Genomic DNA, 72089 nt, shown 5'->3' on the forward strand with positions numbered 1-72089 from the left:
CCAAAAATGTGCGGGTTAGGTTGATCGGCCCAGTGTCAGGGGAATTAGCAGGGTAAATGTGTGGGGTTATGGGAATAGAGCCCGGGTGGGATTGTGGTTGGTACAAACCCGATGGGCTGAATGGCTACCTTCTGTACTGTAGGGGTCCTATGATTCATACCATTCATTGAGCAGACAGGGGAGAAGGAAAGGGTGCAGAATATATATAGTGTTACAGTCAGAGCATTGTTAGAGAGTTTATAAGAATTAGAGTTTTAAAAGCACAGGGCAAAAGTGAAAGGGAGAATTAGAATGCATGCTGTCTGAGCTTCCAATGTGCCCTGACCCCCTTACTAAATAATACATCACATTTCGATCCCTTTTCAGTTCTGATTACAGTTCCCTGAAACATTAACTCTGCGAATTCTGAATCATCTCTCTCCCTGGATGCTGCCAGACCCTCAGACTTTATTCAGCATTTTCTGTTTCTATTTCAGATTTCCAGCATCGGCAGTATTTTATTTTCACAAGAATGGGTATGTTGATTGGCTGGACCATAAAATCATAGAAACCCTGTTGTGCAGAAAGAGGCCATTTGGCCCATTGAGTCTGTACTGACCACAATCCCAGCCAGGCCTTATCCCCGCAACACCACATGTTTACCCTGCTAATCCTTCCTCCCAGGACACTAAGGGGCAATGTAGCATGGACAGTGCACCTAACCCACACGTCTGTGGACCATGGGAGAAGACTCACGCAGACACGGAGGGTAATGTGCAAACTCCACATAGACAGTAACCCAAGCTGGGAATTGAACGTGGGCCGCTGCAGCTGTGAGGCAGCGGTGCTAACCACTGCACTACCTTGCTGCATGGAGACAAGTCATAGAATCCCTACAGTATAGAAGGAAGCCATTCAGCCCATCGAGTCTGCTCCGACCACAATCCCACCCAAGTCCTATTCCCATAACCCCACATATTTACCCCAGCTAGTCCCCCTCACACTGGGGTCAACTTAACATGCCCAATCAACCTAACCCACGCATCTTTGGACTGTGGGAGTACATCGGAGCACCTGGAGGAAACCCACGCAGACACGGGGAGAAGGTGCAAACTCCACACAGACAGTGACCCGAGGCTGGAATTGAACCTGGGTCCCCAATGCTGTGAGGCAGCAGCGCTAACCACTGTGCCGCCACTGTGTCACATAGGGGCAAGTCATGTTAAGAAAGCTTTTAAACCCAGTAGGGTATGATTTTCCCAGTAACTTCATTGCAGTGTTAATGTCAGCCTACTCGTTACACTAATAAACGAATCAACTTAAATAGACTTCTGATGAATGTTGTGCGGACTGGGCAGACAGGCTGTGATCATTGTTTACACAGTAAGAAGTCTCACAACACCAGGTTAAAGTCCAACAGGTTTATTTGGTAGCACAAGTCACTAGCTTTTGGAGCACTGCTCCATGTCTTTGAGTTTGTGTCTTTATATGCCCTGTTTGTGAACAGGATTCTCACTTACCTGATGAAGGAGCAGCGCTCTGAAAGCTAGTGGCTTGTGCTACCAAATAAACCTGTTGGACTTTAACCTGGTGTTGTGAGACTTCCTACCATCATTGTTTACAGCGGAGGAGGTGAGGAGTGGTCCAAGAGTTGATAATGGCGAGGGGTTTTGACAAACAGGGAGTTTCACTCAAGATTTTCCTTCAATCCTTTATCTCTTTAACTTGTTTCTCTCTCTCTCTCTCTCTCTCTCTCTCCTTGAGAGATCTCTCCCCAGGCTCCAGCCTTTCCGGAACTGCAGGAAATAATGTGACAAAGGCTTGGCAAAATCATTCTGACGCTTCAGAAATGAAACTAAAACTCAGTGAGATAAGAAGGCCATTGCTGATACACACACACACACAAACAATTAAGAGAATCTGGAAATTAATCCAATTTCTGGTGGGCTGTCTGGGATGAAAGCACAAAAATAAAGGGACCGAATTATCAGCGCAGTGTCAGTAAGAAACTCAACACTGGACACGGTCCAGTTTACTGAGGTGGGTGCACTTTATAATCTGCCTTTTCTTTAACCTGCTCGTCAATCACAGTTGCAGAGTCGAATAGACTGTCCCTATTTCCGCCCCACACCTGCTCATCGCTTCGGTCTAATCGCTTTCTGTTTTGCAAAGGGAACCAGCGTTGAATTTCACTGGAGAACTGACACAGCAGGCGCGCAAGGAAGAGGTGGGGTGGGGGGAGGAAGCTGGGGGAGGGGGCAGGGCAGAGCCAAGAGGCTCCTGCTGGGGGAGGGGGAGGTGGTTTTCAGGAGGGTTTTACTCCCAGCGACGGCAATCCACACACTGTGTGGGTGGGGATTCTCTTTGGGATCTGGGAATGAGTGAAGTAGGGCCCGTGGGAGGGTACCACACCCGCCCTGATAGTCCGCATAGCTTCCATTTCATGTGACCAGGAACCTGAAGGGGATGGGGGGAAAGGAGGGGTGGCGGTTGGGGGGTGGGGGTGGTGGGGGAGCATTGGTGGGGTGCCACAGTCCCTCTTGTCAAGGGTCCATCTCCATTTGGTTAAAAACCTGTGAGCAACAGGTAAAGATGCTGTTAACACATATATCTGTACACCATAGAGAAATAGCTTAAAGTCAGGTAGACTGGATATAGCCAGGCGCATTGATAACCCACATTATGGAAACAACTGTGAGTTTAGTTACAAACATAGGGCATAAGATTCGCTGCTGCTAACAGAGCAATAGTCAGGGACAATAAAAAGACTGCCTGTGGTGTAGAAATAACACCAGAGGTGTAGTGTGCAGTGAAGCATACACCACATCTTGAAGGAATGTACGAGGTCCAAGTTACAAAAAGCAAATGGTCTGCAAGATGTGTTGTTTCTACAACTAAGCATAAAAGGGGGAAAAAGGTCACTGAGATAGTCGGGACAGCAGTGATTAAGTTGGCAAAGGATTGATTACTGCCAATCTGAACTGGACATGTAACAGTGTTGGATAAGATGGATGAGTTTACTAATGCACTCTTGTGATAACAGGAGACATTGTTAGATGGGGAGTAGAGGGGATGGAAACTTGGGGCACCTCGAGCCAATAGGGGAGTGACAACACATAGATGGGACAGGGATCACCAATTAGGGGAGAACAACACATTGCAAAGCCATTACAGTGCTTGTAAAAAAGTATAAAAATGTGCTGCAAATCGATGTAAGGTGTGCCTATTTTATTGGACACCTGGTCTTGCAAGAACATTAAATAAAATATCTTGCTCCTTCAGAACTTGACTTGACTAAATTGTTTGACTGTGAGCTGCGTTTCTCACAAACCTCTCTTGGGCAGCACAGTAGCACAGTGGTTAGCACTGCTGCTTCACAGATCCAGGGTTCTGGGCTCGATTCCCGGCTCGGGTCACTGTCTGTGCGAAGTTTGCACGTTGCTTGTGTGGGTTTCCTCTGGGTGCTCCGGTTTCCTCCCACAGCCCAAAGATGTGTGGGTTATGTTGATTGGCCATGCTAAAAAAGAAATGCCCCTTAGTGTCCTAAGATGCGTAGGTTAGAGGGATTAGCGGGTAAAATAGGTAGGGATTTGGGGGTAGGGCCTGGGTGGGATTGTGGTTGGTGCAGACTCGATGGGCTGAAGGGCCTCTTTCTGCTCTGTAGGGTTCTATGATTCTATTGCCTTGACACACTGGCTTGAACCTGACCACATCTGCAATGCGCTGCCAAGCGGGGTGGTTGAGACAGCCACATTTAAGACTTATCTTGATAGGCATATGATCAAACCGAGGAATAGAAGGATATAAGCATTTGGTTTAGATAGGTAAGTGTGATCGACACAGGCTTGGAGGGCCGAAGGGCCTCACTCTGTGTTACAGTGTTCTTTGAATACCCAGGGAGAAGGGTGGGGGGCACACTGCCACAGAAATATCGCCAGGTTGGCTGGAATTATAGCTGCTGCTAGTTTATTGCAAGAGGGAGGAGATTGGAATAACTCAGATTTCTACTTTGATCAATATTGTTTATTTATTAGTCACAAGTAAGGTTGACATTAACACTGCAATGAAGTTACTGTGAAATTCCCCTGGTCACCACTTTCCAGCGCCCGTTCGGGTCAACGCACCTAACCATCACGTCTTTCGAACTGTGGGAAGAAACCGGAGCACCCGGAGGAAACCCACGCAGACATGGGGAGAATGTGCAGACTCTGCACAGACGGTGACCCAAGCCGGGAATCGAACCCGGGTCCCTGGTGCTGTGAGGCAGCAGTGCTAACCACTGTACCACCCCCTATCTATGGTGTGCCTTTCATTCACCTCACCGTGTTTATCTCAGGAATTTTTGACCAATCTGTACATGCCTCACTCCAAGCTGACTTTACCAATTCACCTCACCCTGGCTGCATATCCGCCTGCTCCTGTCTCCCTCATATACTTATCAAGGCGGCACGGTGGCACAGCAGTTTAGTACTGCTGCTTCACAGCCCCAGGAACACAGGTTCAATTCCGACCTTGGGCGATTGTGTGAAGTTTGCATGTTCTCCCTGTGTCTGCGTGGGGTTTCCTCCCATGGCCCAAAGCTGTGCAGATTGGGTGGATTTGCTGTGCTAAATTGCCCCTTAGTGTCTCCAAGATGTGTAGGTCAGAGGGAATAGGGAGGGGGCCTGGGTAAGGTATTCAGTCAGAGAGTCGGTGCAGACTCGATGGGTCGAATAGTTTCTTCTACACTGTAGTGATTCTGTGAGATTGCCTTTAATGATATCTCGGCTGTGTATCTTGATTGTAACTTGTAGTAGTGAGATTCACATCCTAGCATTGTTTGCCCAAAGAATGTTTTCCTGAGTCCTTATTGGTTTTATTAGTACCAATCTCACATTTACCTAGTTATGGACTTACATAGAAACAGAGAAATTAGGAGCAGGAGGAGGCCATTTGGCCCATCGAGCCTGCTCCACCATCCATCACGATCATGGCTGATCATCCAACTCAATAGCCTAATCCTGCTTTTTCCCATAACCTTTGATCCCATTCACCCCAAGTGCTATATCCAGCTGCCTCTTGAATACATTCAATGTTTTGGCATCAACTACTTCCTGTGGTAATGAATTCCACAGGCTCACCACTCTTGGAGTGAAGAAATGTCTCCTCACCTCCGTCCTAAAGGGTCTACCCGAATCCTTAGACTGTGACTCCTGGTTCTGGACTCCTCCACCCGTGGGAATATCCTTCTCGCATCTACCCGATCTAATCCTGTTAGAATTTTATAAATCTCTATGAGATCCCCTCATCATTCATCTGAACTCCAGCAAAAACAATCCTAACCTAGTCAATCTCTCCTTATACATCAGTTTCCACCATCCCTGGAATCAGCCTTCACAAGTGAGAACAACTGCTTTGCATCTGACCGCTCCATAATTTTGAAGACCTCCACATCATCCTTTCCTCAGCATCTCTTTTCTGGGAAAGGGTTGGGAATTATGATTCCCAGTTCACTTAATCAGGGCTTCACTGGGCAAGTGCAGGGATCACATGAGGGCACCCAGTGAAGTTTGTGTGTGGTTGGCTTTATCATCAAAGGGACAGCACAGTGGTTAGCACTGCTGCCTCACAGTGCCAGGGATTTGGATTCAATTCTGGCCTCGGGTGACTGTGTGGAGTTTGCACATTTTCCCCGTGTCTGCATGGGTTTCCTCCACATGCTCCGGTTTCTTTCAAAGACATGCAGGTTAGGTTGATTGGCCATAATAAATTGCCTTTTATTGTCCCAAGGAGTGTTAGTTAGGTGGATAAGCAGGGTAAATACTTGGGGTTACGGGGATAAGGGCTGGATGGGATTGTTGTTGGTGCAGACTCGATGGGCTGAGTGGCCTCCTTCTGCACTGTAGGGATTAAAACGGTTCTATTCTATGATTCTAAATAGCGTGCAAGCACATGCAGTCATGTCCTTACATGAAAAGGATGTGACGCTTTGCCTCAACCTGTTCCTGCACTGTAGGTAAGGAAGTAGAAGATTAGTGAAAAGGAAAAGAACTTGGCAAGAGACTCAGGTAAACATGCAAAGGCCTAACATTTACAGGGCTATGGGAAACGAACATTCAAGTGGGAGTTAATTGGATAACTCAGTGAGACAGCAGAGCCACAAAGGACATTAGAGGGGGGAGGCCTGGTGGTATTAGTGCTAGGCTAGTGTTCTGGGGACCCAAGTTCAAATCCTGCCAGCTGGTGGAATTTGAATTCAATAAAAAAGTATCTGGAGGGAAGAATCTTCTGATGACCACGAAACCATTGTTTCAATGTTTCAGGAGAAACCCATCTGGTTCAAATATGTTCTTCAGGGGAGGAAATCTGCCGTCCTTACCTGGCCTGGCCCACAGGGACTCCAGAGCCACATTACCATCCTCATTTAACTATGGGTTGGCGATGAACTCTAAGAAAAGGAAGTATCAAATAAAACCTTTTGGGTGCTGAGTCTGGCTTGTTAATTGTTGGGATTTTATATCTTGCAATAAATAATGATCTAAGCTGTCATCAGGGAAATTGTTGCAGGTGGGATGGTCAATTTGACGGACCAGCGAAAGATCCAATGACTTTGGGCAGAACCAGAAAATCCCATCCAGTGTTTCTGAAAGAACGTGATTAGCCAAAGATATGTTCTGATCATGACTGTGAAATTAATTGTAGGGTGTGAGTCGAACAGATTGTAGGTGAGTGCTGTCGGTGGAAGTACCAGAAGGAACTCCAGGCCAAAGTCCCTCCCTGATTTCAAAGCGCACTTTGAACGATTGGATAGAGAGAGAGTATTTCTGCTGTTGCGAAGACTAAGGGGATCAAAGATCTTTCAGGAGGTAAATTAGAAAACATTTTTATTCACAAAAGGCGATGGAAATTTGGTACCTTTTTTTTTTATCCAGTCAGGGAGTCGCTGGCCAGCATTCATCCCTAATCCCCAATTGCCCTCAGAGTCATAGAATCCTACAGTGCAGATGGAGGCCATTTGGCCCATTGGGTCTACACTAACCCCAATCCCACCCAGGCCCTATCCCCATAACCCCATGCATTTACCCTAGCTAGTCCCCCTGGCACTAAGGGGCAACATAGCAGCTAGACCATTTAAAAATTGAGTCACAGACCAAGTAACAGCTTGATGAACCTCCTCTGTACTCCCTTCAGTGCAATTACATCCTTTCTCTTAAAGTTTATTTTATTAGTGTCGCAAGTAGGCTTACATTAACACTGCAATGTTAATTACATACAAATCCCCTAGCTGCCATTCTCTGGAGTCTGTTCAGATACGCTGAGGTAAAATTTAGCACGGCCAATGCACTCATCTTCTGATGACCACGAAACCATTGTTGTTTGTCAGGAAAAACCCATCTGGTTCAAACGCATCTTTCAGACTGTGGGAGGAAACCGGAGCACCCGGAGGAAACCCACGCAGACACAGGGAGAACGTGCAAACTCCACACAGACAGTGACCCAAGTCAGCAATTGAGCCCGGGTCCCTGGTGCTGTGAGGTAGCAGTGCCGCTGTGCATCCCTATAATGAGGTGGCCAGAGCTGCACAAAGTACTCCAGCTACGCCTAACCAACACTCGATAAATATGAAAGCTTGAAATCTCACTGTAAATATATGGCACCTTTGTAGCCTTAAAATATCTGCCCAGAATAAAAGTCTGAAGTTCGTTCCTTGGCTGTTGGAGCTGTGGTCCCTTTAACATGCAATGGTTCCATCTAGTGGTTACACTGGGGATTGGTAAAGCATTTTAAATCAAGAGTCTCTTGTTACAAATCAAAGACTGAAGTGGGCAATTGGTCAGATGCTGAGCCCTCTGCTTCCTCCCATCACTGCTGGGGTTTCATGCTGGAAGTGGCTGGCAGAGATCTATGTCTATCCAAATATGAACAAACATTGTGTTGTGAAACCATGCTCCAGACAAAATAATGACTTGAAGTTACTGGCTGCAGACCCCAAATTGATTTTAAAAAAAGACTAAAAAGCCACATTGCAGTGACTTGAGATCACAGTCATCATTACACGTTCTGCATTCCTAAACCATTAAAATGGAGACAACCTGGCAACAAAGACACACCAGGGGATGGCACAGTGGTTAACACTGTTACCTCTCAGTGCCAGGGACTCAGATTTCATTCCTGGCTTGTGTCACTGACTGTGTGGAGTTTACACGTTCTTTCCATGTCTGTGTGGATTTCCTCTGGGTGCTCAAGTTTCCTCCTGCGGTCCGAAAGACATGCTGGTTAGGTGCATTGGCCATGCTGAATTCTCCCTCAGTGTACCCAAACAGGCGCCAGAGTGTGGCGACTAGGGGATTTTCACAGTAACTTCATTGCAATGTTAATGTAAGCCTACTTGTGACTAATAAATAAACTTTACTTAACTATGGTATTAAAATAATAAAGTTTATTTATTACTGCAAGTAAGCTTACATGCAACTGCAATGAAGTTATTGTGAAAATCCCCTAGTTGCCACACTCTGGTGCCTGTTCGGGTACACTGAGGGAGAATTTAGCATGGCCAGTTCACCTAACCAGCATGTCTTTTGGACTGTGGGAGGAAACCGGGGAACCTGGAGGAAACCCACTCAGAAATGGGGAGAACATTCAGAGCCCACTGGGTTACCCAAGCTGGGAATCAAACCTGGGTCTCAGGGACTGTGAGGCAGCAGTGCTAACCACTGTGCCACCGTGCTGCCCACATGAATTTGCGTGGGCCCCGCGTCCTGTGCAATTAAGAAAGTGTCCAGACACTCACCTGGGTGCTCCACTTGGCGGAGAAAACCATAAGTCATAATCACCTGGATAACAGGACCCTGGTTGAGGGAGGAATTTCCACCTATGATCAAGTTGCAACTGAAATATGTTAGCCGTGATTATATTTGGGTTACTGAGCAGTTGGAGAAAGAGTCATGTCAGAATCTAACCCTTGCAGCGTTTAACCATCTGTTTTCTTCACAGAAGAAGACAGGCAATGGAGATGCTAACACTCGGTCTCTCCAACCCAAACTGCTGTTCTCTTGATTTTGACTATCCAAGTGCCACAGACAATGATTGTATAAATAACCCCCGAACAGCAGTGTTGTTTGCAGATGAACAGATAAATCATATCCTTATGTCTTTAAACTGCCTCATTGCTAAATCTAGTCACAGTTGTGTCCAATAAAAACTACCTTCTTTACTTAAAAGATTCACAAGGACCTGTGTAATTGTGCACTTTATTTCACAGTGTGTAAACAGTTAAGCTCTCACGGACTTGACAAGCTTGTCCTTCTGAAAAAAAACAACTTGTTGTGGTCAAACAAGGAGTGAGAAAAGAGGGGAGCCTTTTAAAGTTTATGAGTCATAAGTAAGGCTTACATTAACATTGCAATGAAGTTACTGTAAAAATCCCCTAATCACCACACTCTGGTGCTTGTTTGGGCCAATGCACCTAACCAGCACATCTTTCAGACTGTGGGATGAAATTGGAGCACCCGGAGGAAACCCACGCAGACACGGGGAGAACATGCAAACTCCTCACAGACAGTGACGCAAGCCAGGAATCGAACCCGGTTCCCTGGCGCCGTGAATCAGCAATGCTAACCACCGTGCTCCCCATGCCGCCCAAGACCCCTTATCATCTGATCACAACAGGTTAGGTGCATTGGCCATGCTAAACTCTCCCTCAGTGTACCCGAACAGGCACCGGAGAGTGGTGATTAGGGGATTTTCACAGTAACTTCATTGCAGCGTGAATGTAAGCCTACTTGTGACCAATAAATAAATAAACTCATATTAAAAAGAGCTGATAAAAAATTGATTTTAAAAAAAGACTGAAAAGCCACATGGCAGTGACTTGGGCTGACAGTCAAAAATAGCTACACGTTTGCATCATTATCCATTCCGCATTCCAATTTATACGGAGCCTTGCATGGCTTCAGAATGTTTCAGAGCACGACATAGGTCAACTTAGGAGATCCGAGGGCACAGCCTTAGAGGAAAGGGGCAACCCTTCAGAACTGATTTGAGGTGGAATTTCTTCACCCAGAGGGTAATGAATCTGTGGAATTCATTGCCACAGAAGGCTGTGGAGGCCAGGTTAATGAGTGTATTCAAGACAGATGGGTTCTTAATTGGTAAGGGGATCAAAGGTTACGGGGAAAAAAGCGGGAGAATGGGGTTGAGAAACTGACCAGCCATGATTGAATGGTAGAGCAGGAATGATGGGCCAAGTGGCCTAATTCTGCTCTTATATTTGATGGTCTGATATCTTATTTACAAGATTTGAGATTGTTTACAAGATGACCAGGCCGTCTAATGAAATGTCACCATGTATGGGATACATTTAGCGCCCACAGAAGGATCTAGATAGGCTGGGCGAATGGGCCAGGAACTGGCAAATGGAATTTAATGTTGGCAAGTGTGAGGTGGTCCACTTTGGTAGGAATAATGGTAGGAAGGACTATTACTTACGGGGTGAAAAACTGCAGCAGGCGACGGTGCAGAGGGACCTCGGGGTCCTTGTGCATGAGTCGCAAAAACCCAGCTTGCAGGTGCAGCAGGTGGTCAGGAAGGCGAATGGGATGCTGGCCTTCATAGCGAGGGGGATTGAATATAAAAGTAGGGAGGTCTTGCTGCGGCTGTATAGGGCATTGGTGAGGCCGCAGCTGGAGTACTGTGTGCAGTTTTGGGCGCCGCGCTTACGCAAGGATATTTTGGCCTTGGAGGGAGTGCAGAGGAGGTTTACTAGGCTGATACCGGAGTTGAGGGGGTTGAACTATGAGGAGAGGCTGAATAAACTAGGCTTGTACTCGTTAGAGTTTAGAAGAATGAGGGGAGATCTCATTGAGACGTATAAGATGATAAATGGGATGGATAGGATAGAGGTGGAGAGGCTCTTCCCGCTCAGAAAGGACAGTAGGACTCGGGGGCACAGCCTCAAGATAAAGGGGGGGGTGGTTTAGAACAGAGTTGAGGAAGAATTTCTTCACTCAAAGGGTGGTGAATCTCTGGAATTCTCTGCCTGTTGAAGTGGTGGAGGCTGCCTCGCTAAATATTTTTTAGATGCGGGTTGATGGGTTTTTGATAAGAGAGGGGATTAAGGGTTATGGGGAGAGGGCGGGAATGTGGAACTGAGCCACGACAGATCAGCCATGATCTTATTGAATGGCGGGGCAGGCTTGAAGGGCTAGATGGCCTACTCCTGCTCCTATTTCTTATGTTCTTATGTTATGTTCCTCCTGTCTCTGAAGACGTTAATTGAGGAGGCTTAATTACATTGCTCTGCTTCCAGGAGATGAGCTGCCTGTTGTACACCGAGTATGAAGAGAAAATTCGTCCTTACATCGATCTCATCGATTCGTTGAGAGAATTAGGGCTGGAGAAGGACTTACCGTTACCCACCATTGCTGTGATCGGGGACCAGAGCTCGGGGAAGAGTTCGGTGCTTGAGATGCTGTCGGAGGTGGCCCTTCCCAGGGGCACTGGTAAGAAACCCGCCATGTTCATTCCACTGTGCCTTCGAGGTTATGCCGTGGAATAGTTGCCTTCACATGGGGAGATGATGGCCTGTTGGGATTATCACTCGACTATTAATGCAGAAGCTCAGCTAATATCCTAGGGACTCGAGTTCGAATCCCGCCACGGCAGGTGGTGGAATTTGAATTCAATAAAAAAAAATCTGAAATTAAGAATCTCCTGATGACCGTGAAACCATTGTCAATGTCGGAAAAACCCATCTGGTTCACTTTACGAAAGGAAATCTGCCGTTCTTACCTGGTCTGGCCTACATGTAACTCCAGAGTCACAGCAATGTGCTTGACTCTCAACTGCCCTCTGAACAAGGCAAACTAAGGATGGGCAATAAATGCCCCTCAGCCACTGATGGCCATGCCCCATGAATTAATTTTTTAAAAAATGTATATCGTGCCCAAAAATAGAATCCATATTGAAGGAGGCCATTCAGCCCATCGAGCCTGCGCAGACAACAATCACACTCAGGCCCAATCTCTCTAAGCCTCTATATTTAACCTGCTAGTCCCCTGACATTAAGGGGCAATTTAGCACGGCCAATCAACCTAACCCATGCATCTTTGGAGGAAACCCAAGCAGACACGGAGAGAACGTGCAAACTCCAGACAGACAGTGGCCCAAGCCCGGGAATCGAAGGCTGGTTCTTGGTACTGTGAGGCAGCAGTGCTAACCACTGTGACACGGTGCCGTCCCAAAAATACGTTTCTTTCTCCCTGTTGCATTGGTAGAGGTATATCTGTCCACTTATCACACTACCTCCAATATTCCAAGCGATTAGAGCAGTTTCCCTTGCAGGCTAATCTCACTGTGACGTTTTACATCAGGTATCGTGACCAGGTGCCCTCTGGAGTTGAGGCTGAAGAACGGGGAGAATGGATCACCGTGGAAGGGTCAGCTACGTTATCGAAATGCTTCGGTGACACTGAACAGCCCACAGGAAGTGGAAGAAGCAATTAAAACAGGTACCAAGTTTCGAGCAATCATTCACACGTTTGAATATAATTAGATGGGACGTGATTGGGAAAAAGCATGGTGCAGTGTGTTATGAGTGATGCCGTGAGTCTGGGATGTGGATTCAGATACGGCCCAGGAGGACTGGATGCAAACCTCCTGCCCCACTGACCGGGGGAGTGCTCTGCAAAATTCTTCTGGGATGTCCCAGGGCTGTTCGCTTTGGGATCACAGCACCAACTCACTCCTAATTCTGCAATTACTCGGGTCAGTGTTGGAGGGATCGAACAAACTGAGGGCCCTATTTTACCATTTTGATTCTAAGTGCTGGGTGGCCTTGAAACTGGGAGTGTTTCAGTTCCCAATTTTAGACCCGTTCTCCGGCGCCCCCATATCCGCAGTGTCTGAAAAATACCAGCGATTCCGAATCGCGCTGCACAAGCCTGTGGGCAGGGCATAACGCACCCAAAATCTTGCAGGCCCGATTGGCGCCTCCAACTGCGCATGCGCCAAAAAAAAAGATAGAATGCTGCTCCCCTGCCAATTCGCTCCCAGGACGGATAATGCCTCCTGCTGGCCTTCACAGACATTGCCCCACCACCCCCCCCCCAACATTACTGGTCCCTTTATTCCCCCACCCCCTCTGCCACCCAGACTGATCACAGACCTCTCCCCCCCTCCACCTTTCGCCTCACTAATCACAGCGTGGAAGCGAATCCCCCCCTCTCCCCTCCACGCCGATCTCCAGCAGAGACCCATCAAACCCACCTTCCACCCCCCTCCCCCTCACCGATCTCCAGCAGAGAGCCATCAAACCCACCTTCCACCTCCCTCCCCCTCACCGATCTCCAGCAGAGACCCATCAAACCCACCTTTCCCCCCCTTCCCCCTCTCCAATCTCCAGCAGAGAGCCATCAAACCCACCTTCCACCTCCCTCCCCCTCACCGATCTCCAGCAGAGAGCCAACGGACCCACGCTCCCCCCTTCCCCCTCACCGATCTCCAGCAGAGAGCCAACGGACCCACGTTCCCCCCTTCCCCCTCACCGATCTCCAGCAGAGAGCCAACGGACCCACGCTCCCCCCTTCCCCCTCACCGATCTCCAGCAGAGAGCCATTGGACCCCCCTTCCCCCTCACCGATCTCCAGCAGAGAGCCAACGGACCCACACTCCCCCCTTCCCCTTCACCGATCTCCAGCAGAGAGCCATTGGACCCCCCTTCCCCCTCACCGATCTCCAGCAGAGAGCCAACGGACCCACGTTCCCCCCTTCCCCCTCACCGATCTCCAGCAGAGAGCCAACGGACCCACGTTCCCCCCTTCCCCCTCACCGATCTCCAGCAGAGAGCCAACGGACCCACGCTCCCCCCTTCCCCCTCACCGATCTCCAGCAGAGAGCCAACGGACCCACGCTCCCCCCTTCCCCCACACCGATCTCCAGCAGAGAGCCAACGGACCCACGCTCCCCCCTTCCCCCTCACCGATCTCCAGCAGAGAGCCAACGGACCCACGTTCCCCCCTTCCCCCTCACCGATCTCCAGCAGAGAGCCAACGGACCCACGCTCCCCCCTTCCCCTTCACCGATCTCCAGCAGAGAGCCATTGGACCCCCCTTCCCCCTCACCGATCTCCAGCAGAGAGCCAACGGACCCACGTTCCCCCCTTCCCCCTCACCGATCTCCAGCAGAGAGCCAACGGACCCACGTTCCCCCCTTCCCCCTCACCGATCTCCAGCAGAGAGCCAACGGACCCACGCTCCCCCCTTCCCCCTCACCGATCTCCAGCAGAGAGCCAACGGACCCACGCTCCCCCCTTCCCCCACACCGATCTCCAGCAGAGAGCCAACGGACCCACGCTCCCCCCTTCCCCCTCACCGATCTCCAGCAGAGAGCCAACGGACCCACGCTCCCCCCTTCCCCCTCACCGATCTCCAGCAGAGAGCCATTGGACCCCCCTTCCCCCTCACCGATCTCCAGCAGAGAGCCATCGGACCCACCTTTCCCCCCCTTCCCCCTCACTGATCTCCGGCAGAGAGCCGTCGGACACTTACCTCCTCACTGACTGGAGCGCCCGAATCGGAGCATGTCTGTTCCACGTCAAACCCAAATGGGCAAACGCACTGGTAAAGGGGGAAGTACCGGTAAAATTGGGCGTGCAGCTCATTAAGTCAATTGAAATGCATGCAGTTTAAATGGGCGTCACGCCCGTTGTGGGTGCGGTCCCGATCGTTGCCATTTTCTGGCCTTGGTAAAGGGGGAATGGCCGGAGAGACGGGCGCGGACCGCACTACACGCCTCACGCCTGACTTTACCAAGTTTGTGCGCCCAAAAACGGGCGCAAGTTGATGATAAAATCAGGCCCCGAGTCTCCAGGACTGTAGAGGGCTTCCACAAAGCGGTTTATTCAAGCTTGTCCAATATGCATGAGGGAGAGCGCTCAGAAATCAAGATTGTTTCTGAGCTACTCTGCCCCCTGGTGGATTCTTACAGAATTCTTATATCTTTTCATGATCCAATGTTTAAATACAAGATTTGATTCTGTCACCATTTTGTTACTCTAAGTTCTGCATCTGTCACATTGTACTATCTCAGTTGCCCTGTGTGTTTTTATCTTTTCTTGTTCATGTCTTGTGTTGATTATGTCAATCCCGTTGTAATATCAAGTCACTGTAAGTACTTTTGAACATTTCAACTGTGGACATCAATCATGGGTGTGAGGAGCATGGTGGCACAGTGGTTGGCACTGCTGCCTCACAGCAACAGGACTTGGGGTTTAGTTCTGGCCTTGGGTAACTATCCGTGTGGAGTTTGCATGTTCTCCCCATGTCTGCGTGGGTTTCCTCTAGGTGCTCCAGTTTCCTCTCACAGTCCGAAGATGTGCAGCTTAGCTGGATTGGCCATGCTAAATTGTCCCTTAATGTCTAGGATGTGTAGGTTAGGGGAATTAATGGGAAATATTTGGGGTTGTGGGGTTAGAGCCTGAACTCTTTCAGAGAGTTGGTGCTGACTCAATGGGCCGAATGGCCTCCTTCTGCAATGCAGGAATTCTATGAATTAGGACAGTTACCCTGATGCTTGATTAGGTTCTCAGAGGCACAGTGGATCCTATGCAGATAGGACCCCCCGGACAGCGTGGGGTTACGGTAAATAGTATTGATTCCTATTTCGCTGCAAAAATCTCTGAAGGTTAGCACTTTGGGATGTGGTCATTTAGTATTGTTTGGGGGAGAGTTATTTGAAGCTTTTCTCCATTGCCTCAGCCAGGCTGCCTTTTTAACCCTTTACGCCCCTTCCAATCTTGTTGCGCCAGAGCTACCTTTTCGCCCTACATTTTTAAATTATTCATATGTGGGACATGGGCGTTGCTGGTTGACCAGCATTTATTGACCATGCCTCGTTGACCCTGACCTGAGTAGCTTGCTAGGCCATTTCAGAGCAGTCATTGAGAGTTGAGACATTGCTATGGCTCTGGGGTAGGTCAGACCAGATAAGGACAGCAGATTTCCTTCCCTAAAAGGCATTAGTGAACCAGATGAGTTTTTCTGACAATCAATTCATAGTCATTAGCAGATTTTTAATTCCAGATATTTTTTATTGAATTTAAATTTTACCATCTGCCATGGTGGGATTTGAACCTGGGTCCTCAGAACATTAGATGAGTTTCAGAACTAATAGTCTAGTGATAATACCACTAGGCCATCACCTTTCAGCCAAGTTGTGAGCTCTCAATGCTCTTGATATGCAATGCTTGATGGAGCTTTGTAGGGATGCGCTCCTGCAGGATCTTCAATTAAACTGCCTTGAGGACCTCATTAAATCCAGTGCATTGAGTTCACATGACTGGGTGCAGGATTCTTCCTGGCAACAAACAACCATCAGCACTTGTAAAAATGTCTCAAAGTGCATTTCAGAACAAGCAACCCCAACCTTGGCTCAGGAGATGGGTTTCAGTAGCAATTCACTGGAGTGGAGAGAGGTAGAGAGCACAGAGATGTTTGGGAAGGGAATTCCGGAACTTAGCCCTCAGCAGCTGAAGACACTGCCACAAGTCTGTCAGAGGCCAGCATGGGAGGAATGCAGAGATCTCAGAAAATTGTGGAGCTGGAAGAGATGCGGCGTTGGGAGAAAGAGTGGATTGGGACACACCGGAGCGAATTTCCAAATCGTGCAGTGGAATCCCCCCAGGCCGCACTGGTCTAAAAGCCAGAAATTCTCACCTGACTGTCAATGGGTCCTTAAATTGTCCGCAACCCGCCTGCTACAATTGCAGTGGCGGGCAGAATTCTGGCCAAGGTATTACTAGATTGAGAGCTAATGTAGTTTGATGAGAACAGGGGTAATTACAGTGTGATCGCAGCTCAAAAGCCAAAGGTCTAATGGTCACGTTGTCCCTAGATGGGGGCCGTGGCTCCAGTGCCTTCCTGAGGGTGTCACGTGATCTATGTAGAAAATGGAGTTGATAACGTTGCGGAGTGCAGTGATGAAATAAATGCAAGCGTGTTTTCTTCTTATACAGCCCAGGACACCCTCGCTGGAAAAATCGGGTTAAGTTCTGAACTGATCAGTCTTCAAGTGGAATCGCCTTGCTGCCCGAACCTAACTCTGATAGACCTGCCTGGAATCATCCGGGTCCCCATTGGCAACCAGCCTCAGGATATTGGAGCTATGGTAACCAGATCTGGTGTTAATATGAGCCACGCTTGGATACATTCTGAGTAGCAGCATTTTGACTCATTATTCTACAATTTGGACTTAATTGTCATTCGAATCAGTTACCTTTTTAGGTTCATTTGTGGGATGTGGGTGTGGCTGGCTAGACCAGCAGTTTCTTGTTACCATCCCAGATATAACAATGTCACTGCTCCCCCTTTTCCCACTGCATCAACAGCAAGAGTTGCCCACGTTTTTCAAGGCGTTGGTCTTGAGTTTCAGTTGTCTTCACATTGGTAACTGGTGTTGTGCCTGCCCAGTAAGAAGTCTCACAACACCAGGTTGAAGTCCAATAGGTTTATTTTAGAATCATAGAAACCCTACAGTGCAGAAAGAGGCCATTTAGCCCATTGAGTCTGCACCAACCACAATCCCACCCAGTCCCTACCCACATATCCCTACATATTTTACCCACTAATCCCTCTAGTCTGCGCATCTCAGTATACTAAGGGGCAATTTTACCATGGCCAATCAACCTAACCCACACATCTTTGGACTGTGGGAGGAAACTAGAGGAAACCCACACAGACATGAGGAGAATGTGCAAACTCCACACAGACAGTGACCCAAGCCGGGAATCGAACCCAGGTCTCTGGTGCTGTGAAGCAGCAGTGCTAACCACTGTGCTACCCTGCTGTCCCTTTTGTAGCACAAGCTTTCAGAGCCTTGCTCCTTCTTCAGGTGAGTGAGGAGTTGTGTTCACAAGCAGGGCATACACAGACACAAGCTCAATTTACAACATAATGGTTGGAATGTGAGTCTTTACAGGTAGTCAACTCTTTCGGAGCAAAACTCTGAAAGCTTGTGCTACCAAGTAAACCTGTTGGACTTTAACCTGATGGTGTGAGACTTCTCACTGTGCTTAGGGCAGTCACCGCAAAGGCACAATGGGGAAAGGCCGCACTGTAAATCCTTCAACTGAGGCAGACCGAGGGCCCGGTAACTGCACAATACCCTCGGCCTGCATCACTGTGTGTGAAACTGAAAAATAACAGCACACAGTGAAACCTGAGGCATGTATATAGTTCTAAGCAATGAAATGTGATGAGTGTAATGTTGTGTAAATAAGCATAGCATTGTACTGGAAAAATTATTCCTTTTTTTGCACTATTTGTAATTTTTGGGTCTGTCATTTTGTAATAGTTTGTTTTAGAGGCTTTTTTATGTATATTTTTGAAATACAAAAAATGCTTCTTGGCCTTTTGGCTAAGATCAAGTGTAGTATTGACATACTGCGCTGGGTTGAAGTCATTGGGTTACATTTCAGCTTCATTTGAAGCAATTTTTAGAAGAGGCATCTGGGCCTTTTGGCTAAGATGCAAATGAGATCAAGCCTTGGAGGAGGAGCTATACCTACTCCAATCAGCTTGGATCATGTAGATCAAACCCAAGACAGGAGGTGAGAGCCCTGTCTTGTCAGCTTGGATCAGGAATGTCCCAACTTGTTGAGACTCTGAGTTGGACTTGATTGGATTAAAAACTAATCAATAAACTTTAAAACTAATCCCAAAGTAAATACACAGCGACAGCAGTGCAAACGGCACCTTTAGGGTGACGAGACAACCAAGTCAGCTGCAAACACAGTAACATTGAGACAAAGTCTTATCACTTTCTCAGGGGAACTGTGAGGTTAGCAATAAATCCTGTCTTTCCACCGGAGTAATTAGAAGACTAAAGTCGTGGTTCCGCCACAGCCTGTCCTTGTGCCAATCTCGATAGTGTATCTCACTAATTAACGGTTACCTGTAATCTATTTCCCAGATCAAGAGTCTCATCAAATCCTACATTGGGAAGGAAGAGACCATCATCTTGGTGGTTATCTCCTGCAATATTGATATCGCCACCACTGAAGCACTGCAAATGGCACAGGAAGCTGACCCGAATGGGCAAAGGACGCTGGGTAAATAGCAGTAGGACTTTGCTGAATTAAGTCTGATTTTTTTGTGGCTGCTTTTACGCACTCGATTTTAAACCAGGCCATCACTTGGAATCTCATTCACATTTTCTCTCCCCTCCCACTCTGCAGTGTCATTGTCAAGGATTGCCTGAGTGGATTTTTAAAAAATTTATTAGTGTCACATGTAAGGCTTACATTAACACTGCAATGAAGTTACTGTGAAAATCCCCTAGTTGTCACACACTCCAGCACCTGTTCGGGTACACTGAGGGAGAATTTAACACAGTCAATGCGCCTAACCAGCACGCCTTTTGGACTGTGGGAGGAAACCGGAGCACCCGGAGGAAACTCATGCAGACATGGGGGCAACGTGCAGACTCTGCATAGACACTGACCCGAGCTGGGAATCGAACCCGGGTCCCTGGTCTGTGAGGCAGCAGTTTATAGCAACAAACACAAAATCACAAAATCCTTCACCCACACCCCCCCCCAGTCCTTCCCTAACAAAATCAACTGTAGAAAGACATCCCCCAATGTACAAGTTCCTACAGTAGCCATCAGAGTCTGTCTGAGTAAGACTTCAGTTCAGTATCTGGTAATTGCTGATTGCTTGTGAAGTAGACTATCAGTGAGGTGGATTCTGTCTAATTTCATCTCAGTGAATTCCTGTAGTGAAAGGATAGTGGTTTAGTTCCATGCCAGAGAACCAGATAGTGAAGGATTGAAAAGAAGACTAACTTTTACCCACTTAAGAACATAATATAAGAACATAAGAACTAGGAATAGGAGTAGACCATCTGGCCCCTCGAGTCTGCTCCACCATTCAATAAGATCATGGCTGATCTTCTCATGGACTCAGCTCCACTTACCTGTCCGCTCATGATAATCCTTAATTCCTTTACTGTTCAAAAATTTATATCCTTGCCTTAAAAACATTCAATGAGGTAGCCTCAACTGCTTCACTGGGCAGGGAATTCCACAGATTCACAATCCTTTGTGTGAAGAAGTTCCCCCTCAACTCAGTCCTAAATCTGCTTCCCCTTATTTTGAGGCTATGCCCCTAGTTCTAGTTTCACCTGCCAGTGGAAACAACTTCCCTGCTTATATCGTATCTATTCCCTTCATAATCTTATATGTTTCTATAAGATCTCCCCTCATTCTTCTGAATTCCAATGAGTATAGTCCCAGTCTACTCAGCCTGTCCTCATAAGCCAACCCTCTCAACTCTGGAATCAACCTAGAGAATCTCCTCTGCACCCCCTCCAGTGCCAGGATATCCTTTCTCAAGTAAGGAGACCAAAACTGTGCACAGTACTCCAGGTGTGGCCTCAACAGCATCTTTTACAACATAACCTCACTGTTTTTAAACTCCATCCCTCCAGCAATGAAGGACAAAATTCCATTTGCCTTCTTAATTGCCTGCTGCACCTGATTTTTATTGAATTCAAATTCTACCATCTATCATGGTGAGACTTGTACCTGGGTCTTCAGAACATGAGCTAAGTTTCTGGGTTAATAGTTTGTAGGATTCTATGATACACCTATGATACCTGAAACATCAGAACTGGAACAAGGCTTTTTGCAAGTGAAGTTGGGGGGGGGTGGTGGTTGGGGGGGGGCGGCGGGTGGGGGCAGGTAGGTATAAACTGACAAAAGGCAAAACATGTGACAGAAGGAAGACAGGAGAGATTACATGACACAGGTTTTCAAGTTATAAGGTCAAAGGGAGTGGTAATGGGACAAGTGACCCAACGGAATGTGTGTGTAGAGGAAATGTGAATGGCAGGACACTAAACAGCTGCCAGCTAGAAGAAGGGGAGGGAAGGATGGAAAATTTGGCAATAAAGGGAAAGCTATCATGGCCTTGGAACGTGATGAAAGGAAGGTGGGTCGAACTCGACAGGGACTGACCGGCATCATTATGTAGGACGAAAGAGAAATTTTGTGGATGCTGGAAATCTGAAATAAAAGCAGAACCTACTGGAAAACTCAGCAGATCTGGCAGTATCTGTGGTGAGAGAAGCAGATTGAGTCCCTCCAAGCTTTGAAGAAGAGTCATAAGGACCTGAAGCATTTACCATTTCTCTCTCTTTATGTTGGACAATCACTGGATGGGAGGGACTTTCATCCCATTGAAGTAATTGGGTTGGGACATAGATTTAGAGCCATAGAGTTTACAACATGTAAACAGGGTCTTCGGCCCAACTTGTCCATGCCGTCCTTTTTATTTAAACTCCTAAACTAATCCCAATTGTCCGCATTTGTCCCATATCCCTCTACACCCATCTTAGCCATATAACTATCTAAATGCTTTTTAAAAGATAAAACTGTACCCGCCTCTACCACTACCTCTGGCAGCTTATTCCAGACACTGACCACCCTTTATGAAAAAATTGCTCCTTTGGACACTTTTGTATCTCTCCCCCCTCACCTTAAACCTATGCCGTCTAGTTTTTGACTCTCCTACCTTTGGGAAAATATATTGACTATCTACCTTATTTATGCCTCTTATTATTTTATAGACCTCCATAAAGTCACCCCTCAGCTTCCTACGCTCCAGAGAGAAAAGTCCCAGTCTATTCAGCATCTCCTTATAACTCAATCCACCAAGTCTCGGTAGCATCCTAGTAAATCTTTTCTGCATTCTTTCTAGTTTAATAATATCCTTTCTATAATAGAGTGACCAGAATTGCACACAGTATTTCAAGTGTGGCCTTACCAATGTCTTGTACAACTTCAACAAGACGTCCAAACTCCTGTATTCAATGTTCTGACCAAGCATACCAAGTGCCTTCTTCACCACTCTGTCCACCTGTGACTCCATTTTCAAGGAGCTATGAACATGTACCCTAGATCTCTTTGTTCTGTAACTCTCCCCGATGCCCTACCATTAACTGAGTAAGTCCTGCCCTGGTTCAGTCTACCAAAATGTATCACCTTGCATTTGTCTAAATTAAACTCCACCTGCCATTTGTCAGCCCACTGGCCCAATTGATCAAGATCCTGTTGCAATTGGGGATAACTTTCTTCACTGTCCGCTAGGCCACCAATCTTGGTGTCATCTGCAAACTTACTAACCATGCCCCCTATATTCTCATTCAAATCATTAATATAAATGACAAATAACAAACGATAAATTTAACTCAGCTCTTCTCAAATGAAGTTCTGCCAGAAAGATAGTTTGTTCACAGGTCTCGAAATTGGATTATGTATTGACTATCACGTCAGTGGGTATATTAATGACCATGATGCGGAGATGCTGGCGTTGGACTGGGGTAAGCACAGCAAGGAGCCTCACAACACCAGGTTAAAGTCCAGCAGGTTTACTTGGTAGCACAAGCCACTTGCCTGGGCTTGCGAAATCTCACTAACTGTCCTGTCTGGAGACAATACATATCTCTTTAACCTGTGCCTAACCCTCTTTCCACTCGCATTGTCTGTACCTTTAAGACTTGATTATCTGTAAAGACTCGCATTCCAACCATTATCTCGTAAATTGAGTTTGTGTCTTTATGTGTCCTGTTTGCAAACAGAACTCCCACTCACCTGATGATGGGTTCAGCGCCCCGCAAGCTTGTGGCTTGTGCTACCAAATAAACCTGTTGGACTCTAACCTGGTGTTGTGAGACTTCTTACTATATTAATAACAGCAATGAATTGAAGAATGGCAGTCACTCACACTGACTGAGGTGACACTGAACGTTGCATTATACTTTATAGGTGTTCTTACAAAACCAGACCTGATTGATTGCAATACAGAACAAGAGGTTCTCAAAATCATTAACAATCAAATGGTTCCTCTACAAAAAGGCTACATGCTCATTAAATGTCGTGGACAGCAGGATCTCATTGAAAACACATCCCTGGCCAGCGCACTGGAGAAGGAAACTGAATTCTTCAACAAGAATATTTATTTCAGGTACCCATTTTGTTCTTCAAAACCAGGCAGCTGAACTGTGAACTTTATTTTATTAGCTGAACACTTGCCATAAAATTGACTGAGGGGTAATGATCCTTCTCAGTGAGCAATTAACAGGGTCTCTATGGGGTTGAATTGGTTTCAGGAAGTTGACACTCTGAGGCACTGGCAGGTCCACTCCACTCCATGGCACTACTGATGACGGAGCATTCAGCTCAACTCATTTATAGATCGAATCCCTCCATTGCAAAAAGAGGCCATTTGGCCTGTTGAGTCTGTACCGATTCTCTGAAAGAGCATCTTTCCCAGACAAGGTGCACTGCAGAAACTTGCCAAGGCTCCTTAAGCAGCATCTTCCAAATCCATGATCATTGCCACCTAGGAGGAATGTCAAATGGAAACATGACCGCCTGGAAGATCCCCTTCAAGTCATTCACCAACCTGACTTGGAAATATTTCACCATTCCTTCACTGTCACTGGGCCAAAATCCTGGAATTCCCTCCTTAACAGCACTGTGGGTATACTTACGCCACATGGCATGCATTGGTTTAAGAAGGCAGTTCACCACCGCACTCAAGAAGCAATTAGGGATGGGCAATAAGTGCTGGCCAGCTGGCGATGTCCACATCCCGTGAATGAATGAAAAAGGGGTTCCTTAGCGTTGGGTCATATCAACCAGTCATAAAGATCTTTGGAGTGGAGCATGTCTTTCAAAGGAAAGCACAGGGGCTCTGAAATGGGCAAATAGGAGATCCGCCTGTGTGTATTTCTCAGAGGTTTGGTTTGAAGATTCCACTAGAGAGAATTTGCACTATTTGCAATGCATTTTACACCTCCAGAACATCCCAAAGCACTTCACAATTGTACTATTTCTAAGGCACCGTTACAATGTGGGAAATGCTTTCATAATTTTTCACAAAAAGGTGCTTCTGCAGACAGCAGTGAATTAAATAACCAAAGCATCTGCTTTTGTGAAATCAGTTGACAGGACAATGGGAGAACTTGCCTGTTTCTTTTTGAATAGTGCAGAGGGATCTGTTATCCCTGCTCCAAGATGCTCGAGCATTGTCCAGCCTCCTCTTTGCTGTGAATTGTTAACAAAGAGCAAGAATTGATTGTTGAGAGCAAAATAAGAAATGCTGGGTGGGATTTACAAGCCGTGTGAGTCCAAAGACCGGACATGCCTGTCCGGGGTCAGTGGACCTTTACATGGTCTGACAAACTTTTCTGTCCCGCCCGCTGTGATTCCCGTGGCGGGCGAGACGGGGAATCTCCGGCCGCCATCATCATTCTTCAACACATTTAAACTTTCTCTCTCTCCATAGGCCATTGCTGGAAAAGAAAATGGCATCCTTCCAACATTTATCCACCAGACTCACCAATGAGCTTGTTGTCCAGATCCGGGTGAGTTACACTTATTTGGACTGATTTAGGGGACTGAATGCAATATAGGTACATATCTGTGCTGCATTTTATCAGCTTAGAGGTTCCTGCCATCCTTTGTTAGAATCATAGCTGCAGGACTTGCACGTGGCACAGCGGTTAGCATTGCTGCCTCACAGCCCCAGGGACCTGGTTTGATTCACGGCTTGAGTCACTGCCTGTGCGGAGTCTGCACATTCTCCCCGTGTCTGCGTGGGTTTCCCTCTGGGTGCTCTGGTTTTCTCCCCCAGTCCAAAGATGCACGGGTTTGGTTGATTGGCCACACTAAATTGCTTCTTAGTGTCTCAGAGTGCGTAGAGCGATTAGTGGGGTAAATATGCGGGATGGGGCCTGGGTAGGATTATTGGTGTGCAGGCTCGATGGGCTGAATGGCCTCCTCCTGCACTGTCAGGATTCTATGATTCTATGACTTTTTAGGGGCGGTGATGAAGGCCGTACTATCCACAGGCTTGATCAAGTTTCGTAGGCTTCACTGCAACCAGCTCCAACCTAGCCCCACTTTCCAGTTGGCAGTCTTGGGAATCAGTGATGAGAAAGGTGACGGGAGCACAATTAACCAGCAATGCAGGCACTGGTGGCCCTCCAATCATGCCAATGTTTACATACAGTGGTGGGGAGTGTGCATGTTCTCCCCGTGTCCGCACGGGTTTCCTCCGGATGCTCCGGTTTCCCCACCACGGGGAGAACATGCACAGACAGTGACACAAAGCATATTCGAATGTTCACTGTTGGATGTGGATGGCTAAATCAAGCTTGGTGTGTAGGACTTCTTTGAGGTTGATAAACAAGAACTTGAGGGTTTCACTGCTTCTTGACAGGCACAGAGTGCATGGGCAGATAAATTGCTGAGGTCATTCCCCAGATCTGGGGACTGTTTGGTTGTGACTTTTGCAGCTTTATAGAGCGAATATCAAAGGCGTTGGTAAAAGCCTTCTTGACATCTGTGTTTTTTAAGAACATTCAAGGGATGTGGGAGTCGCAGGCTAGGCAGCATTTATTTCCCATCCCTAATTGTCCTTGAGAAGGTGCCTTCTTGCTGCAATCTCTGTGGCGTAGGTACAGTGCTGTGGTGTGGCTACACTAGGCTGATAACTTTTATGCAAGTGGGCTGCTTTGTCCTGGATGGTGCTGAGGTTCTAGAGTGTTGTTGGATCTGCACCCATCCAGGCAAGTGGAGATTATTCCATCACACTCCTGACTTGTGCCTTGTAGATGATAGACAAGCTCTGCGGAGTTAGCAGGTAGGTTACTCACCGCAAAATACCCAATCTCTGACCAGCTCTTATAGCCACGGGGTCACCCTGTCAGCCGTGTGTTTTGCAGCAGCAGGAGGCAGTGCGTCGCTCTCTGGCCGCAGGATATTATGGTCCTGCTGTTAACGGGGTTTCCTATGGAAGGCGCCCCCTCACCGTTGGGAAGCCCGCGCCGGGGGTGTGCCGTCTTTGGGACTGTGAGATCCCGCTGGCGTGAACAGCAGCAAGATTTCAGTGACGGTATTTATAAGGTTAGTCCAGTTGAGTTTCTGGTCAATGGAAACCTGGATGGTGGAGGATTCAGCGATGGCAAAGCCATTGACTGTCAAAGGGCAATGGCTAGCCTTGTGGGAGGCTAGGGATGAAATTGCAGGTCCCCTAGCCAAGATATTTGAATCATCAATTGTCACGGGTGAGGTGCCCGAAGATTAGAGGGTGGCAAATTTGTGCTTTTGTTTAAAAGGGACTGCAGCGAAAAGCCTGGGAACTACAGGCCAGTGAGTCCCACATTTGTGGTGGGTAAGTTGTTGGAAGGTATTTTAAGACCTACAGGCATTTGGCGACACAAGGACTGATTAGGGACAGTCAGCATGGTGTGAGTAGAAAATCGTGTCTCACAGATTTGATTGGGTTTTTTGAAAGGTAACCAAGAAGGTAGATGAGGGCAGTGCAGTTGACGTTGTCTACATGACTTTAGCAAGGCCTGTGACAAGGTACCGCATGGTAGGTTGTTGCATAAGGTTAAATCTCATGGGATCCAGGATGAGGTATCTAAATGAATACAAAATTGGCTTCTTGACAGAAGTGGTTGTAAAGGGTTGTTTTTCAAATTGGAGACCTGTGACCAGCGATATGCCTCAGGGATCCGTGCTGGGTCCACTGTTATTTGTCATTTATATTAATGATTTGGATGACAGTAAAGGAGACATGGTTACTAAGTTTGCAGATAACACCAAGATGGGTGACGTAGTGGACAATGAAGAAAGTTATCTTGGATGGCAACGGGATCTTGATCAATTAGGCCAGTGGGCTAACGAATGGCAGATGGAGTTTAATTCAGACAAATGCGAGGTGATGCATTTTGATAGATTGAACCAGGGCAGGACTTACTCAGTAGAGCATTGGGGAGAGTTACAGAACAAAGAGATCTATGGGTACATGTTCATAGCTCCTTGAAAGTGCAGTCACTGGTGGACAGAATGGTGAAGAGGCATTCAGCATGCTTGGTTTCATCGGTCAGAACATTGAATACAGGTTGGGATTTCTTGTTGAAGTTGTACAAGACATTGGTAAGGTTACGTATGGTATACTGTGTGCAATTCTGGTCACCCTATTATAGAAAGGATATTATTAAACTAGAAAGAATGCAGAAAAGATTTACTAGGATGCTACCGGGACTTGATGGTTTGATTAAAAGGAGAGGCTGGATAGACTGGGACTTTTTCGCTGGAGCGTAGGAGGCTGAGGGATGATCTTTTAGGGGTCTACAAAATAATGAGGGGCACAGATTAGCTAGATAGTCAATATCTTTTCCCAGAAGTAGGGAGTCTAAAACCAGTGGGCATAGATTTAAGGTGAGAGGGGAGAGATACAGAAGTGCCCAGAGGGGCAGTTTTTTCTACACATGGTGGTGAGTGTCTGGAACAAGCTGCCAGAGGTAGTAGTAGAGGCAGGTACAATTTTGTCTTCTAAAAAACATTTAGATAGTGACATGGATGAGATGGATGTAGAGGGATATGGCCACATGTGGGCAATTGGGATTAGCTTAGGGTTTAAACAAAAAAAGGATGGCATGGACAAGTTGGGCGGAAGGACCTGTTTCCATGCTGTAAACCTCCATGATTCTGGAGAGTAATGGACATCCCGTAGAGATTTGTACTAAATGATGGAAATTTTAAAGTGATTCTCCCTCTCCTACTTCCGTGATAATTTGGACAACCAGTTTACAACATCTAGTACACCCCGAGCTCCTCAAGAGTTGGTTTTGCTTTTTTATTGGTGAACTTTAGCCAAATATCGAGGGACAACTTGTCCATTAGTAACCATTTCTTGTATTGAAAATGAAAGCAATCGACAGGACTCCAGACAAGTAAGTTTTAGCAAGTGAAGAAAAGTTTTGGTCATCACACTAATGTTTTAATTTGCTGTGTGAAATGTTATCTGTCCTTAATTTAATATTCTTTTGGTTTCCTTGCTTTTCCACCAAGAAATGTCTACCTGCTATTCAAGAGAACATCGGGATCAAAATAAGTGAGATCACAAAACAGTTAAATAAAATGGGTGGGCCAGTCCTGGAAGACACTAAAACCAAAGTACACAATCTGACCAGTGTAAGTTGTGGAAATGCTTCATTGAAATGTTCTTTCAATAAACAAGACAATCTTTTGTTGGGATTCAGACCCTGCACTAAACCGCAGAGGAAGAAAATTCTTTGAGGACTAGCCATCTTGGCAAAAAGGACGCTGATTTACAATGCCCACCAACAAGGTTTATTGGGTAATAAAGATTGAAAGGTAGCATTTCATTCGCCAAGACGGCACGGTGCCACAGTGGTTAGCGTTGCTGCCTCACCGTGCCGGGGACCTGGGTTCGATTCCCGGCTTGGGTGACAGTCTGCGTGGAGTTTGCCCATTTTCCCCGTGTCTGCTTGGGTTTCATCCCACACTCCAAAGACGTGTGGGCTAGGTGAATAGGCATGCTAAATTGCCCTTTGTGTCCCAGGAGGTGTAGGGTAGGAGGAACAGTAGGGTTACGGTGATTGGGCCTGGATGGGATGCTCTGTTGGAAAATTGATGCAGACCCGATGGGCTGACTGACCTCCTTCTGCACTGTAGGAATTCTATGGTTTTATGATAAGGCAATACACAGATTCTACATCCCTTGGTCTGCATTTAGCCAAACCATAGTGATGTATACTTAACATCCAATGCCTAGACTGAAAAGGCCTATTTGATGTGGTTTTAGCACAAAAATACCCCATTTCTCCAACTGGAACAATTTGATAAAAGTAACTCCACCAAGGGTGGTGCACTGGTTAGCACTGCTGCCTCATAACACCAGGGACACGGCTTCAATTCTGGCCCTGGGTGACTGTGTGGAATTTGCACATTCTTCCCGTGTCTGTGTGAGTTTCCCCCGGGTGCTCCAGTTTCCTCCCACAGTCCAAAGATGTGCAGGTTAGGTTGATTGGCCATATTAAATTGCTCCTTAGTGTCAGGGAGATTAGCGGGATAAATACCTGGGGTTACGGGGATAGGGCATGGGTGGAATTGTTGTCGGTGCAAGCTCGATGGGATGAATGGCCTCCTCCTGCACCATAGGGAATCTGTGATCTGCCCGTTTATTTTAAACTTCTCCTAATATTTTTGTGCAACAGTAACAGGAACACTAATCCTTGTTAATTTAATTGCAGAAACTTCTGGTCTATTGTGAAGAACTTACGAGTTTGGCAATGGGAGATTACAGAAATGAATACAGCAGCGAGGTGAAGTTGCACCACTTTGCCAGGGAGAAGTTTACAGAGTGGTATAACAAGCTAGAAGTAGCCAAAGAAAGGCGTAAGTACATTAGCATTAGATCGTTTCCTTGCTGCTGTGAAACGCTCTTTATTTCTTCCTACACCATTGGAAGACGGTATTCCATTATCAAATCCTGTCAACACCTAGCAGGTAGGAAAAGACCAATCTGCCCATCACTCCTGTCCCAGACTTCATCATGGCCCTACCATCATGCCTAAAACCCTCCTAACCCACCCTCCCCAACACCCATGTAATCTCTTAAGGAGAGGCAAAAGTAACAGGGGGAGAGTTGGGGGTGGTTGGGTGGGGGGATGGTTGGGGGGTGGGGGGGGAGACAGGCCAATAGGTTAAAAAAAAATCCAGTAAATTCTGCATCAACTCCCTCACTCAGTAAGAGGTCACATGGACCAAGCTTCAGAAGAACATAAATGTAGGAGTAGACCTCTCTGTCATTCATAAGATCATGGCTTATCTGACTATCTTCAGTCCATGTTCTTTAAAAGTTTATTTAGTTTATTTATGAGTGCCATGAGTAGGCTTACATTAACACTGTAATGAAGTAACTGTGAAAATCCCTGAGTCGCCACACTTGGGCACCTGTTCGGGTAACACTGAGGGAGAATTTAGAACGGCCAACTCACCTAGCCAGCACGCCTTTTGGACTGTGGGAGGAAACTGGAGCATCCGGAGGAAACTCACGCCAACACGAGAAGGAGGTACAGACTCCGCAGACACAGTAACCCAAGCCCCGAACGCAAACTCGGTTCCCCAGCGCTGTGAGGCAGCAGCGCTAACCATCGTGACACCAGCCTCCCATAGCCTTTGATCCCATTGTGAATTAAAAATCCATCTGAATTGGCCTTGAATATACCCAGTGACCCAGCCTCCACTGCTCCTTTGCGGCAGAGAATTCCAAAGGTTAATGAACGTTCATTAATGGGAGACTGGTTATCCATAAAAATATTTCCCTTTTATCGGATGTGATCTCTGCCTCAGTCAGGAATTGGTCCCACTTCCCTTTGAGGGTATTGTCCTGTTCTCTTCCTCTGAAACCGTTTGTAATTTAATTAGAAAGACTAAATTTTTGCACATTGCTACCCAAAGTCACTCCACTTAAACTGGGAGATAATCCCACCCTACCACCTTCACTGTGTCGGATTGCAGTGGAGATCCTGTGAATGGAGTTTGTGTGTTGCATTTCCCATAAAGTCAAGGGAGAGGAGTGGGATTCAGTGCTGGGGGGAAATTCTGGCAACGGCAACAAAGGAAATTCCTTTTGCTTCCCCGCCACCCTCCACCTCCCCCAAACCCCCCCTCCCTGCCCCCACCATATTGCAGGGGAGACTAAACCAGTTAGGGTTATATTCATTGGAGTTTAGAAACATAGAGGATAGGAGCAGGAGGAGGCCATTTGGCCCTTCAAGCCTGCTCCACCATTCATTACGATCATGGCTGATCATTCAACTCAATAGCCCAACCCTGCTTTTTTCCCATAACCTTTGATCTCATTGCCCCAAGTGCTATACCCAGCTGCCTCTTGAATGCATTCAATGTTATGGCATCAACTACTTCCTGTGGTAATGAACTCCACCACTCTGGGTGAAGAAATGTCTCCTCACCTCCGTCCTAAACGGTCTACCCTGAATCCCCAGACTGTGACCCCTGGTTCTAGACTCCCCCACCATCGGGAACATCCTCTCTGCATCTACCCCGTCTAGACCTGTTAGAATTTTATAAGTCTCTATGAGATCCACCCCTCATTTGTCTGAACTCCAGCGAAAACAATCCTAACCTAGCCAACCTCTCCTCATACATCAGTCCTGCCATCCTCGGAATCCGCCTGGTGAATCTTCGCTGCACTCCCTCGAGAGCAAGGACTATCCTTCCTCAGGAAAGGAGACCAAAACTGCACACAATACTCTAGGTTTGGCCTCACCACGGCCCTGTATAATTGCAACAACACATCCCTGCTCCTGTACTCGAGAAGAGTGAGCAAGGGTTCTCAAAGAAATTTATAAGATTCTAACAAGGTTAGACAGAGTAGACCCATAAAAAATGTTCTCAATGGTGAGGGGAATCCAGAACTAGGAATAATAGTTGGATGATAAGGAGTATACCTTTTAGAACTGAGAAATTTCTTCACCCAGAGGGTGGTGAATGTGTGGAATTCAATACCACAGAAAGTAGCTGAGGCCAAAATGTCTGATTTCAAGAAGAAATTAGACATAGCTCTTGGGACTAAAGGGATCAAAGGATGTGGGGGGAAGGGGGGGGATCAGGATATTGAATTTGATGATTAGCCACGATCAAAATGAATGGCTCGAGCAGCCCCCAAAGGGTTTATTCCTGCTTCTTGTTTCTTTGCCTCCATGTTTCTATGTTTGTGTATGTTTCACGTGTTAAGCCAAGTAGCTAAAATTTCCTTCCCCCTTGTGTTCTCAGTCAACAAGGGTGCAGACAACATGGCCAAACATCACGAAAAGTACTCTAAGGGGAGAGAGTTGCCCGGATTCATCAAATACAGAGTTTTTGAAGCGATAATCAGAGACCAGATTCAACAGTTACTCCAGCCCGCTCTTGAAATGGTGAATGAATTATCAGGTAAAGCATGGAATACGTGACCCACATGACATGGAAAGACGCTTCAAATAGAAGACTTATTCGGTGGTTTTTATGGTTGCCTCAGCTGTTAGGGCTTTGTAAAAGTGGCAGAATATTGATGATGTTGTAGAATTCTAGTGGGTAATCTGCTTCTCTGAAACTTCATTTTCTGAGAAATTGGGGCAACTGTTGAAACCTTTACAAATGCCTCCGCACGTCCAATTCGAGAATGCCCTTGCCGACCTCCATCCTTCGTCGCTCAGGACATATCTTGGTAGTGGTGTGTATTTTTTTATTCATGCCTGGGACATGGGCTGACCAGCATTTATTGCCCATCTCTGGCTGCCCGAGGGCAGTTGAGAGTCAACCTCCTTGCTGTGGCCCTGGAGTCACATGTAGGCCAGACCAGGTAAGGACAGCAGATTTCCTTCCCTAAAGGACATTATTGAACCAGTTGGGTTTTTATAAGCGACAGTGATTTTATGGTCATCCGTAGCTTCTTAATGCCAGATATTTTTAATTGAATTTAAATTCCACCATCGGCCGTGGTGGGATTCGAACCAGTGTCCCCAGAACGTTAGCTTAGTTTCTGGATAAATTGTACCACTAGGCCTCCCCTTGTCTGGATTAATCAGTAGAAAATTATTTCAAATCACATACTGAGAATTTTTTAAAAGATTGAAAGCAGTACAAGTGACCAAATTGCCACTAATCTAAAAAAAACATGGTGGCTCACTCACTTGCTTCACAGAAAAAGATGTGTTAGCCTTATGAGGTACATCTGACTGCAATTCACACCAATGTGGGTAACATTTCCCCCAGAGATCAAGTCAGGTCAAGTGTCAAGTCAAGATCTGATGAAGGGTCACTTAGACTCGAAATGTTGGTTCCATTCTCTCTCCGCAGATGCTGTCAGACCTGCTGAGATATTCCAGCATTTTCCATTTTTTTTTTACCTCCCCCTGAAATGAATTAGCAATCTGTTGCTGTATTAATTGTTCATCTGGACTGCAGTGGCTCAAGAAGATTACCCACCTTCTCACGGCAACTAAAGATGAGCAGTAAATGCTATCCCTGCAAGCAATGCCAAAACCTCACGGTGACACAGTGGTTAGCACTACTGCCTCACAGCACCAGTGATCCTGGTTTGATTCCCAGCTCGGGTCTCTGCACATTCTCCCCGTGTCTGCACAGGTTTCCTCTGGGTGCTCCGGTTTCCTCCCACAGTCCAAAAGCCATGCTGGTTAGGTGCATTGGCCATGATAAATTCTCCCTCAGTGTACCCAGACAGGCGCCGGAGTGTGGCGACTAAGGGATTTTCACATAACTTCATTGTACTGTTAATGTAAGCTTACTTGTGACTAATAAATTCACTTTACCTTGATCAAAACTGTCTTAAAAAACCTTTGCACATTAAACGTCACTCATCACTTCTTGGCTTGTATCCTATTTCCTATCATTCACCAATTCAAGTTTCAAACTTTTTCACCTATTTTACCTCCCTCGGTGGTCTTGCCTTACTAATATCCTCCAATTATATATTCCTTGCAATCTCCATCCCAAAGTCACCAATTCTCGAACTGGCTTGCAATACAACCCTCCCCCCTTCATCCCCACACTGCTGGTGGGAGCTTGGGGCCTACTCTCCGGAATGTCCTCATTAAACCCGTCCCTTTCCCATAACTCTTCAAATTCCACCCTTTCCACCAACTATTTGGTTCTCCCCCAGTAATATCTTTCCTACTGACAGTCCTTTTTCCTGACACCTGACCAAGAAGCACCTGGGGACATTATTTACCAGTGAATATAGCTATTATTGTTTCATTTGTCCAAAAGCACTGTTTCACCAGCATTCATGTTCCTCAAATGTATTATAGAATCACTGCCATGCAGAAGGAGGCCAGTCGGCCCATCGAGTCTGCTCCAACTCTTACCCCAGGGTTACCTGCGACCTCACGTATTTACATTGCTAATTCCCCTAACCTACACATCTTGGGACACTAAGGGACAATTTAGCATGGCCAGTCCACCTAATCTTCTTTTGGACTGTGGGAGGAAACCAGAACACCTGGAAGACACGGGGAGAACATGCAAACCCCACACAGACGGTGACCCGAGGCCGGAATTGAACCTGGGTCCCTGGCAATGTGAGACAGCAGTGCTAACAAGTGTGCCACAATGCCACCATTCACCCCTCCCCAAACCCATGGCATGTTTTCCCATAATAGAGGCAGCTCTCTATTGTCCACTGTTGGGATCTTCTGGTCCCGTTGATGGCATTTTGCATGGCTTGCCTGCCCAGCCACCAAGGAACTGACTGCGAGGGCAGGGGTTGCCTTAATCCAGCGGGACTGGAAGATCTGCCAACAGAAATGGTTGGAAAATCCCACCCATGGTGTTTTGAATTCTCCATCAAAAGCTTTGGACTGGACTTTTCCCTGTGGGTGTAGGAAACAGAAGTCGGGACCGTTTCTCAGGCTCAAAGCTGCTCCCAGGAGAATTAGTCACTCGTTGGGATTTTGACAGAGGCTCCCCTTATTGGAACAAGAACAGAAAATGCTGGAAAATCTCAGCGGGTCTGACAGCATCTGTGGGGAGAGAATAGGGCCAACATTTTGGAAACAGCCAGAGTCATCCAGACATGAAATGTTGGCTCTATTCTGTTTCCACAAAATGCTGGCAGACCTGCCGAGATTTTCCAGCATTTTTTGTTCTTGTTTCAGATTCCAGCATCCATATTTCTCCCCGATGGATATGGAGACAGAGGCGAACAGGCTCTCAAAACGAGAGCTTGAAAGCAGCAACCAGCTGCAATGCACAGTAAGTAAACGGAGAGGATCTTTCAGCATGGAGTGTCCCATGCTCCCAACAACATTTCTCCACCTTAATCTAAGAAACAGGTAAAGCAGTCAAGACCATTGCCGTGAGGGTGGTGAATCCCTCCAAAGGGTGGACTATCCAGATTGTTGGTCCAGAGCCTGCTGCTGGCTGCCAGCCTTCAGGCTGGTAACTGGCATGCCTACCAGGTGACAATAAGCGCCATGGGAACGGCAAAAATCCAGCCATTTGTGTTTTTTGATAGTTGTATTGCACAGGTAAGCATCATCCAGTTATTCTTTGTTTCTTCCCCATCCAGCTAAAGTTGAGACCGTGTGTAACACGTTGGCACGTCAGCACTTTAGTGGCCTTCCTGTTTTAGTCAATGAAGTTCAGGTACGTGACACTAAACTACAAACTCATCTGCTGCTGTTTTAATGGTGGACTGACTCTTTACATCACCCAGCCCAGCCATTTCAATGTTTGCTTTTCCCAATGGTTTTGTACCCCTCTGGGAGGTCCTTTTTAGACAGGAAGGATTGCTGGGTGCCGTGTTAGGTTAAATATGCAGAATGTTTGGTTCCTGCTCAGCCTGTTCTAAGTCCATGGTTGACCAGTCCATGGCTTTGGTGGGTAGGATTAAGGAAAATCCAAAGGCGTTTTACTCCTATGTCAGGAACGAAACGGTGGTTAGAGGAAAAATCGGTCCTCTCAGGGACAGAGGAGGGCAACTGTGTTTAGAGTCCGAGGGAATGGGGGAGATCCTGAATGAATTCTTTGCGTCGGTATTCACGAAGGAGAGGGGCTTGATGTCTGGTACAGTCATCGAGGGAGCTGTAGACCAATTGAAGGAACTATCCATTACGAGGGAAGAAGTGTTAGGGCTTTTAGGTAGCATTAAAACTGATAAATCTCTGGGGCCCGATTGCATTTATCCTAGGCTGCTTAGGGAGGCGAGAAATGAAGTTGCTGGGCCTCTGACGCAAATCTTTGTCTCTTCTTTGGACACAGGTGAGGTCCCAGAGGACTGGAGGATAGCGAACGTGGTACTGTTGTTTAAAAAGGGAGGAGGGATAACCCTGGTAACTATAGGCCAGTGAGTTTGATGTCAGTGGTAGGCAAGTTGATGGAGAGGATTCTTAGGGACAGGATGTATGAGCATTTAGAGTGTTGCGATCTGATTAGGGATACACAGCATGGCTTTGTAAAGGGGAAGTCTTGCCTTACGAATCTGGTAGAATTTTTTGAGGAGGTGACAAAAACAGTCGACGAAGGATGAGCCGTTGATATTGTCTATATGGATTCAGTAAGGCGTTTGACAAAGTCCCTCATGGTAGGTTGGTAGAAAAGATTAAGGCTCATGGGATACAAGGCCAGGTATCTAGATGGGTTGAGAACTGGCTTGCTAAGAGGAGACAGAGAGTAGTAGTGGAGGGGTCCTTTTCTAGCTGGAGGTCTGTCACTAGTGGTGTGCATGATGTGGGTATGCCGGCGTTGGACTGGCGTAAACACAGTAAAAAGTCTGACAACACCAGGTTTTAGTCCAACCTATTTATTTGATAATATACTCACTAGCTTTCGGGGTTACCCCCTTCGTCAGGTGAATGGAGAGTTCTGGCCTCAGACAGAGCATATAAAGCACAGACAGTTTAGAGATTACTGATTAAAATGCGAATCCTTACACCTAACCTGCTGTTCAAGACCTGAAGTGGCTGATAATGTGAGTGGAAGGAGCACTGATCACAGTTTAAAGAGATGTGTATTGTCTCCAGACAGTACAGTAAGTGAGGTTTTGCAAACCCAGGGAAGTCATGGGGGTTACAGATAGTGCGACATGAACCCAAGATCCCTGTTGAGACCGTCCTCATGTGTGCGGAACTTGGCTATCAGTCTCTGCTCAGCGACTCTGCGCTGTCGTGTGTCGTGAAGGCCGCCTTGGAGAATGCTTACCCGAAGGTCAGAGGCTGAATGCCCGTGACCACTGAAGTGTTCGCCAACAGGAAGGGAACAGTCTTGCCTGGTGACTGTCGAGTGATGTTCATTCATCCGTTGTCATAGCGTGTGCTCAGTACTGGGACCTCTTCTCTTTGTAATATATATAAATGACTTGGAAGAGGGAGCAAGTGGTGTGATCAGCAAATTTGCAGATGATACTAAGATGGCTGGATTGGCGGGCAGTGAGGAGCAGTGTCTGGCAATACAACGGGATATAAGATAGGCTGGCATATTGGGCAAATATATGGCAAATGGAGTTTAATCCTGATAAATGTGAAGCGATGCATTTTGGCTGAAATAATGTAGGGGGGACATATATGATAAAGGGTAGACCTATAAAGAGTATAGAAATGCAGCGGGACCTGGGGGTGCAAGTGCACAAGTCTTTGAAGGTGACAGTGCAAGTGGAGAAGGTTGTGAAGAAAGCTTATAGTATGTTAGCCTTTATAGGAAGGGATATAGAATATAAGAGCTGGAGTCTAATGTTGCAGTTGTATAGAACGTTGATTGGGCCGCATTTGGAGTACTGCGTCCAGTTCTGGTTGCCTTACTACTGGAAAGACGTGGAGACTCTGGAGACAGTGCAGAGGAGGTTTACCAGGATGTTGCCTGGTATGGAAGGACTGGGTTATGGGGAAAGATTGATCAAATTGGGGCTGTTTTCCCTTGAAAGACAGCGACTGAGGGGAGATCTAATAGAGGTATATAAGATTATGAAAAGTATAGATAGAGTAAACAGTGGTAAGCTTTTTTCTATGTTGGAAACGCACAGTACAAGGGGCCACGGGCTTAGGGTGAGGGGGGCGAGGTATAACACGGATGTTAGAGGGAGATTTTTCACACAGAGGGTAGTGGGGGTATGGAATGCTCTGCCAAGCAAGGTGGTGTAGGCAGGCACGCTAGAGTTGTTTAAGAGTTACTTAGACAGGCACATGAGTGGGTTGGAGATGGGACGATATAGGAGATTGTTTTAAATAAGGTTCATTAGCACTGGGGCTTCCCTGGTAATGTATAAGGATGTGGAATGAAACTAATGTTTTTTCCCTTTTAACTCACAGGTTTTAAGTCGGTCTGCCTTGTTGTCAAACGAGGGGCATACACGCGATGGGTTGTACTTGGGCTGCTCTTGGTTGTTCGAGATTGGCCTAGTGCTTCATGTCGTTAGTGTGTGCTTAAACTGGACCAGATACTGGGCAACACGACAGCCCAGTGACTATCGCTGATTGCTGTGCAGACACATGGATTTGGGCCGGTGTCTGCGGGAGTTTGCGCATTCTCCCCGTGCTTGCGTGGGTTTTCTCCGGGTGCTCCGGTTTCCTCCCACACCCCAAAGATGTGCTATTAGGCCGATTGGTGGTAATAAATTGTCCCTAAATTAGTCTTCCCTCAACGTGGAATGCCATAAGCATAGATAAGGGTCATGAGTGGAGGGGGGACTCGTAATGTTAAAATGGCGGTGTGGGCTCGTTGGGCCGAAGGGCCTGTTTCCCGGGCTGTTTGTTCTTTGTTAGAAGGCATGTTGTGTTACTGGTTAGTTGTCATCATGGCCTGCTGGCTTAGATTGTTAAGGGTATGCTGAAGCCCTGAACCAAGGAGTCTCCTGCTAGCCAACTCTTTTTTATCTTTCCCCAAACAACCCTTCCAAAACTAGGAAAAAACCCAAGCATGGACTTGGAACTAAAGGAAATTCGGACAGTTACAGAGAGGGTGGTTGGTCCACGACCAATACTACGATGAAAGTCCATATCTAGCCATTGTCTAATTCTGTGCTTTCAAATGATAACGGCCAATCTATTGCATTTTTATAACACCAGACATGTACCGTGTAAGGTGGATGGATGAACGTGACTCTCCCCAAGACACGTTCGGACTTTCTGGCCGGAATTTTACCGGCACTTCCGCCCCGATTCCGGGGACTGGCTTGCTCAGAGAATGGCATTTTCCGTTGGCCTTGGGTGGGATCGTACGAGCCTTGGGCAGAATGCCGGTAAAATTCAGCCCTCTGGGTCAGTTTGGGCAGAGTGGGGCCTCAAGCACTGTTCCCTGGTACAGCGTGGGAAATGCTGTACCAAGATGTTGAACTACTTCTGGTTTCGTTTGCAAGAGTTCCTGAATTGATATCTCGGGAAATCCAAGTTTAGCAGTGCCATGTCCCCAACACAATAAGCCGTTAGCAAATCAGGTACACTAGGTCTCTACCGTGATATATTCTCTCATTTTTCTCTTTTGTTAGACTAATGAGATTAGCTAAATTGTATGGTGAATGTATATATTGTATGTTAGGGTTTGGGGTGCATACTGCTCCTTTAAGAGTGCAGGTGAGGTCTCCCCTGGAAGATTAGCTGCTAATGTGGAGATGCCGGCATTGGACTGGGGTAAACACAGTAAGAAGTTTCACAACACCAGGTTAAAATCCAACATGTTTATTTGATAGTAAACCCACAGGCTTTCGGAATGCTGTTCCTTCATCAGGTGAGTGGAAAGTTCTGATCAGGGCATATAAAAGCACACGCAGTTTACAGAATACTGATTAGAATGCGAGTCTTTACAGCTAACATTAGAAGGAGCAGAGGTCTGAAAACTTGTGGGTTTACCATCAAATAAAATTGTTGGACTTTAACCTAGTGTTGTGAGACTTCTTACTGGGATTAGCTCCTCCTAGTGTTGGGACCTGGTTGTGCAGTCTTAGATCGAACTATGGGACAGAGTGCACCTATGACAGAGAGCCCCCTGTGTTCGAGTTATCAAGCTGACCTCGTGCTTCTTTAGGCACAGGGGCTGGAATTTTACTGTCCCGCCCGCCATGGGAATCGGAATGAGCGAGGGGTGGAACATGGAAAGATCCATTGGCCTCGGGTGGGATCTTACAGTTTTGGGATGAGCGAGGCTGGAAAATCCCTCTCATTAGGCCGATAGGTAAATATTTACCAAACTGAAATTTCAAAATACTTGTAGTCATTGCCAAAAGAGGACATCCTCTTTCACAATAACATCATTGCTGTGTGAGTGTGAGCCTACTTGTGATTAATAAGCCTACTTGTGATCACTTTACCTTGAAGTGGTTGGGTGTTATCGAGTTCCATTTTTGTCCCCCTAACTCCAGCATTTTTGAGTATCAGCAGTCTCTTTGCAATTTCCCACAGGTTAAAATTGCTGAAATCTGTCACAGAATGGAAAGAGAGGCGGAGCGAATGATACAGATCAACTTTCAGATGGAAGGGATGGTTTACGCCCCGGATGAAATGTACAGCTACAAACTGGCGGAATTTACGTCGTTATCTCAGCAAAGCAGGAGCAGTGTGACTGGAAATTCAAGCAACACTGTCCAGACAATGGTGCTTCACTTGCAAACCTATTACCAGGTGAGACCACGCTGGTGGTGCTATGTTCCTTTGGCCCTGTATTGTCGGGTGTCGGGGAATGGGGTTGGAAAGGGTTAGGCGTGGACAGAAAGGTTCAAATGGTCCAGGAAGTCACTCGAGTAATCGCTCTGGGCAAAGCTGACCACATTGTTGGGCCAAGTTGGCCTCAAGGGAGCAGCATGGTAGCACAGTGGTTAGCACTGCTGCCCTAGGGACATGGGTTCGATTCCTGGCTCGGGTCACTGTCTGTGCACATTTTCCTCGTGTCTGTGTGGGTTTCCTCCAGGTGCTCTGGTTTCCTCCCACAGTCCAAAGGTGTGCGGGTTAAGTTGATTGGCCATGCTAAAATTGCCCCTTGGTGTCCTGAGGTGTGTAGGTTAGAGGGATTAGCAGGTAAAATAGGTAGGGATAGGGGGGTAGGGCCTGGGGGGGATTGTGGTGGGTGCAGACCCGATAGGCCGAATGGCCTCTTTCTGCACTGTAGGGTTCTATGAATTGGCCCAGTTGGGCTATTGTTAGTGAATCCATACCGAATTTGCTGCATAGATAGTGTATAAAATGATAGGGCTTGCATTTGGATAGGACTGCCTTTGCTGCTGACATTGATTTGATCTGATTTATTATTGTCACATGTATTGGGACACAGTGAAAAGTATTGTTTCTTGCGCTCTATACAGGCAAAGCATACCGTTCATAGAGAAGGAAAGGGGAGGGTGCAGAATGTTGTGTTACAGTCACAGCTAGGGAGTAGGGAAAGGTTAACTTAATGCAAGGTAGGTCAAAAGTCTGACAGCAGCAGGAAAGAAGCTGTTCTTGAGTCGGTTGGTGTGTGACCTCAGACTTTTGTATCTTTTTCCTAACAGACGAAGGTGGAAGAGAGAACGTCCGGGGTGCCTGGGGTCCCTTATTATGCCGGCTGCTTTTTTGTGCAGTTGTATGCATAACCACCATCTTTATAAAGGCTAATGTGCAACAGGGTGCGTGTCAGGTCACAGGCCCTGGAATTGCAAATACTACATCTCCGACAGCATCAGTCTAACAACGCCCTCCATCCACAACTCAGCCCAAACCACACAGGCAAGGGCTGGTAAGAGCAAAAGGGCAAAAGGAACCCACTTCACCCGCCCACTCCCAGTGAGAATGATACATCACGTCAATTTAGTCAAAGATGAATGTGGAAAGAAATGGCTGGGGAAAGAGGGAGAAGGCAGAAGAAACAGAGACTGAGAAATGACCGCGCCCCAAGTCTCTGCCCAGTATAGAGCTCAGGAAACATGGAATTGCGAGAAATCTGAGACCAGCCATTTAATTGTTCAGAGGGATGGAGTAGTTGGCTATGTTACTTTTTTTGGTGTAGTTTTTAACCACTTTAGGGATACGTGCGCAATGAAATAAGATTTATTATTAAGAGTTTGCAAAGTGCTAGAGAAAAGTTGTCATTGTTTCTGAGGGTGGACCTGTGTCTCCTAAAAACAAGTGTTGATGTGCAAATGCACTGTTGGTAGCCAGGTTAAATCATCAACTGTTGGCAGCCACCTTAAATTGTCAGGTGTTGGCAGCCTTCTTGCACAGGCAGGTATTGGCAGCTATCTTACATTAGTGGATATTGGCAGCCCCCTTGCACTGGCAGGTATTGGCAGCTATCTTACATTAGCGGATATTGGCAGCCACCTTGCACTGGCAGGCATTGGCAGCCATCTTACATTGGCAGATATTGGCAGCGTTCTTGCATTTGCAGGTGTTGGTAGCCACCTTGCAATGGCAGGTGTTGGCAGCCATTTTGCATTTGCAGGTGTTAGCAACCATCTTGCATTGGCAGGTGTTGGCAGCCACCTTGCAATGGCAGGTGTTGGCAGCCATCTTGCATTGGCAGGTGTTGGCAGCCACCTTGCAATGGCAGGTGTTGGCAGCCATCTTGCATTGGCAGGTGTTGGCAGCCACCTTGCAATGGCAGGTGTTGGCAGCCACCTTGCAATGGCAGGTGTTGGCAGCCACCTTGCATTGGCAGGTGTTGGCAGCCATCTTGCATTGGCAGGTGTTGGTAGCCATCTTGTATTTGCAGGTGTTACAGTGATTGGATAGAACCTTTCACAGACCTCAGGATGTCTTAAAACTCTGAAGTACAACAGGTAATGCACATCTAAAGTAATGTCAGTAAATTCGTTAGCCAGTTACTGCATAGCATGGTCCGACATGCAGCTATAAAAACATTGAACGCAAGAGGGAGGAATGGTATTGGACCATAAGGCCTGTCCTGGCTGTCCCACTACTAAGTACAATCATAGCTGATCTTAGGCTTCAACTCCACTTTCCTGCCCACTCCCCATATCCCTACGGAATTCCATAGATTCACAATCCATTAAGTGAACCTCCTGTTCATCCTGGATGATCAGTCCTTTATCCTGAGATTGTACCCCAGTGTTTTAGATTTCCCGACCAGCAGTAACAATCTCTCAGCCTCTACGTTACCAAGCCCCTTCAAAACCTTGTGTTTTTTTTCTCTCGCGATCGCCAGAGAATGTTGGCCCAATTCAAGTAGCCTCTCGTTATGCAAAATTGAGTTCTGCCTGATACAACATAGCAGCAAATAGGTCAGTCATCAAAGTCAGCTTCTTGGTGCGATGAAGCTTATCAAAAGACAGTCATCCTGATAGTCCCCTTACTGAGATAGTTTTAAAGGTGCAGAAAAGCCTGAATTAAATGTTGCCATGACTTGATTCCTCATATGGAGATTCCTGCACAAAATATAGACACAAACACCACAGGATTTTTAAAGAAATCATTCATGGGCCATGGGCACCGCAGCCTGGCCAGCATTTATCGCCCATCCTTAATTGCCCTTGGACTGAGTGGCTCACTCAGCCATGATGTGGAGATGCCGGCGTTGGACTGGGGTAAATACAGTAAGAAGTCTGACAACACCAGGTTTAAGTCCAACCGATTTATTTGATAGTAAACTCATGAGCTTTCGAGGTTTCCCTCTTCGTCAGGTGAATGGAGAGTTCTGGCCTCAGACAGAGCACATAAAGCACAGACAGTTTACGGATTACTGATTAGAATGCGAATCTTTACACCTAACCTGCTGTTCAAGTCCTAAAGTGGCCGACAATGTGAGTGGAAGGAGCACTGATCACAGATTAAAGAGATGTGTATTGTCTCCAGACAGTCCAGTAAGTGAGGTTTTGCAAACCCAGGCAAGTCACAGGGGTTACAGATAGTGCGACATGGACCCAAGATCCCTGTTGAAACTGTCTGTGCTTTTATATGCTCTGTCTGAGGCCAGAACTCTCCATTCACCTGACGAAGAGGGAACCCGCGAAAGCTTGTGAGTTTACTATCAAATAAATCGGTTGGACTTAAACCTGGTGTTGTCAGACTTCTTACTGTGTTCACTCGGCCATGCCAGAGGGCAGTTAAGAATCAGCCACATTGCCGTGGCTCTGTAGGCCAGACCAGGTAAGGATGGTGGATTTCCTTCCCTAAAGGACATCAGTGAACCAGATGGATTTATAATGACAATCAGCAATGGTGCATTGGTCATCAATAGACTTTTCATTCCCAATTTTTGCTGAATTCAAATTTCACCATCTGCTATGGTGGGATTTGAACCTATGTCCCCTGGGTTTCCGGTCCAGTAACGATACCACTAGGCCACTGACTCCCCGAATTAGGATTGCTGATAGGAAAATAGATTCCATTGAACATTTTGAAGAAAGTGTGATTTGGAAATGTTACCAGCTCAACCTGGGCAGGTTTCGTAATATATTAATTGGCTGTCTAGTTTTGCTACCTTTACTTAAAAGTGCCGCAGACCAGTTAAAGTCAATTTAGTTCTTTAGTTGGGAGTTAATGTTTAAATTGTGGCGGGTATTGTTTGATCATTTACCTTTCTTTAAATCCTTAGATTGCTATTGATCGACTGATCCAAATGGTTCCCATGGTGCTAAGGTTTTATCTCCTCCAAGAACTGCCTGCCCAGATGAAGGTAGAGTTGGCTCAGTTGTTATTCCACAGTAAGGATGTGGATGCTCTTCTCCTTGAAGATGATGATACAACAATCAAACGAAGAGCTTTGACGAACAACCTGGATCGGTTGACCAAAGCACGGACTCTTCTGATGAGCTACTGACTTTTGGTTTTGCTAATGAACGCGGCAAGTGCGGGCGGGGCAGTGGAGCGTGGAGGTAGTGTTGGGATGGAGATTCAGACATCAACGTGAAGGAGATGCAGTCGACAATGCTATGTGGGAGGCGCGTGAGAAAGGCCAGGAATTTTGGAAGGTATTTAACTCAACCAGGCCAAAAAAAAGATGAATGTGCCCTAAGGTGAGAAGCAAGAGTAGCATTGGAGCAGCCAGGAAATGACCCACTCACCAGTCACGTAGAAAATGTCTGCTATTGAAGGGGGAAACCTGAGGATAATAAGTATACTGGAGTAGGGATGGGTGAAGGTAGCATATTCTATTTTAAAAATTAAATACCGATATGTGGTTTTTCTGAAGTTCCTATATCCTGGAATATCGAGCTGCCAATCCTGCCCTTCTCTCCATCATGTCTCAGAAACAGCAATTATGGCAGCACAGGGTTTAGCATGGCCGCCTCACATCGCCAGGGACCTGGGTTCAATTGCAGTCTTGGGTGACCGTCTGTGTGGCTCTGGAGTCACATGTCGGCTAGATTTGGTAAGGACGGTTGATTTTCTTCCCTAAAGGACATTAGTGAAGCAGATGGGTTTTTCCGACAATTGTTACATGGTCATCAGAAGATTCTTAATTTCAGATATTTTTATTGAATTTAAATTTCCCCGTCTGCCATGGCCAAGGTGGAATTTGAACCCAGGCCCCCAGAACATTAGCTGAATTTGTTGATTAGTAGTCTGGCACTCGACCATCGCCTCCCAGCTTTCCCAGGTGACACTCATGTCTCACAAGATATACCTGTACTAGTCTCATGGCCTTACAGATGATGATGTGGAGATGCCGGCGTTGGACTGGGGTGAACACAGTAAGAAGTCTCACAACACCAGGTTAAAGTCCAACAGGTTTATTTGATAGTAAACCCACAAGCTTTCAGGGTTGTGGGTTTACCGTCAAATAAACCTGTTGGACTTTAACCTGGTGTTGTGAGACTTCTTAGTGTGCTTACAGATGATGACACTGAGTTGATACATAGACATAATCCTGAGTTATCCATCAGTTAATCACAAGAGCAATTTCTCTTCTGCAATTTTCTCAAGGTTTTCTCAAATGTGTTCCACCATCCACGAATTATACATCATGCAATCATTTTCAACAGCTTTCTCTGATGCATATTTGCTTCTTTTACAACTCCCTCATTCAGTGAACATGTCTTTCCACATATCCCACCATGGCTTGGTTTCTACAACCTCACCCTGCAGCTGGAATTCTCCAATCCTGCTGCAGTGAACAGAGACTTGACTGAGCACCAAGTTCTCCATTATATTATTAGCGCCATCACAAGTCTTACAGAAACACCTTTTAACTTTCACACCAAAGCAAAGAACAGTACAGCACAGGAACAGGCCCTTTGGCCCACCAAGCCTGCACTGCTCACGTTGTCCTATCCAGACCAACCGCCTGTATCCCTCTATTCCCCGCCTGTTCACGCATTCTTGAGAATAGCGGCAAAGGGGCATGAATGGTTGGAGAATTCCAGCCCACATTTTGTGAATGAACAGTCATACCCCAATCTTCCTCTGATTCTCCATGTTCCATATTATTTGCTTCATATAATCATTTCCTATATCTGTTTCTGATACACTTCATTGACTGATCTAAGCTAGCCAAATCTAAACAGTTTACAAGTGACATATTGGTATTAAAGGATGTTGTAGCATTATTTATTAAACCTTATCATACCTGCCTATGAGATTTTTGTCTGATTCCATAGACGCTCGTAAATATTGTAGACAGATCATTCTCACATACTGTGGTACTAATGCTTTCGCAGGATTCTCATAAAACTTGATACAACATTTTAAGATTAAAACAGGCAATTTTGGAATTTAAAACAATATATTGCCTCTGTGATTTTCACTGTATGTCTGTTTTTTAGTGGAGTGGAGTCTGCTTCAGAGTCCTTTCTCTAAGGTAGTGTTTTCCCAATGCTTTGGCTAATAAAAGATTGTCGTGTACCTGAGTTTCCTGGAGTTATTTTGGATAATAATCTGCTCCACAAGCTGGACCCAGGTTCAATTCCGGCCTTGGCTCACTGTCTATGTGGAGTTTGCATGTACTCCCCATGTCTGCGTGGGTTTCCTCTGGATGTTCAGGTTTCTTCCCACAGTCCAAAAATGTGCAGATTAGATGGATTGGCCATGATAAATTGCCCTTTAGTGTCTGGGGTGTCGCCACACTCTGGCGCCTGAAGGGACAATCAAAGGGACAATCGCAACTTGGAAGGAAAATCGGCAGAACGGCTGGGAACAGTGGTTGATTAATGTTTCTTGACGTGAGGGAAGGTTGACAGAGGAGTTACCCCAGAGGTCACTGTTCGGAGCCGGCAGTTCTTGACATAATCAATATTCTAAACCTTGGTGTACAGGACACAGCTTCAAAATTTGTGGATAATGTAAGACTTGGAAGCATTATGAATGGAGGATGATAGTGTAAAACATGGAATGGTCATAGACAGGATGGTGGTATGGGTGGTTAAGTCTTGGATGAAATGTAATGTAGAGAAGTGGAAAGCCAGTCATTTTGGAATAATGAATCATGGAATAATTGGTATAGTTCTAAAGGTGATGCAGGAGCCGAGGGACTGGTGGATCAATGCGTACACTGTTGAAGGTAGCAGAACAGGATGAAAGCACAGTTAATAAAACATACAATATCCCAGGCTTTATTGATAGGGTGCACAAAAGCAAGGACCTTATGTTAAACTTGTATATAACACTGGTTCAGTCTCAACTAGAGTATTGCGTCCAGTTCTGGGCGAGCTCGTAACGGTGAGAATAACGGAGGGCCCTGCACCACAATCGTCCCTCATCAGTCAGTTTTTTGGGAGAGTGGTGAGTTGCGTGCCGTTACTGAGGGGAGGACGGGGCCTAAACATATCAGTGAGCCTGGCTGCAGAGCGCTCGGTTGCCATTTCGCAAGGGATCCCTGATCTCGCAGTGCGCTGAGTGGGACCCCTTCCCTCCTACCTCTTCCCCCACCTCCTCCTGGTCACCAACAACGGGGACTTCCCAATGGGTCACCCGGCCCTGACCTCAGACATGCACCCCAAAACATGATCCCCTTCATGATCCATACCTACACGACACCAAGCAGCTTGAGCCTTCCTTTAAATTATGAGGTCAAAGGCTCCCAAACTGAGTTATCTGTATGTAATCCGTAAAGTCATGATGTGGAGATGCCGGCGTTGGACTGGGGTAAACACCAGGTTTAAGTCTAACCGATTTATTTGATAGTAAATTCACTAGCTTTCGAAGTTTCCCTCTTCATCAGGTCGATGGAGAGTTCTGGCCTCAGACAGAGCATATAAAGCACAGACAGTTTACAGATTACTGATTAGAATGCGAATCTTTACACCTAACCTGCTATTCAAGTCCTAAAGTGGCTGACAATGTGGGGGGAAGGAGCACTGATCACAGGTTAAAGAGATGTGTATTGTCTCCAGACAGTCCAGTAAGTGAGGTTTTGCAAATCCAGGCAAGTCATGGGGGTTACAGATAGTGCAACATGAACCCAAGGTCCCTGTTGAGACCGTCCTCATGTGTGCGATAGCCAAGTTCTGAACACGTGAGGACGGTCTCAACAGGGATCTTGGGTGCATGTCGCACTATCTGTAACCCCCGTGACTTGCCTGGGTTTGCAAAACCTCACTTACTGTACTGTCTGGAGACAATACACATCTCTCTAACCTGTGATCAGTGCTCCTTCCACTCACATTGTTAGCCACCTTAAGACTTGAATAGCAGGTTAGGTGTAAAGATTCGCATTCTAATCAGTAATCTGTAAATGGTCTGTGCTGTGTATGCTCTGTCTGAGGCCAGAACTCTCCATTCACCTGATGAAGAGGGAAATCTCGAAAGTTTGTGAGTTTACTATCAAATAAATTGGTTGGATTTAAACCTGGTGTTGTCAGACTTCTTACCGTAATCCACAAAGCCAGGCCTGGCCACCTGAGACTATTAATCTACTAGGACAAAGGACTCTGCAACTTCCTTTCAAACTTTTCACAGTTGGAGCATTAACTCAGACCAGGAACTCAGACCAAGGAATTGAGGTGGGAGTTATACACAAAGGGAGGACAAAGGAAAGGTACACCTTTCTTATGCCTCTCTGTTCATTTCTTCAGAAATTGGTTACACTGTGCATTGTCAACTTTGTGAATGGGGCATGTCACCTCTCATGGACAGAGCCCCAGTGAACTGTTTCAAAATGCCCTATTTTACCAGTAAGGGTAGGCAACAACACCTCCCCCACAATCATCCTCAACACCGGTGCCCCACAAGGCTGTGTCCTCAGTCACTTATTATGCTTCCTATATGCCTATGACTGTGTGGCCAAATTCCCCTCTAACTTGATTTCCAAGATTGCTGATGACGCCACCATAGTGGATCAGATTTCAAAAAATGATGAGATGGAGTACAGATAAGTGATAGAATACCTGGTGAACTGTTACAACGACAATAATCTCTCCCTCAATGCCAACAAAATGAAGACAGTCATCAACTTCAGGAAGCGTAGTGGAGAACATGCCCCTGTCTACATCAATGGGGACGACATGGAAATGGTCAAGAGCTTCAAGTTTCTAGGTGTCCAGATGACCAACAACCTGTCCTGATTCCTCCATGCTGATGCTACAGTGAAGAAAGTCCACCAATGTTTCTACTTTTTCAAGAGGCTAAGGAATTTTGGCATATCTGCTACTACAGTCACCAACTTTTACAGATGCACGATAGAAAGCATTTTTTCTGGTTGTATCACAGCTTGGTATGGCTCCTGCTCTGTCCAAGACCACAAGAAGCTATAAAAAGTCATGAATGTAGTCCAATCCATCACACAAACCAGCCTCCCATCCACTGACTCTGTCCACACTTCCTGCTGCCTCAGCAAAGCAGCCAGCATAATTAAGAACCCCACTCACCCCGGACATTCTCTCTTCCACCTTCTTCCATCGGGAAAAAGCTACAAAAATCTGAAGTCATGAACCAACCAACTCAACAACAGTTTCTTCCCTGATGCTGTCAGATTTTTGCATGGACTTACCTTGCATCTCTCTCTACACACTAGCTATGACTCTAACATTACATTCTGCACTCTCTCCTTTCCTTCTCTAAGCTTTGTCTGTATAGCACGCAAGAAATAGTACTTCTCACTGCATGCTAATATATGTGACAATCATAAATCAAATCAAATCAAAAATCAAATCATTTCAAGATCCCCCCAATGCATCATGCAAGTACGCCTTAACAATGGTCTCAAGGTGCTCGTGGTCCCCTCTGCTCCACACTCCTGTCTCCTTCACTAATTTCCAGTGCACTGGCTCCAAAATGGCACAGGTTGTTCAATCCACATGTGACAAAAACTTGCATGTACAACTGAAAATTTATAAATAACACTTGCTGAAAGAACAGCAATTTGACAATCCTTTCTGGGGATGGGGAAATAAGTGCAGGTTTTGCAAAACCTTTCAGATCCCAGCTGCACAATAATAACCTATGAAGTCAGAAGTTTCAAAATCCCTTTAATGAGGTCCCCAAAAGCTGTAATTAAATAACTTTCAAAATAAAATAAACTTTAAAATATATTTAAAAATTTGCTTCCTTTCTACTTTGCTCCCATGCACTGCTGCTCCTGCTCACCTCACCTCCACTTGTCCCACATCCCGTTCCCTGACCCTCTGTTTCGTTGTCCACTCTCTGGTTCACAGCCTTGCCTGCTCTCTGAGCCTCCTGGATGCTTCACTGAACTCGCTGCTGCCTGCCTCTCCCGCTCGCTGCTTCCTTCTCCTCGCTGTGAGGGAAGGCTCTGGTGTAGGTGGCAAGAGACAGGGAGAACAGCTCTGACTTGCAGGAAATAAGCTGCACATCAGAGGGTCAGCAAGAAGAGGGCGGCTCAGGGCCTGGCGGAGGTCACAAACTGAAGGGTCGTCAGCCAGAAGGTGGTCAGGGGACAGCAGGGGTTGTGAGCCAGAGGGTAGGCAGTAATGGGGAATCGCACAGTACAGAAGGAGGCCATTGAGCCCATTTTTCCTACACTGACAACAATCCCACCCAGCTCCTATCCTGTAACCTCACATATTTACCCTGCTGAGCCCCCTGACACTAAGGCTCAATTTAGCATGGTCAATAAGCCTAACCTGCACATTTTTGGAGTATGGGAGGAAACTGGAGCACCTGGAGGAAGCCTGCGCAGACACAGGGAGAATCATTGAATCATACAGTGCAGAAGACCATTGGCCCATCGAGTCTGCACCAACCACAATCCCACCCAGGCCCTATCCCCATAACCCCATGGATTTACCCTAGCTAGTCCCCCTGACACTAAGGGACAATTTTAGCATGGTCAATCCACCTAACTGACACATCTTTTGGACTGTGGGGGGAAACTGGAGCATCTGGAGGAAACCCATTCAGACATGGGGAGAATGTGCAAACTCCACACAGATAGTGACCCAAGTCGTGAATCGAACGCAGGTCCCTGGCGCTATGAGGCAGCAGTGCTAACCACTGTGCTACCATGCACCCAACTTAGCGCATAAAGCAAAACTCCTAAACCTAAATGGAGGCTCCATTAACTGGCCAATATTAAAGTGGGGACTTAGATTAATCCTGAAATTTTCAAGTGTATCAGTGCTCGTGTTGATATGCTGTTATATATTAAACTCTCCCTTCTGAGCCAGCAGACTGAGGATTATCTCCCATTGGGCACATTAGGTTAGGCTGACATTTTAGTGCAATACTGAGGGTGTGCTGTACTGTCTGAGCCAAGGGTAAGAAAACAGCCTCCATCAATGCCGGTTCTCCCATTTGTCACTTATGTTCCAGCTCAGATTCTCACCAGGTATCAGTGCAGCTCCCAAGGTGGAAAGGAGAGATTGCATCAAGAATGTACCTGTGTGCTCAATTCGTCCACACTGCCCGCAGTGGAATCAAGCCCTGGAAGTGGGCAACAAGGAACAGAACTGACAGCCCAGCCATTCAACACCCAGTCAAACAGACATGAAGTTCACATTAATACATAATCTGTATTTTCCAAGAGGCAGTATATTAAATTAGATACAACGCCCATGATCCTTTACAATGGAGGAATGACATTGGTTTTAAAGAAAGGCAGAAGGTGCTGGAAATACTCAGCAGGCAGTGGTGGATTAACTACCACCCGGACCCCTAGGCTGAGCTTTAGTCAGGCCCCCTGACCTTGCCCCCTGTCCCCTGCTCCACTCTTCGTTGAATAGAATAAAGTGATGTTCAGTCACCAATTTTTTGTACACCCAATTAACCCTTCGAAAAGTAGAGTGACACAGATGTCGTCCATTGTATTAAGGGTAAAGCGACATAAATGTTTTTTTCTCGGTAGGCTGACTTTGTCATGTCTGCAGTGATTGGTCAAACAAGATTTACCAACCACTGTTGTTCCAATCAGATGCCTTCTTTCTTCAGCTTCATGATGATGTCATACGCGTGTTATTAATGTGAAGTAGGGAATGGGTTAATGAACTTTGTAATACTTGGAGATTTGTAAAAAAAAGTATTGTAAGACTTATTTTCGTGTATCCCAGGCAGATAAGAAAGCAGCTGCCCCTGCTGTTGCACACAAGTTTATGATAGTCCCAGCTAATTGTGTTCAGGAATGTGGCTAATATCTATTTTTGTGTCTTTAATATTATGGACTTCTATCTAACCTAATGGAGCTTACATGCGTGCCTTCATATATAGTTGTTATGTACTGTTTATGTATTATGTCCCGATATATGCTATATGTGTACCTACGAACATAAAATTGTTATACCAGCCCCATTACCTTGTATGCAGTTAACTTGTTTGTGCTGGCCTATATGTTAGCTAATAGCTAATCACACCTTGTGAGATGTGGGAGAATTGCGGCCTTGAGGTAACCATGAAAAAAACCACCAAGGCAGCCATGTTCACACGATGGAGGACAAGCCACAGCCTGGGAACCTGCCGAGAATGGGAAAATGCATACATGCTTGAAGGGGGTGTAAATATGCGCTCTTAATTTGTGTTCGGAGAGAAGCCTGGGGGACCGCTGTTATCTCCCAAAAGCTTTTGCATAAACTTGCTATACTTTGACTCACAACTGGACCCAGAGATATTATTTTACCTACAACAAAGGCATCTTGATAATGAATTAGAATTCCTTGGCTGGTTAGTGGTGACATTTGTTGCGTTGTAAACAACAATGGCAGCGAGCAAACAAAAGTCTGTTTTGACGTTTTCACAGGTGGTGAATGTGCTCAACAACAGTTTTGATGATGGATTATGCAGTGATGACAGCGGGGGTGATTTAAATGCCAAGGATTTTGATGTTGACATTGGTGAATTATCAGATGGCGATGATCATGAATTTGATGATACATTGGTAGCACTGGAAGCAAGTCATCGTGCCGTGGTGTGGGATTAATACTATGTAAGGGTGAACGTTTTAAAGAAGTGCTATATGTAACTAAGTATGCACTAAAATAAGTATGCATACATGTCATAGCATGACAATAAACCCTTTGTTGCGTTTATTTTGTATTTATTTGCATGTAGCACAAGTCCGGGGGCGAAGCTCCTCTATTTGTAAGTATTTGTATGTTAATTCACTCACAGAGTATAGTTATGAAAATTTATTCACCCTTGAAAGGATTAAACCAATTTTTTTTTGCTCTCAGGCTCACCTCCCTTCTGAGCCCCTAGGCTTAAGCCTACTCAGCATAATCTGCCACTATCAGCAGGCCTGGCAGCACCCCTAAATAAATTTTAAAAATTACAGCAGGGTGTGGATGAGGCGAAACATCAATGTGCAGACTCATGGACAATACCACCAAGAAATAAAAGGTCGATACTTAAGGTGAGATATTTTGCCAGATTCCAGAATAATTTAAGATGCTGTGAAATCTGTGGCAAATTCGTACCACTAGTATTTACACGGCACCTTTCACAGAGTTAAACACGCAAGGTACTCAAACAGCAACGTTGGCAAACTAATTTTGACATCCAGTCACGGAAGGAGGTAACAGGACCAGTCATCACAACACTTGGTCAGAGAGATAGGCTTGAAGGAGAATAAGGTAGTGAGGTTTAGGGAGCAAATTCCAGAGCTTTGGGCTTGGGCAAGTGAAGACATGGGGGCAAAATTTCTCGTTCCAGCCGCCACGCAAATCGCAGTGGGCGAAGGGCAGACCACAGAAAGGTCTATTGACCTCGGGCAGGATTTTCCAGTTTCGGGGCGAGCGCGACTAGAAAATCCCGCCAGTGGACTCCAAAGCTGAAGTGATTACCATCGGGGAATACATAAGAGAGAAGATTTGGAGGTCCGAGATCTTGGAAGTTGTAGTTTCTGAGGGGGTTGGAGAGTTGGGGGTGGGATGAGGCTGCAGGGGTACCTGAAAACAAGAATCCAAAGTGTCAAACCAAGATATTGCCAGATTGGAAGTTTGTGAAGGTCAGCGCACATGGGGGTGATGGGTGAATGGAGCATTGAGTTTAAGGAGTGAGGTACAACCAACGAGAAAATTAAAGGCCAATTAAACCCAAGAAGCTTCGTTTAAAATTGCAACTCTTGCACCAGAAAGCAGAATAATTGTTGAATATATTAAAAATGCTACTCCTGCGAAACACAGTTGGGCAAATCTTCCATCCTGTTCGCCACGAGAATTGTCATGGGTGGGATGGAAAGTTACACAGACCACTGAAAGATCCATTGACCTCAGACGGGCACTTTCAGTGTCAGTGCAGGTGGAAATGGAAAATCCCATCCAGTGATACCAAATCTTATTGGCGAGATTCTTTGGCCTCCCTCTGGTTTGTTTCTTGGTGGCAGGAGGCAGCCCACCATTGGCCAGCAATGGGATTTTTTGGTCCCGCTGGTGTGAACAGCTGGAAGATCTTTCCCAATATAAATCCATCTAAATGAATAATTTCTACTTTTCCTAATTTGCCCTGTGCTCGCTATTCACTACCACGTCACGTGTTAGATGTTTCAGGACCTACGTTCGGGGCCCTTGGCATTTGGTGGCATCTCAAGCCTTCACTGCAGTAGCACCTGAATGTAAATTCCTGTCTGAACAGGTTTAAGTATAGCTAACCAGATTTTTATCCATCTCAAACATTTCCTGCAAGCCCATGTGCTTTAACTTTCCATAGTAATCTGTTATGTGAGACCTTGTTGAAAGCCTTCTGAAAGTCTAAATGAACCACATCCACAGGTTCTCCTCAGTCAACTCTATTAGTTATATCTTCAAAAAATTCCAGTAGCTTCGTCAAGCATGATTTCCCTTCTGTGAATCCATGCTTTGTCTGATTATACCACTGCCTTCCAAATGCCAAGTTATGAAATCCTTGATAATGGACTCTAGCAATTTCTCCAGTACTGACATTAGGCTCACTGGTCAATAGTTCCCTGTTATCTCTCTATCTCCCTTTTTGAATAGTGGGCTTACATTAAAAACCCTTCCAACCTGTAGGAACCAATCCAAAGCCTAAAGAATTTTGGAAAATAACCACCAATGGATCTATTAATTCCAGGGTCATTTCCTAAAGTACTCTGGGATGAAGATTATCAGTACCTGGAAATTTATCCACATTCAATCCCATTAATTTCCCCAAATCTTTTCTCTACTAATGCTGATTTCCTTCAACTCCTTATTAAAATTTATTGCTCTCAAAACTTCTTGTACTTTATTCATGTCTTCCTTTGTGAACGTACGAATTTAATTTCTCAGCCTTTTTTATTCCCCGTTATGAATTCTCCCATTTCTGAACATAAGGAGTTTACATTTATTTTTCTTTACATAGTGATAGAAACTTTTGCAGTCCATTTTTAATGTTTCCCGCTAGCTTACTTTCATACTCCATTTTTCCCTTTCTCATTCAATCTCATGATCCTCCTTTGCTGAATTTTAAACTGCTCCCAATAATAAGAACATAAGAACATAAGAAATAGGAGCAGGAGTAGGCCAACTAGCCCTTCGAGCCTGCCCCGCCATTCAATAAGATCATGGCTGATCTGTCGTGGCTCAGTCCTCAGGCCTATTGCTTTTTTCTTGTCAAATTGTATGCTTCCTCTTTGAACCTGATACTACCTCTAATTTCCCTTGTAAGTCATGGTTTGGTCGCAATTCCCTTACCACTATTGCGCCAAACAGGAATAAACAACTTCTGGAGTTCATCTATTTGTCCTTTGTTCGGTATGTTTGATTTCATTGCTCAGGACATTGAATACAATTCAATGTATTCAATGTACATTGTACGATGTACCAATTCATGCCTCATACCATCATAGTTACCTTTATTGAGATTCAATGTACATCGAATACTGTATAATATACTGTTGGGAGGTCTTGTCAAAGTTGTATAAGACATTAATAAGGCCACACTTGGAATACCGCGTACAGTTCTGTCTACCCTATCATAGAAAGGATATTATTAGACTAGAAAGAGTGCAGAAAAGACGTACTAGGATGCTACTGGGACTTGGGTTATAAAGAGGGGCTGGGTAGACTGGGACTTTTGTCCCTGGAGAGTAGGAGGCTGAGGGATGATCTTAGAGAGGTCTATAAAATAATGAGAGGCATAGATCAGCTAGATAGTCAACATATTCTCCCGAAGGTACGGGAGAGGGCATAGGTTTAAAGTGAGAGGGGAGAGATACAGAAAGGTCCAGAGAGGCAACTTTTTCACACAGAGAGTGGGTGAGTGTCTGGAACGAGCTGTCAGAGGAGGGTAAAATTTTATCTTTTAGATAGTTAGATAGGTAAGATGGATATAGAGGGATATGGGCAAATGCAGGGAATTGGGACAAGCTTAGTGGTTTAAAAAAAAAGGGGTGATATGGACAAGTTGGGCTGCAGGGCTCGTTTCCATGCTGCAAACCTCTATGACTCTATAAATGCCTGCCATTGCCGGTCCACTATCTTTCCTTTCAGAAGTGTTTCCCAGTCCATGATGGCCAATTCATGCCTCATACCATCATAGTTATCTTTATTGAGATTCAGGGCCCTGGTCTCAGGATCAACTACATCATTATCCACCTTGACAAAGAATTCTACCATATTATGGCCGCTCGTCCCCAAGGATTCTCTCACAACTAGATTGCCAACTGATTCTTTCTTATTGCACAACACCCAGTCCAAGATGGCCTGTTCCCTTGTTGGGCCTCAAATTTATTGAATGGTGTGCATACCCTCAGAAGCCGGATGGTCTGCCCCCGCGCCTCTTCCTCATATTCATTTCTGTCAGTTTCCCCTCTATCCCCAGTGAATCTGCCAGAAGCAGTTGTACGAATCATAGAGGGCAGGGGGCAGACCATTCACTGGTCCGTTGACTTCTGGCTGGACTTCCCGGTTTTGGGGCGAGCGTGGCTGGAAAATCCCGCCCCGTGTCTCTTCTTCAGGGGAAGCGTCACACGGATGTGAAAGTTGTGGGAATGGTTCCCGGCAGAACAGAAAATTAGACAGACCATTTAAAGGTCCATTGGCCTCGGGTGTGAATTGTCAGTGTCAGGGTGGGCACGGTGCTAGAATCCCGCACCTTAACACTGGATCCTGGTGAAAGTTGGAGCTAGCAGCTTTCTTGATTGTTAGTTTCCCTGTGAAGGAACTGATCTGGAACGCAAACCCTTGCTTGATCCAAACAGCTAAGAAACAGGTGAAAATTTAAACATTAATCCATCCATCGGAACACTGATGGAATCAAGCACAGTGCTGGTTTTACACTCTACCCCCCAATGAGTGTGAAAGCCTTGGTGCCACCCAATCCCATGTGTTTCCCAGCTGGCGAATTGCACTTTTTGTGTTTGAGTTATTTCAATGGGGAGGCAATGGCCCAGTGGCATTATTGCTAGACTATTAATCCAGAAAGTCTGGGGACCTGGATTCACAGAATCACAAGAATACCACAGTGAGGAAGAGACACTTTGGCCCATCGAGTCTGCACCGATGCACGAAAAGTCTCTGACCTGTCCGCCTAATCCCACCTGCCAGCGCTTGGCCCGTGGCCTTGAATATTATGGCAGGGGAAGTGCTCATCCAGGTACTTTGTAAAAAAGGTGAGGCATCCTGCCTCCACCACCCCCCCAAGGCAGCACATTCCAGACTGTCACCACCCTCTGGGTAAAAAGTTCTTCCTCAAATCTCCCCCAAACCCCACACTTTTAACTTGTGTCCCTTCATAACTGACCCTTCAACTAAGGGGAACAGCTGCTCCCTATCCACCCTGCTCATCCCACCATAGAATTTGAATTCAATAAAGAAATAAGGATCTATCGATGACCATGAAACCATTGTCGATTGTGGGGAAAAACCCATCTGGTTCAGTAATGTGTTTTAGGGAAGGAAATCTGCCGTCTTTACCCGGTCTAACCTACACGTGACTCCAGAGCTGCAGGATGATTCTCAACCCTCCAAGGGCAACCAGGGGTGGATAGTAAATGCTGGTCAGCCAATGACGCCCATGTCCCACAAATGAATAATAAAAAAGTGAAGTCTTGTTTGATCATGTGCCGGTGGAGCTTGCTTTTATGCTCTGCCAGTTAATCTGATGCTACTCTCAGTGACTACTTTCATCCAACTCATATGTACCCAGTAACCCAGCTGAATCAGGTTGTGAGACAGGAAAGTTGAGCTGTGCTGTGAGCCACACCGAGATGCCAGGAGCGCCCGTTATACATAGTCTGTCTTTGGCGAGAAACAACCATCAATCTGGATCTCATCCGCCCAGTTCCCACTGTTGGTAACCTGTTAAAATAAGAAAAAGCTAGTAACGTTTCGTAGGAAGAACACACTGGCCGAAAATTTCCCATCCCATCCACTGTGGGAATCGTAACGGGCGAGACAGAGAATTTGGCAGACCATTTAAAAGTCCAATGAGCTTGGGACGGGAAATTTCGGTCTTGAGGCACACTTAGATGGAAAATCCCATCCATTTTCCTTTCCCCTTTGTCTCCTCTCTCATTTCTCTCGCTGTTAATTGATTTCAGAGATGAGGGTGTCCATCTTAAGAAGAGGGATTGAGCAGTTTAGGCCTATACACTCCAGAGTTTAGAAGAATGAGGGGCAAATCGAATTGAGGTACATAAGATGCTAAAGAGTGTTGACAGGGTAGACATAGAAAGGATGTTTCCTCTTGTGGGGGCAATTGAGGACAAGAGGTCATAGTTTTAGGATAAGGGGTAGAAGATTGAAAGCAGGGATGAGGAGAAATAACTTCTCTCAAAGAGTTGTGAATCTGTAGAATTCACCACCCCAGAGTGTGATGGATGCCGGGACATTGAGTTGATGTAAGGAGGAGAAAGATTTTTAATTAGTTATGGACCAAATGGTTACAGAGAATGGGCAGGAGCTGAGGCCATGACATAATCTGCCATGATTGTTTGGAGAGGTTGAGGGACTTTCACCCAACTCATATATATCCACTGCCACCTTTCTAAACAATAAGGGAAGGAACCAAAAGGACAAAAAAAATCTCCTATTCTTGTTCCGAGTTCTTAAATAGGAACAGGAATGCGAACAGATTTGTTCAATTCATCCCAAAAAAACCTCGACTTTTAATTATCTATGAAGCTCTCCTTTAAATGGTCCACATATTCATCACACCAGCTAAAACGTCAATGCTGCTCAACTATTTTAAACTTGAGTTCATGCCCTCCTTGTTCTGGAGTTTGTGGTGGTGTCAAAAATATAGTTACAGGCAGTCACTGCGCCAACCACACTTGCTGAAAATTGCACTGTAAGTCAAAATGTTGTAAGTTGGAATCACATTACCCATAGGAACAGTGGTACAAGTAGGACATTGGTTCCTGAACCAAGGCTGGCAATCACTCACGGGGTGCCTAACAGCATTAAGTGCTCTCACACGTTGCCCTGTCAAGTCGCTGAGGCGACTGATTATGTCTGCACGCCTTAGCACAAATTCCTCAGTTATTGTGGGGGAATATAGCAAAAGTATTGAACACTGTCAGTTGCCTGATTAATCTTGAACTATGCGAGTCTGAATGCTTATTAAATAGGACATAGTGAATTAAAAATGCGACGGTTGTATTAAAAGAAATGGCAAAATAAAACATAATTTCCAAGCTAATAAAGATAGGTTAATAGGAACATAACATAGGGACAGGAGTAGGCCACTTGGCCCCTTGAACCTGCTCTGCCATTTAATAAGGTCATGGCTCGTCTGTGGCCTAGCTCCATGGACCTGCCCCCAAGGCCCATATCCCTTAATACTCCTGCTCAATAAATAGATTGTCTCTCAGACTTAAACCGAACAATTGAACCAGCATCCACTGTTGTTTGAGGAAGAGTTCCAAAACTCCAGCGCTCTCTGCTTGTAGAAGCGTATCTAACATCTCTCCTGAATGGCTTGGCTCTAATATTTAGGTTACGGCCTCTGGTTCTAGAGTCTTCAACCAGTCAAAACAGTTCATCCTCATCTACACTGTCCTTCCCTGTAAATACTTTGTTCGAACTATCCAGTTATACGTGGGTGGCGCAGAACGTCAACACGCACATTTGAACATGCGTTGCAAAGTCAAAATGGGGTGTCAATTTATAAATGCTGTAAGTGCCATTTGTTGCAACTCAGACAACATAAGGTCAAAGACTGCCTGTATTCCTAAAGGATGGAGAATATTTGTGATTATCTTTCGCAGAATCAAAGTTCTTAATTTCTTCAAGCTACCCTCACAACTCAGACATCTTAATGAGATATCTGCTTCGTAGCTGTCTCCCACGGACATCACAGTATGATGATTTGTGCCCTGTTACCATGGAGATACATCCTAACATTCAGATGGGGTTGCTCTACATAAGAACATAAGAAATCGGAGCAGGAGTAGGCCATCTAGCCCTTCAAGCCTGCCCCGCCATTCAATAAGCTCATGGCTGATCTGAAGTGGATCAGTTCCACTTTCCCGCTTTCTCCCCATAACCCTTAATTCTCTTGTCTACCAAAAACCTACCTACCCGTGTCTTAAATATATTTAGCGAGGCAGCCTCCACCACTTCAACGGGCAGAGAATTCCCGAAATTCACCACCCTTTGAGTGAAGAAGTTCCTCCTCAACTCTGTTCTAAACTGCCCCCACCCCCTTATCTTGAGGCTGTGCCCTCTAGTCCTGCTGTCCTTTCTGAGTGGGAAGAATCTCTCTACCTCTACCCTATCCATCCCTTTCATTATCTTATACGTCTCTATAAGATCCCCCCTCATCCTTCTAAACTCCAACAAGTACAGACCCAGTCTATTTAGTCTCTTTTCATAGTCTAACCCCCTCATCTCCGGTATCAGCCTAGTGAACCTCCTCTGCACTCGCTCCAAGGCCAAAATATCCTTGCGCAAGTGCGGCGACCAAAACTGCACACAGTACTCCAGCTGCGGCCTCACCAGTACCCTGTACAGTTGCAGCAAGACCTCCCTGCTTTTATATTCTATCCCCCTCGCTATAAAGGCCAGCATCCCATTTGCCTTCTTGATCACCTGCTGCACCTGCAGACTGGGTTTTTGTGACTCATGCACAAGGACCCCCAGGTCCCTCTGCACTGTAGCATGCTGCAGCTTTTTGCCCTTTAAATAGTAATCCCTCCTACTATTATTCCTGCCAAAGTGGATAACCTCACACTTGCTAACATTGTACTCCATCTGCGAGGTCCTCGCCCACTCGCTCAGCCTATCTAGATCCCTCTGCAGACTTTCCACACCCTCCGCACAATTTGCTTTTCCGCTCATCTTTGTGTCATCAGCAAATTTCGTCACCCTACACTCAGCCCCCTCCTCCAGATCATCTATATAAATGGTAAATAGCTGAGGCCCCAGCACCGATCCCTGCGGCACTCCACTAGCTACCAACCGCCAACCAGAATAGCATCCATTGATACCAACTCTCTGCCTCCTATTAGACAACCAATCCCCTATCCACGCTAACACCTTACCCCCAACTCCATGCCCCCTAACCTTCTGAAGCAACTTTTTGTGCGGCACCTTATCAGACGCCTTTTGAAAATCGAGAAACACCACATCCACCGGTTCCCCTCTGTCTACCGCACTAGACACATCCTCATAGAATTCCAATAAGTTCGTCAGACACGACTTCCCCTTAACGAATCCGTGCTGCGTCTGCTCTATTAAACAATTCTTCTCTAGGTGCCTCGCTATTTCTTCTTTGATGACGGATTCAAGCATTTTTCCAACAACAGACGTTAAACTAACTGGCCTATAATTCCCTGCCTTTTGCCTGCTACCTTTTTTAAACAGCGGCTGCTACTGCATCTTATGTCATTTGGTTCAGTAAATGATCTGATTTGGTACACTGCCGCAGATCCTTGCCTGTGCTTTGTCCTCTAGCCTAAAACCATTTGTTTCTCTTCCTGCTATTTATATCTCTTCCGTCATCTCAATACCTTTGCAATTGCCTAGTATGAAACATCGCTTATTGTTCACCAAGCCAGGTGATTCAGAACATTATCTTATTTATTTACTGGTGTCGCAACTAGGCTCACATTAACATTGCAGTGAAGCTACTGTGAAAATCCCCGAGTCGCCACACTCGAGCGCCTGAGGGAGAATTTAGCATGATCAATGCACTTAACCAGCATGTCTTTTGGATTGTGGAGAGAAACGGAGCACCTGGAGGAAGCCCATGCAGACACGGGGAGAATGTGCAGATTCCACACAGTGACCCAAGCCAGGAATCAGACCCTGCTGCTGAGAGGTAGCAGTGCCACCATGCCACCCCTTTTGTATTTGGTTAATTTTACAATATTTTTGAAACTCACCCACCATTTGTTAATATCCTATCCTTTCCACTTCTTGTTCCAAATTACCACTGCCACCACAAATAAATGCCCCCGGCATTGAACTCTGTGACATCCTCTTAAGTACTGCTTGAGATGGTGATGCAGTTCCAATAACTCACACCTTGCTCTGAATTCTCTTAAATCTGCTCTTACTGTAACTGTGTTGAGCTTTGTTTGCTCTAATTGCTTCAGGGAATGCTTTGTCAATCTCAGAAATTAGCTTCAAGCTCCATGCCTTTCTCATGGATGAATTAATCACATTTCGCCACGACATCAAACCTTAAAACCCAATATCAGCAAGTGCTACTAACATTTTTTAAGGCAGATGCCTTCTTGCTTTGACATTCAATTATTCTCTCATTCAGGTGACTTTCGTTAGTTATTTCACAATGTTTGCCATTTCCCCTGTCACACCCATGATCTGATTAAGAAGTTGATAATCTGCTGTGCATTCCGATGTACGACTCAAATCCTGATTCAAATGATTCTCTTGAACAATATATTGGCCCAATTCCACAGCCACTTCTTTAAGTATCTCTGGAATCCATTCAAGACTGGTATCTTCCATAATCTTCTGCAATAAATCATCCCTTTTAGCTTTCTTACCTGAAATAGTTATTTATTTTCTTGATAAATACACGAATAGGATGGGAATAGAGGGGTACGGTCCCCGGGAGAGTAGGGGGTTTTAGTTCAGTCAGGCAGGATGATCAGTACAGGCTTGGAGGGCCGAAAGGCCTGTTCCTGTGTTGTAATTTTCTTTGTTCTTTGTTTTTATTTTTCCATACTTCCTCAGTCAAATTTCCAAACATTCAACTTCTGGGTCAGAGATACCATCCCCAGGAGGATTCTTTTAGTGCTCGGAATTTTCCCATTCCGCCCGCCACAGAAATCCGAGTGGGTGAGGGGCAGACCACAGAAAGACCCACTGATCTGGGGTGCGATCTTACAGTTTCGGGATAAGCGAGGCCATAAAATCCCACCCAGAGTCTTTGCTTTTTTATCTGGTCACCTGATTTGATTTGATTTATTATTGTCACGTGCATTGGGATACAGTGAAAAGTATTGTTTCTTGTGCGTTATACAGACAAAGCATACCGTTCATAGAGTACACAAGGAAGAAGGAAAGGAGAGAACGCAGAATGTAGTGTAACAGGCACAGTTGGGGTGTGGAGAAAGATCAACTTAATATATGGTAGGTCCATTCAAAAGTTTGATGACAGCAGGGAAGAAGTCACCCAAGTGAGCGCTCTTTACGGGCAAAACTGACCAAGTTATTGGGCCGGGGGGAGCGATTGTTACTGAATCCAGGAAAGAAGCTATTGAGTTCAGGGGTATAATGGGTAAACTTTTCCAGGAGGATCTCCACTCACATTCCCACATAACTGGAATGGAGTAACCCACAGGTATGAAGCCACAGGTAGCTTTGGGACTTGTAAACATTGGTCAGAACTTCCTTTAACCTGCTCTCGCCATAAGTAACAGCAGCAGCACCTGACTGCTGTGGAGGGGAAGGGCCTGATGTAATGATGAGAATAAGTTTCTCATAAAGGACTGCAAGAATCACTAGCTCACTAACCTTCTCCCTCTGAAAGGTCTTTGGCAGTGTGAATCCTTTTGTGCCAAGAAAGACCCAGTTTCCTCGGAAGGCCAATTTCCATATCTCCTTGCTACCCAAAGTCTCGATGTATTTCTTGGCTTCTCTTGTCAGCCTTGGAATAATCAGAAAAGGAAATTACAAACTTATAAAGGGCGTGCATTGCTATAGAGAGCTGAACATTACAGGTGCCACCTCTCAGACCCAATGTTGAAATGCTTATCACTTAAATGATTTGATTTGATTTATCAATGTCACATATATTAGTATATAGTGAAAAGTATTGTTTCTTGTGCGCTACACAGACAAAGCATACCGTTCATAGGGAAGGAAAGGACAGGGTGCAGAACGTAGTGTTACAGTCGTAAAAGAGTTAGAATGAAGTTTAGAGGCATAGAGTGTGAGTAAAAGATAGAATCAGAAGGTATGCTGGGCACAGTTTGTAAGAAGTCGCCTCGCTCCAGAGATTGAATGCTGTAGCTGATAATTGCTCCATTGTTCTGGAACTCATTAAGGCACATTTGCACTAAAGCACATTGGGCTGAAATGGAGAGGCCAAAATATTGCAGACAATGTAGCAATCCTCTTCCAAACAATATCTAGAACTCTGATTTTGAAGCTGCCATGTAATGTTCTCACCCAAAAGGACTGGCCCTCCTAAAGAATGTCAATTTAGTGTTCAACTGAGCTCCGTATCCGTTTAATTGCAGAGTTAGAGATCCACTAAAGGAGGCTACGCTCCTTGTGGATTGATTTTTTTCAGGGAGTGGAGGAGCAACGCTTTCCATTCTTTGCCACTCCCTCTCGGATTTTAGTTTTCGCTCATGTAATGGGGGTGTTGCTGGCCCGGACAGCATTTATTGTCCATGCACAATTATCCTTGAGAAAGTGGTGGGGAGCCGCCTTCTTAAACCTCTGCTGTCCATCTGGTTTAGGAACATCCTTGGGCAAGGATTTTGACCTGGTGGTATTGAAGGAACGGTGATTGTCAGAATAGGGTGTGGCTTTGAGGGGAAACTTGTGAGAGATGATGTTCCCAGGCATCTGTTGCCCTTGTCCTTTTGGGTAATCGAGCACCTGGGTTTGGAAAATGCAGTTAAATGAGCCTTGGTGAGTTACTGCAGCGCATCTTATAGATGGTGCCCACTACTGCCACAGTGCCTTGGATGGGGTGGAAACAAGTGTTTAAGATGGTGGATGTGGTGCCAATCAGACACACTGTTTGGATGATATTGAGCTTCATTTGGTGATCAGGAGGTGAGTTACTAGCTGCAGAATTCCCAGGCTCCGACCTGCTGTGGTAGCGGCAGTATTTATATGGCTGGTTCAGTTAATTTTCTGATCAATGGTATGGTGATAGTGGTGGATTCAGCAATGGTAAGGCTGTTGATTTAGGTTAGATTTTCTCTTGTTGGAGACAATCATTGTCTGGCACTTGTGTGGGGCAACTGTTCCTTGCTACTTATCAGCTCAAGTCCAAATGTTGTTCAGGTCTTGCTCCATGCAGACATATCCAGTTCCAGTTTCTGAGGAGCTGTGACTGATACTGAACTTCGTGCTGTCATCAGCAAACATCCTCACTCCTGACCAAGCGATGGAAGGTAGGTCTTTGTTGGAAATAGCTGAAGATGGTTGGGTGTAGGACAGTAGCTATACTGCTAGTACTATACCATAGACCTTCAAATCGTGGGAGAGAATTAAAAGAGCAAATATGTTAACAAATTTTTGAGTATTAAAACAATAGGGCAGGAATTATTGGGGACTTTATCTACCCTAATATCAACTGGGATCGAATAGTGTGAAGGGCGGGGTGGGGGGGGGTTAGTCACAGTTCTAGATTTAATTCTAGGAAATGAAGCTGGGCAAGTGGATGAAGTAGAAATGGGGACCATTTTGGAAATAGTAATCATAATTTTTAGTCAGACCTAACATCACTGTGGAAAAGGACAAAGGTAGATCGGAAATAAATATACTAAATTGGGGGAAGACAAATTGTACAAAGCTGAGAGGTGAGCTGGCAAGAGTAGATTGGATACAGCACTTGGAAGGAAAAACTCTGTCAAATCAGTGGGAGGCATTCAAAGGCAAGAATCCACAGGCACAATGTAGACATGTCCCCACAAAGAGAAATCATAGAAACCTACAGTGCAGAAACAGGCCCTTCGGCCCATCGAGTCTGCACCGAACACAATCCCACCCAGGCCCTACCCCCATATTCTTACCTATTATATCCACTAATCCCTCTAACCTACGCATCCCTAGACACTAAGGGGCAATTTCTTAGCATACATCTTAACCCATACATCTTTGGACTGTGGGAGGAAACCAGAGTACCCGGAGGAAACCCGCACAGACACAAGGAGAATGTGCAAACTCCACACAGACAGTGACCTGAGCTGGGAATTGAACCCAGGACCCTGGAGCTGTGAAGCAGCAGTGCTAACCACTGTGCTACCGTGCCGCCCATGGAATGGGCAATGCCACCAAATCTAGGAACCCTGGTTATCCAAAATCACACAGGCCAAGGTAAAGCTGAAAAAGAAAGTTTATTACAGCCACAAAAGACTTCATACAGTAGAAAGCCAAGAGGAGCATAGGAAGTACAGGAGTGATGTAAAAATGGAAATTAGGAAAGCAAAGAGAGGATATGAAAAATATTGGTAGGTAAAATCAAAAAATATCCTAAGATGTTTTACACTATATTAAGAGCAAGCGAATAATTAAGTAAAGGGTAGGGCCTATTAAATATGTACATGGTAACTTGTACAGGGTGGCACATGATGCAGTGGTTAGCACTGCTGCCTTGCAGCTCCAGGGACCTGGGTTTGATTGCTGGCTTGGGTCACTGTTGTATGGAGTCTGCACGTTCTCCCTTTGTCTATGGGTTCTTCCCACAGTCCGAAAGATGCGCTTGTTAGGTGCATTGGCCATGCTAAATTCTCCCTCAGTGCACCTGAACAAGCGCCAGAGTGTGGCGACTAGGGATTTTCACAGTAACTTCATTGCAGCATTAATGTAAGCCTACCTGCGACACTAATAGATAAACTTTAAACTTTAAAAACTTGTGAATTGATTCAGAAGATGTGGACAGGGTTCTCAATGAGTACTTTGACTCTGTCTTCACTCAGGGCAGGGCTGATGCAGATATTCTAGTTAAAGTGAAATGTGAAATATTTAACACAATGAGCAGAATGAGAGAGGAAGTATTGAGGGACTGGCATTCTAGAGGGTGGATAAATCACTAGGACCAGGTGGATTGTATTCCAGGCAGTTGAAGGAAGTCAGGGAGGAAACTGTGATGACTCTGGGGATAATTTTCCAATCCTCACTAGCAAGGTACATGAGGATTAGAGGTCGGCAACTGTTGTATCTTTATTTAGAAAGGGTGTACTGGATAGGCCAGTAAACCTATAAGACGGTCAGTCTAACTTCGATGGTAAGCAAATTATTGGAAATAATTCTGAAAGACAGGATGAACTGCCACTTAGAAAGACAGGCATTGATCAGGAATAGTCAGCATGGGCTTTTTTTCATTTGATTTGAGTTATTATTGTCGCATGTATTAGTATAGAGTGAAAAATATTGTTTCTCGCATGCTGTACAGACAAAGCATAATGTACATAGAGAAAGAAAGGAGAGGGTGCAAAGTGTAGTGCCACAATCATAGCTGGGATGTAGAGAAAGATCAACTTAATCATCTTGCTCAGAGAAGCTCGTGTCCTACTAACTTAATAGAATTTTCTGAGGAATAACAAAGAGGATAGATGAGGGTAGTGCAGTGGACATTGTCTAATGGATTTCAGTAAGGCATTGATAAGGCTGCACTTGGCCGGCTGGTCAGGAAAGTGAAATTCCATGGGATACAAGGGAAGGTGGCAGGTTGGATCCAAAACTGGCTCAGTGACAGGAAACAAAGGGGAATGGTCGATGAATGTTTTTACACGTGGAAAATGGTCTCCAATAGTATTCCACAGGGATCAGTCTTTTGGGGCCCTTGCTGTTTGTTGTACTTATTAATGCTTTAAATTTAAATGTGGACGGCATTATTGGGAAATGTGCAAATGACACAAAAGTTGGCCATGGGGCTGACTGTGAAGAGAATAGCTAACAACTCCAGAATGATAGTTTTTTCAAATTTTATTCGTGAGACATGGGTGTCGCTGGCTGGCCAGCATTTATTGCCCATCCCCAGTTGCCTGAGGGCAGTTGAGAGTCAACCACATTGCTGTGGCTCTGGAATTACATATAGTCCAAATGTAGACAAGCTGGCAGATTTCCTTCCCTAAAGGACATTCGTGAAGCAAATGGGTTTTTCCGACAACGGTTTCATGGTAATCATTAGATTCTTAATTCCAGATTTTTTTTAACTGAATTCAAATTTTACCCACTACTGGGGCAGGATTCAAACTTGGGTCCCCAGATCATTAGCTGAGTTTCCAGATTAATAGTCCAGCGATAATACCATTAGACCATTGCCTAGTGGCATTATTGTTAGACTATTAATCCCTTAGAGAAGTGGCAAATGGAAAAGTGTGAGGTAATGCATTTGGAAAGGGTAAACAAAGCAAGGGAATATTCAGTAAACAAGAAGACATTGAGTGGTTTTGAGGAAGTGACAGGCTCTGGAATACATGTCCACAGGTCTGTGAAGGGGCAGGATAGGAGGACAAGGTGGTCAAGGAAGCATGTGAAATGCTTTCCTTTATCGTGCGAAGGCACTGAGTACAAAGTCAGGGATATAACGATTGAACTGTACAAAATAGTGGTTAAGTTGTAGCTGAAGTTTTGTGCACAGTTCAGGTCACATTACAGGAATGGCATAATTGGAGAGTGTGTAGAGGAGATTTACAAGAATGTTGCCAGGGCTTGAAAATTGCAGCTATGAGGAGACATTGGAGAGACTGAGGTTATTTTCCTTTGAACAGGGGGGGCTAAAGGGTGAGCTAATTGAGGTATATGAAAGAGAGAGTCATTTACCCTGGCTGAAGGGGTCAATTACAAGAGGGCATCGATTTAAGATGATTGTTAAAATAGGAGAGGAGATTTAAAAACCTTTCAGAGGGTGTCCAGGTATCTGAAATTCATGGCCTAAGCTGGTGTTTGAGGCTGAAACCTCATTTAAAAGGTACCTTGATCTGCACCAGAAGTGCTGGAACCTGCGAGGCTACAGACCAGGTGCTGGGAAATGGGATTAAAATGAGCGTCAAGTTTCTTTTATTCTTTCTTGGCCTGATCAAAAATGAAGGGCTGAATGGCCTCTTTCTGCACCGTAACATTTCTATGGTAGAACTGTCATCAGTCATTGTGGTGTGGATGGGATATTCACAATAAGGAATGAGTTTGAAGCAGTCACAGTGGCACATGTTTCAGACTGCTACCCTTCTTTAACCTCCCCCTAATGTTCACAGGACTGGTGTTGGTTTGCACTCACTTTCTCGAACTGTCATCAAATGTTGCCATCAAGATAAGGGAGCCATCTGGTGCCTTTTTAACAAAGTCAATCATTGGCTTTGAATTGTCTGTCAATAAATTGAAAGATGTCATATATAAATAATTAACATGAACACAAGTAACTGAAGAATCACTGTGAGCACCTGTTAAACAAAGAGAAAGCTTGCCAGTCACTCTGTAAGTTTGGGTCACTGAGCCAACAAGCTTGGAAGAACGTAAGGAAATTAAGGATCATGCACCTTATTTTCAAATCCCTCCTCCCTAACTCTCCTCCAAGTCTAGCTGCTTGAGCCTTCCCAATGTTGACCAAGAACAAAGAACAAAAAAAATTACAGCGCAGGAAGAGACCCTTCCACTCTCCAAGCCTGCATCGACCATGCTGCCCGTCTTAATTAAAACCCCCTACTCTTCCGGGGACCATATCCCTCTATTCCCAACCTATTCATGGATTTGTCAAGATGCCCCTTAAAAGTCACTACCGTATCTACTTCCATTACCTCCCCCGGCAATGAGTTCTAGGCACCCGCCACCCTCTGTGTAAAACATCTGTCTCAAACATCTCCTTTAAATCTTCCCCCTCGCACCTTAAAACCTGTGCCCCCCAGTAACTGACTCCTCCACTTGGGAAAAAGCTTCTGGCTATCCACTCTGTCCATGCCTCCCATAATCTTGCAGACTTCTATCAGGTCACCCCTCAACCTCCTTGCTCCAGTGAGAACAAACCAAGTTTCTCCACCTCTCCTCATAGCTGATGCCTTCCATACCAGGCAAAATCCTGGTAAATCTTTTCTGTACCCTCTCCGAAGCCTCCACATTCTACCGGTAGTGTGGGGACCAGAATTGAAAACTATATTCCAAATGTGGCCTAACTAAGGTTCTATAAAGCTGCAACATGACTTGCCAATTTTTAAACTCAATGCCCTGGCCAATGAAGGCAAGCATGCCTTATGCCTTCTTGATTGCCTTCTCCACCTGCATTGCCACTTTCAGTGACCTGTGTACCTGTACACACAGATCCCTTTGCCTATCAACACTCTTAAGGGTTCTGCCATGTACTGTATATTTCCTACTGTATTAGACCTTCCAAAATGCATTACCTCACATCTGTCCGGATTAAACTCTTTCTGCCATCTCTCCCCCAATTCTCCAACTGATCTATACTCTGCTGTATCCTTTGACGTTCCTCATCGCCATCTGCAAATCCTCCAACCTTTGTGTCATCCGCAAACTTACTAATCAATCCAGTTACATTTTCCTCCAAATCATTTATATATATTACAAACTCCACTATTGCTGGCTGTTCCTTCATCTGCCGAGAACCAAGTTCTGGAATACCCCTCCAACACCTCCCCAACACTCTACCTTTCTCTCTCTCTCCTTTAACACATTCCTTAATCCCTGGCTCTTTGCCCAGGCATTTGACCATCTGTCCTAGTATCAATTTTTATGTCTTGGCATTATACTTGGCTAATAAGCTCTTGTGAAGAACCTTCAGGTGTTTTACTGTGATAAAGGTGCCTTCTAAATATAAGATATTTGTTGAAATGAAGGAAAATCATCTGCAAAAGAGCAGCCAGTAATGCAAATGATGCAGAACAAGCATATTCTGCATTGTTTTTAAAAAAACAGTCTATGTTATGGTAGTGGCCATCAATTTAAAAGCGTTTGGCTCCAACCCTTTCTATCCTTTCCCCACCACAAGTCAGCACACTCTGAGATTAAAGTCAACTTGCGGTTGGCATGGATGGGGCATGGAGAGTGTGTGGGAAAGGTATTATGGTACGGCAGATGATAAGTACCAGGCTGCCCAAATCCCAAAGGGAATCCTGAAACAAGCTGCCACAACAGTTTGCAATTTGTCTATCATGAGGAGATGTTTGAAGACAAAATAAGTAACCCTTCACTCCACTGGTGATGATTTTAAAAATTAAATTTAAACAAAAATAAATAAAGAAAATGAAAAATAATAGTAAAAGGCACAAGAACACCTTTACACTGTTAATAATACTTTCCGAAAAGACATTGGCTTAAATAAACTCAGAGCTAAAACCGCTTTTTCAGTTAACAGTCCTCATCAATGTCTGATCTATAAAAATCATTCCAGTAACATTAAAACACTCCTGCTGCTGTACGAGGAACCTCATCTCACACAGATTCTCTTCTCTGACAAACTGGTGCTCATTGGTCTGGCTTCTGCAGTCCTTCAGAAGTGCCTCATTCCAGAATTGATCAACTGTGTTTTCAATTACTTTACGGCTACTGTACTTACAAAGTAAGCACACAATTTTGCCTCAGACATTTACCATCTCCCAAATGTATGTGTTTCTTTTGAAATCCAACAGCTAACTTCACAATCTATTCTCTTATCTGCCTGATGTAAATTCCTAGTCGAGCTGCTTCCCTGGCCCCCTGTTCCTTACCATTCCGTGATGTGGAGATGCTGGCGTTGGACTGGGGTAAACGCAGTAAGAAGTCCCACAACACTAGGTTAAAGTCCAACCAGTTTATTTGATAGACTGGTTGGACTTTAACCTGGTGTTGTGAGACTTCTTACTGTCCTTACCATTTCAACAACTTGCCTTCACATCTCCTTTACTGATGTTTTGACCTGTGCAATCTAACTACCTTCAGTCCAGTTAAGGCAGTCACACCCATACACAGACACGTAAGCTTGTTTCCCAATAAATGACAATGATATTGCGAAAATATTAAGAGTTCTCATTGTCTTCACAATGTTGAGGGGAAGCGAGGGGTGAGGGCATTTTTTTTTGTTCTTTTCTCCCGCTATCTGTCACATAGTTCCAATGCACAGGGGCAGTACCCAGATGATTTGTCTCATGGGATGTGAAAGGGAGTTCTGAGTTAGCTAGCTGACCCACAGGCAGCCTTTTAGTTTTAGTAATAGCTGGGAAGGAAAGGGTTAAGATGATTTTTTACCTATCAGGATATTAACAGTTTACTTATATGTGGATGCAATTGCGGTATTAAAATAAATGAGACATAATTTTTAATACTGACTATCTATATTTGCATACTAAATACTGTATTTCATTTGTTCAAGTGTATTTCTAATATGTTTATGCGCCTCAGTCA

The 72089-nt window shown here is 45.5% G+C and overlaps 2 protein-coding genes and 1 non-coding gene across 4 annotated transcripts in view; 2 read left to right on the top strand and 1 right to left on the bottom strand.

Moving 5' to 3' along the window:
- Positions 1–1841: 1841 nt before the first annotated feature.
- Positions 1842–46262, top strand: LOC145353073 (interferon-induced GTP-binding protein Mx3-like). 2 transcript variants are annotated; one of them, XM_080203415.1, is made up of 14 exons: positions 1842–2019; positions 6661–6824; positions 11267–11459; positions 12330–12467; positions 16970–17121; positions 18925–19063; positions 22781–22979; positions 24306–24384; positions 27884–28006; positions 29089–29233; positions 31637–31795; positions 34932–35008; positions 39751–39969; positions 43874–46262. In XM_080203415.1, exons 3-14 carry the CDS (start codon positions 11270–11272, stop codon positions 44096–44098), a joined length of 1845 nt encoding a protein of 614 aa, XP_080059541.1. In that variant the 5' UTR covers positions 1842–2019; positions 6661–6824; positions 11267–11269; the 3' UTR covers positions 44099–46262. The 2 variants fall into 2 exon arrangements, with proteins under 2 accessions (XP_080059541.1, XP_080059542.1); XM_080203416.1 differs by lacking the exon at positions 6661–6824.
- LOC145353548 (U2 spliceosomal RNA) lies at positions 18350–18548 on the top strand. The gene has a single exon (XR_013888720.1). It is a non-coding gene; the product is annotated as a U2 spliceosomal RNA (small nuclear RNA).
- Positions 46263–57398: 11136 nt separating the features above from the next.
- LOC145353512 (protein FAM3B-like) overlaps positions 57399–72089 on the bottom strand; it is a 29135-nt gene continuing 14444 nt past the window's right edge. Inside the window, exons 6-8 of the mRNA XM_080204321.1 lie at positions 68977–69064; positions 63528–63660; positions 57399–57899 (exon numbers count right to left, since the gene is read on the bottom strand). Of these exons, the coding sequence (XP_080060447.1) occupies positions 57825–57899; positions 63528–63660; positions 68977–69064 (296 nt within the window). The 3' untranslated portion in view covers positions 57399–57824. The remainder of the gene's footprint in view (positions 57900–63527; positions 63661–68976; positions 69065–72089) is intronic.

Source organism: Carcharhinus amblyrhynchos, chromosome 15 (genome assembly GCF_965287045.1).
Source record: "Carcharhinus amblyrhynchos chromosome 15, sCarAmb.v2.hapA, whole genome shotgun sequence".
NCBI classification, from domain to species: domain Eukaryota; kingdom Metazoa; phylum Chordata; class Chondrichthyes; order Carcharhiniformes; family Carcharhinidae; genus Carcharhinus; species Carcharhinus amblyrhynchos.

What these genes read in the sequence shown, in the direction of transcription:
- LOC145353073 (XM_080203415.1), top strand. Translation starts at nt 11,270, where the DNA reads ATGAGCTGCCTGTTGTACACCGAGTATGAAGAGAAAATTCGTCCTTAC. An exon ending in CTCAGGATATTGGAGCTATG is followed by an intron (nt 17,122 to 18,924) that starts GTAACCAGATCT and finishes TCTATTTCCCAG; the next exon opens with ATCAAGAGTCTCATCAAATC. An exon ending in AGAAGTAGCCAAAGAAAGGC is followed by an intron (nt 29,234 to 31,636) that starts GTAAGTACATTA and finishes TTGTGTTCTCAG; the next exon opens with TCAACAAGGGTGCAGACAAC.